Consider the following 72,089-nt stretch of genomic DNA (forward strand, 5'->3'; position numbering starts at 1 on the left):
ACTGGTGTCTAAAACTCACTCACCATGTCTTCTCATCTTTTATTACTTAACTTTTTAAGTTAAGTTTTAAGCTTAACTTAAAAAGTTAAGCTTTTTAAGTTAAAAGCTTAACTTAAAACGGTTAAGCTTAAGTTAACCGTTCTGTGTTGGACCTTTGAATTTTTAAATGTAAGATTTGGACATTTAAAATCATATCGGTGCGGTTTTTTCGGTACTCGGGGAAACACCGTTGTCGTACCACTGTCGGCCACCACTCCCGGGTGGCGGTAGAGCGCGGAGCCGCGGTTGAGTCACGGTGACATCAGCAGGATGTAAATGCAGCGGCTCGCGGCCTGATCGCTCTTTTTCCTCTGCCGTGCTGTAGGAGCGGTTGGCCTGCTCTCTGTCTCTGAAGATTTTAACACCCAAGCCGCAAAATGATCATCTACAAGTGCATCATCAGCAGTAAGTAGCCGCCGTCGAAGATGTTTTGTACGTTGTTAGTCGCTGTTGCGGCCGTTAGGAGTTTAATTTAGTTTCCAGTGTGTGGTTTTGAGTTAGCTCAACTAGCCGGCTAACTCGTGTGTATCAATTGAGAAGTTAGCGGTAACGGAGATAAAAAAAAAATCACTGGTGAATCATAGGATCACCCACCCTTTTTGGCTCGTAGATTTATATTATAGCTTTAACTACACCTCTGTATGCAATATTATAAAGTTACAAGTGTATAAAACGGTATCGGAAGCAGTTGGGTGGCTAAGTTTTAGCGGAGCGGCTGCTCTGGATGTTGTAATTGGGGTTAGTTTCAGTGAATGATGTGGCCTTTCTGCCGCAAGTCGCTGCTACTGCTGTTAGCCATCGAAAGATTTTATGACTTTTACATTGAGGGTGTGCTACAAAGTATGACTTAGGTCGCGTAATTAATTAATTTCACAAGCAGGGAGCGTCTTTCCCTTTTGTCGGACGGCGCGCCCAGCTGTTGGCTGTGTTTTAAGTTTCCTCTCTTTTTATTCCCCGTTTCTTCCAACAGATGATGAGATGTTTTCAGATACCTTCAAAGTAAAAGAAACTGATAGCGGAATCTTCTATGAAGTTGAAGGAAAGGTGAGTTCAGAATGTAATCTAATTGATTACTTATAACAATTGAAACTGATTTTAACTCGCTATTACTCGCGGTTATGGGGAAAAAAATCACTTTATTGGTTGTTTTCCGTGTTTGGCCCACATTTATTGGGATTTTACTTTTCGCAGTAGTGTTTGGGGTGGGGTGAGACTTTCTGCTCCTCTGCAGTCTGAAACCAGTTCTACAGCTCTGACCCAATGCGCATTTAAAGTCTTTACTAGCAACGGGGCTGGTATGTGGCTTTAGGTGTATGACCATCTTGAATAAAAATACAAGCATTTTTACTTAGTTTTGAAGTTGTCCAGTTATATTTGAAGAAATTCTGCAAATTGAGATTGTCCTACTATTCTTTAAATTGTTTAAAAATACAAACACTCTGTTAACTGTTGGGACATTTTTATTGATTCACTCTTTTTGCACTTTACACCAAACATAATGCAGATGCTAAAAACAGAGAAGAGCTCAGATCGAAACTGAAGCCGTCAGTGTTGCGTCGTTTATTTACATCCACATTGACTGATGTTAGTCTCTTATATCTGTGTTGAAATGATGAGCAAAACAGATGTTTTTGTTTTTATCTTTTTTAGGTGCAGGTAGTGTGATCACTTTAACAAAGTAATCAAAGTGTGAGGAAATGTAAAAATTATTTTAATCCGATAAAGATTTGAAATCCCTTTTTAAATAAGAAACTAAACATTGTATTGCCTAAAATGTAATGAAGTATCATTCCTTTTACCTTTTACAAATTTGATGATTTGTAGCAAAAGGTGCATCTGCAGCTAGAAATACTTCATCAACAAGTGAAAAGCTCAATCTTTTCTGCTTTACTGAACAATAACAGAGTGTAATTTATTTATTTTTTATTAACTAGTTATTAATTGGATACTTAAAGGGAGATAGTTTTTTCTCAGTTTAAACCGGGTGAAGTTAAAACTGACACTTGAGGAGTTCTGGGTGGAACATATTTACAGATGAGGGAGGTTTTTCATCTTAAATGTCATATTTTCTGCAGTTTTGCATTAATTACTGCTGTTATTTTAGCATACAGTCTGTTTCAGAGTCTGTATACTCCAGTTAACAATTACTCAATTAGTTGACGACTGAATAATCGATTAATCTGATTTTTGGCTTCAGCACAGCAGCATTAATATCTATCAATATGGGCCCAAATTTTCTTATTGGTGAATCTCTAATTGAGTGACGGCTCTAGTGAACGGTGTAGGAGTCCGGAAACTAACGCAACGTGAGACAGTCTCTTGTTTCTCGTTTAACTCAAAAATGATTTAAAAAAAGTTGAGTTCACTTTTTAAAACCTAATTCACTTGAAACCTCAGTATAGGAACCATTTAACCGTCTCCAATACAAAAACCCTTAAAACTACTGGGAAATCGCTAATATATGGCATCATTTTGTAGTCGACGGCTCATTTTAGTCCATAATGTCTTTCTGATGATCTGACTTTATTTTTAGTTTTGCCAGCTGGTTTTAAACTGAGGTCTGTAGAAAGTAAATGTTGCTAATTAAAAGCCAAAATATAAAATGCAATTTGCATATGAAGTGAAGAAACTTGTAACAGTTTATAGCAGTTCTTTTGTTTATAATCATTTTCTTTGTTGGAGTCAAGTTGATGTGAAGATTGTGAAAATAAGGGCAGCTTGACTGTTTTTATTGATTTGAGATGTTAAACACCAATAATAAAAGAAAATCTCATATTTGTTTTTTCATACCGGATCCAATTTTAATTTTATTCTTCCTTTTTAATGCTTTTTAAAAACAAAAGAGAAGTTGCAGATGAATATTTATGTATTTCATTCATTGTATCTGAGCTGTATGAGAATTGTTGATTACAGGAATATTCCCAAAATATTCACAGAATAAAGATGTAATTTTACCATAAAAATGTCAAGTTTATTTAGTCATTAAAGTTTGATGTAAGCAGCTCAGTTCTTGGTTTGTTCTTCTAAATAGATTTAATAGTTTACAGAATCATTTCAATGTCCTGCTGCTGATTTGATGCTAATGTTAAAAGATGAAATGATTCCCTATCTGTATAAGCTGATACCAAAGTATAACTTCACAAGATGCTCAGCATTCCTATTTTACATTTTTTATTAGTTTTCATGTTGAAGTTCTCATAAAATTACTTGATTCTTAGAATTTTATGACTTAATTCTGGTAATAATCGCTTTATTCTCACATTATTTCCACTTTATTGTTATAATATTATGACTTTATTCTCATAATTAAGGATAAAAAATAAAATAAAAAAATTGTAGCCTGGCTCTCAAAGTCGTAGAGTCAATCGGAATTCAAACAAGATCTGGAGATGGTGACAACCTAAATTTCAGCCACCAAGAAGCGGCGTAATCTGTAAAAATGATGCAGCCGCCGTTTGTCTTCCTCCCAGACGGTGACCAGGACAGAAGGGTTTGACGACGCTTTGATTTCAGCCAACGCCTCTGCTGAGGAGGCGTGCGAAGGCAACGATTCGGCCACCGTCTCCGGCGTCGACATCGTCCTCAACCACAAGCTGCAGGAGACCGGCTTCGACAAGAAGCAGTACATGGCCTACATCAAGGAATACGTCAAGACGTGAGTTGTGTTTGTGAATCACTTGAAATGAGAGTAAAATGTTGGTTTAGAGCAGGACTGTTGAACTCATTTCCACTCTGGGCTTCAACGGTGTTCTTAAAGGGCCAGTTGTGGAAGAATGTGTCAAATAAAACCCATTAAGAAGCTGTTAAAATATTAATAAACACCTGAGTATTCGATAAGTTCTTCCTCAAATTAAATGTTGTAGAACATCCAGGTTTTCATGATTATTTCTGATTATTTTTTTGTGATCAAAATAACTAATTTAGAAATATTTACAAAGAATTCTGCAATATTTGCACTTATCTATGAATGTGAGATTTTTGGTACCTGCCACATTGACTACAGACTAACTGGAAATCTAGTAAGGCTGAGCTGAGGCGGCGGTGGAGTAAAAGTAAGAAATAGTGCCACCTGCAGGTCAGAGTCTGTATCCCTCAAGTCCAATGTTTTAGACTATTTTTGCAAAGAAATTTGTAATAAACTCAGCAGGAAAAAATGTTGCCATCTGCAGATTTTGCATGAATCAAGGAATCACCAAAAACTGGAGGAACTGATTGGTGAAATTTGGCATCTGAAGGTCGTATAAAAAGCTGTGGCGGGCCAGATTTGGCCCCCGGGCCTCAAGTTTGACACACGTGGTTTAGAGCAAAAGGTCCCAGACTTTTCTTTTCCTTGTTCCACAAAGAGCGTCGATGTCAGTCTGGAGATAAAACCCTCAGAAAAGGCTCTGAACTTTACAATGTTTTCTTAAATATTTCATAATTATTAATTTACCACAAACGCTAACCTCATACCTTCTGCCTTTAGATGGCCATGAGTTCTGCAGTGGAATATTTTATTATCATATAATAAAATATGACTTTATTACCAACTAATACAACTTTTCAACAAAATCCCCCTTATGATTCTAAAAAAATATGTAATATTTTAATCGCATCAGTTATGTTTTTTTGCCTCCACAGTGGGGCTGCTGGACGCTTCATTGGTTTTTGTTTTTTTGTTTTTTTCCCTTGTTGCAGAAACGTTTCTATTTCTTGCTAGTTATGCTAGCTTTAGGAACAAAGCAGCTTGATGAATTTGACTGGCAGCCAATCAGAAAATAAACATCAGAAATAACATTTAAATAAATTATTTTAACTTGCTTTTTATAAATTAAGACAGAAAAATAAAAATTATGATGAAAAATGTAATAAGATTTTTTTTTTCTTTCTCATTTTGTATGTTTTTCCTCATCTTCTCTCCACCTTTGAGGCCTGAAAACTCTTATTTGTAGGTTGTTGATGGTGTTTGTGTGCGCAGGGTGAAGGCCAAGCTGCAGGAGACCAACCCTGACAGAGTGGAGAGCTTCATGGCTGAGGTCCAGCCAGAAGTCAAGAGGATCCTCGGCAACATCAAGAACTATCAGGTAGCTCCAGGTTGACGAAACGACTTGTTTTGTCTCTTTGTTTGCAGAAACTTGGGTTTTCCTGATGCACGTTTTCTCTTCAGTTTTTCACAGGGGAGTCCATGAACCCGGAGGGCATGGTGGGCCTGCTGGACTACCGTGAGGACGGCGTCACGCCGTACATGCTTTTCTTCAAAGACGGCCTGCTGGTTGAGAAATGTGTACGTACTTTGTATGATGACGAAAACTCATTTAAAGGGGCAGCACCATGTAAAATGTTTGAGCTTTACATCATGTTATATGTTGCTTTGAGAAATCCTTTAATCTCCATGGCAACCATTCAGCTGTCCAAAGCTGCCTCGCTTGGCTCCTTCAGACTAGCCAGCAATAATTAGCAAACGCATACAAGCTACTTCTCAGTGCAGTGTTGGTGAAAACGTTGCACTAAAACAACATTTCTTGAGAGAGAAGTTTTTAAAGACAATTCAAGGAGTTAAATTACTTTTAAGTCTTATTTGACATAGAATTTGGCAAAGTACTTAAGTAAGAGTAGTACTACTTCAACATATTTCTACTCAAGTAAAAAGTAGCCAGAAATTACTCAAGAAAGAGCAAAAAAGTATTTGGTAAAAAGTAACTGATCAATTTATCAATCATTTTATATTTAAAAACTTCATCGTCAGACCAAAATACAAACTTTTTTAAGGACGAAAATGATAAGTAACAAAAGATGGGTAAAAAGGCAAAAGAAGATTTTTCCTGATCAATTTCTTTCAATAAAAGAACTTATAAAACTTTAATAAAAACTGCAGGTCTGTGTCTGGTGAATTTTTGGTTAAAACTTGTTTATTTTTCATTCAGTGAGTAGAGACTCAATTTTACTCAAGTAAAAGTAGAGTAGAAAAAAAAACTCCTTAAAAGTAAATATAACTAGTTACCATTGAACAACTGAAGTTAGCATGGTGCCATTTTATAGCACAAACGCATAGTGCCGCCCCTTTAACAATCGACTCCATAGCAACAGAAATAACTCTTAATTTTCTGTTTGTGTTCACAGTAACTACCTGGAACATCATCTGCTGTGTAATTGACTGCTGCTCCCCAAAAAGCCCCCAAACGCAGACTGCTGGAGCGTTACTCTACATCATGTCTGAACGGATCCTCGTCCTGTCCACACTGTGGCCCGCAGCACCACTAAAACTGTGGGGAATCTATTGCCATTTGGTCACCAAATACAGTTTTTAACTTTCTTTTTTGCAGTATTTTTTTGTTTTCCTTTTGGGCCAGCGCTCATGTTGAAAACGAAACGGCAGGACAGAAAGTGAAGCTCCGACTCTGGCTGCAAAGCAGTTTTTTTCTGTTTTAGCATCAAGTTTGACATCCATGGCCTTCATCATGCTTGGGTTTCTGGTTGTGTTAAACGAGTCCATCTCCAATGCAAAGACTTCAGGTTCAATTTGAAAATAAAAAGTACCTCTACTTTAAGTTTATCTCATTTTCTGGGGGGAAAACCTTTCTTTACTGCATTTTCTACAAATCCTGCCTGTTTGACTCATGACTCAAAAGGTTTATATAAAATCCCATCTGGCAAGGAAAAAGGTAAACAAATGTAGTTTAAACTACAATGAGATGATTCAAGTGTTTTACAATAAACAAATTAAATTTTCTCTAAATATTGCCTACCAAAAAAATTATTGCAGAAATGTTTGGTTCAGTGATTAAAATACAGCTGTAAAAAGTCACTCCATACTTTTAGTTTTAGCTACTTTTGCTACAAAAAGTAAAGCTGGCTATTTATATTTTAAAATAATTTTCTGTTTTACATGTTTACATAATCTCAGTGCTGATATAACAGGTTTATATTTGTACCCTGCTTTAATCCTGAGTCATCAGTACAATGATTTAATCATACAATTTAACCATTTTTTTTGTTTTACCAATGAAACGATCAAGATGAAGCTGAAAATCTTAAAAGCTTGAACTGCGGTTTCTCAAAACGAATATATTTAGAGAAAGCGTTGCCTCTGAAACAACTAAACTACCATGAAGCTGCGTTGACAAAGCCCAGAGTTTTACATTTTTACAAGGTTTTCATGCAAGAAGCCAACAGAAAAAAACATTTAAAAAGATTTAACAAGCCTGTGTGAAAAACTTCATCCAAAGATCCTGCTGAACCGGAAAAGTGAGGGATTTGTTAAAGCAAACAGGTGATTAGGGTGTTTTTTCACCAAGTGTTTCAGTTGCTGTGAGAACCAGGACCAGACTTCACATTTCACTTTTTTTCTTTGACCAGTGGCACAGGTGATACAGGTGATTCAGACTGAGCAGCCCAAAGACCGCTTAGAAATATAGACAGAGTCCCTGCTTATAACTAGAGATATAGACAGAGGTCAAGGATTCCCCCAGTGATTTATCAGCCTGGCGGGCCACCAGGCTACAAGCCATTTAATTTAAACAGGTATTTTTTACACCAGTGACAGTAAAGATGGACTAAGCTAAAGGTTTATAGCTTAATCTATAAACTTATAAGGCGATGTTCACACTGCAGCCTGAAATGACCCAATTTCGATCTTTTTGTCAAATCATTTTATTTATTTTTGCTGTAGTCCTTCACACTTCTAAATATGCGACCTGAAAGTGTCCCGCATGCGCAGTAGAGGGCGCAGTAGCGTTCTCTGTGTTTTGCCAACCGCCATAAAGAAGAAGCAGTGCTGATTGTTAGCGGAAGTAAACATGGATGCTAACGGTAGAGTATAGCTTACGATTTTAAATTAACACTTTTACAACTTAATCCTCATTATAGTCCATCATGATTGTTGTTTTCCTTTCCGCTTGGGCGTATCGGGCCGCAGAATTGTGACGTTTTGTCGAGTATCAATGACGTTCATGCGACCTGGACGTCAGGTCACATTTGAATCGGATAACGATCGGATATCCAAGTGGCCTGGGTCGCATTCGAAAAGAATCCGACCTGTGTTGTTCAGACTGTCATGAAACAATCAGGTCTCCTTACGGTGAAAAAAATATTTAAAAAATCGGGAGTTGGGCCACTTTGGGCTGCAGTGTGAACGCAGTAAGTAATCTCACCCTAATCAGGCGACGCTGCTGATCCACAAAGGTTTGTCGGGTTTGGTCTGCGGGTTTTTCTGCCTCGTGTAATTGAGTGTAAAAATCTTTTAAAGCTGTTTCCGGATAGATTGTATCCTGTGACACCCCGCAGGTTTTCAGCCATCTTTGATTTCCTCTAATATGTTTCCAGTTTATCAGCCTGGCAGGGTGGCTGCATGGCGCCAACTAAATCCTCAGTTTTAGTAAGGGTCGAATCAGTTGTTTTTTATCACAGAAGGACATTTTCACGTGTCAAACAGAGGTGTGGGTAATTACATGACTAATTGCAGCGCAGCTTTGTGGTTAACAGCTGGAGCAGATAGTTGTTTCTGGCTCCAACTGCTTTGTCTGCTGTGAAAAACACCTGCTGAACGAACGAGTTCAGGAGAGACAGACACTGTTTTCCAACAGCTTTAATCCAGAGAACAGAAAACATGGCAACATTACTGAAAGCAAAATTGACTCAAGCCCACAACTTAAATTCATCATGCTGAATATTATACATGATTCTCCACCGATTGTAAACAAATAAATAAAATTTTACACCCATATAGCATTTTCTGTGAGGTGAGATGTCTCCGATGGAGTCAGGGGCTTTTCTGCTCCTCTTCCTCACTCGGTTGGTAGTGACAGTACTCTGGCTTCAGCTCCCAGGTGCATTTGTGCGCTCCCTTGCGATTGCATACACCGATTTCCCTCATGATTTCTTTAAGATATGTCTGCAATGCACAGGAGGAACTCCAATAAGATGCAGCATTAACAGAAATAAAGTTTGTTGAGATCAAAAATGTCACAAACAAGAGAATCATAGGAGAAAAACACAGAAGAAACAAAGTCATTAGCTGCTTTTCCATTACAAATGTGCACAAATGTTTGTCTCTAAATGTTGTCTTATGTTGAAAGAAAAAACACAAATTTGAAATTTTGGTATTTCTATTAAACGCAATTCAAAAGTTTGTTCAAGCAATAAGTCATTAAACAATATCCTCCAACTACTTCCTGTTATCTTTGTCTTCTGGGTTTTGATCATGTGATGCGAAGAAAGTGTTTCTGTTGCAGTTTAATGAGATAAAACAGTTTAGATACAGACAGAAAATCACTCTGTGGCTCTTTTACAAGTGATCAGGAGGTCCGTGTTTTAATGGGTTGCATGGTTTCTGATTAGGTGCAAAGTCAATTTTTACTCCAGTAAAAATAAAATAAAAATAAAATTTAGTAATTTCTGTCCAAGAAATTACTAAAGTAAGAGTGAAAAAGTATTTGGTAAACAAAGCCACTCAAGTACTGAGTAACTGATCAAAACATTAATCGTTTAATATTTAAAAAATACCAAAATATAAAGTTATGTGGAACTTGTGGTATTGTAAAAATCTAAATGAAAGTAATTCATGTAAATAATCATAAATCAGGCACAAAAAAAAAACATTTTTCCAAATCAATTTAGTTCAATAAACTGGAGAAACTTTACTAAAAATGCAGCTGTACGTCTTTGTCTAGTGATTTTTATTTTATTTTTTTCAGACATATTTTTTATTTACAGTAAGAAAATATGTTTGTGTATATGTTACATTTGTTTTTCATTCAGTGAAGTTTCTCACAGTGGACAAAGTGACCAGAAATTTTACTCAAGAGTACTGATAATTCATTATAAAATTACTGAAGTAAAAGCACAGCGTAGTAATGAGGCAAATTTTTTCCAAAAATTACAAAATGTTATTATAATTATTATTACTATTATTGTTGCAATTTTGTTATTTTTTTTACATAATGTTTTTAAAACTTTAAAGACTTTGTGCCTGAATTTCCGCCTTGCAGGACGATAAAGGTTGTTTCTATTCTGTTCTGCTTAAATAAATGTAGCCAGCCAACTCTGCCTACACGCATATCTGAGCCATTTTAGCATCAGTCATTTTTTTTACATGACACAACTATACAAAACATTCTTAATGACGTGGAATCATCTGTGGGATGTTACACCCCACAGTGACCACAAGGTGTCTCTGTTGAGCTTCCAACCCATCAGCCGCTCCGCTAGCCGATCACCAGAGATCTGCTTCAAAACTTCTCATAATGGACATTTCGATTACTTTAGTTCAGTTAATTTGAGTGTTGGCCAAGTGCTTTGGGAGGGAAACGCTGGAGTGGAGTGTATCGGGGCGTTTGACTCCTACTCAACCGATGGTTATGCAATCAGAGGCAATCAGAGCTAGAGGAGGACCTGGAGGTCTCATCTGCACCTACACGTTGCTTTTTCTCTGAGAGCTGGAACGAATCCAGAGCGCGGTATCGATTCGCACTGTGTGTGTCTGTGTGCACACTCGAGCCTAAAATTTCCGCCACAACAGATTGTGTGAATAGCCACAGACGTCATGCTGTGGGCGGCTGGTTCGAATTTAACAATGCAAGGTGGAAAGTGGGCAGGTGTGTGTGTGTGTGTTTTTTGGTGCCTTCAGTGATAATGCTAAGTGTAGTGTGTGTGTGTGTGTGTGTGCTCACCACGGGCTGCTTGGTGATGTCCACCAGGTCCTTGAAGCTGTAATATTGGTGCTTCTCAAAAGCAGAGAAGAGCAGGTCCAACACCTGCTGCCGATCCGCCCTCACCATCTTACCCTCAGACTTCTTCTTCTTCTCGTACTCCAACTTCAAAAAAAGTTTTTTTTAAAAATTAACCATCCTTAACATTAACAGCGACTTCTTCACATGTAATCACCACGGTTATCTAAAACTCTAGAAATAACAAAAACTGAAATAGAACCGTGGAACCAACGTCACTGCTATGACGTTTACGCTCGGCGCCATCTTTAAAGGCCACAAACCGAAACAAACTATTCCGGTGTTTTTACTTTTATTCGGTTTTTATCCAAGTTGGACATTGGATATTCGCGCTCCGCGGAGTAAGCGGCGTTTAGCTCAAGGTTGATCCGTTTTATGAACGCTAATTTCGGCTAGCTGTTCTCTACCGCTCCCTCCTCAAGCGCTCGGAGGTTCACTTAGGGACCGTCATCAAATATCCGAACCAAACACTCCTGTCCAACAAATGTTAATAAATGCCTTGCCTTGTGACCAACGGATACAAAAAAGTGGTAATTCATGCTATTACATGAGACACAGTATCCTCTATTAAAATTTTATGTAATATTCAATATTTTAAATAATTTTAATAATAAATTATGTTTTCTTCAATAGCTTCCAAATCGTGTGCCCCATTAACTCAAAATCAGTGTGAAATTGTTCTGCTAGACTGTATAGATGAGGCACACTCATTTTTCAGCAATTTCTTTTGTCAAAATTTAGTATTAACGTTTTTCATAAACTAAAATAAGCAGAAACAGTAACTAATGGGAAAAGAAATTGCAACATTGTGCATTTTTAAAAGAAATAATAGATATAATATCCTTCGTTTTCACGTTTATGAAATCTTTCGAACTGATGTAAAATTGATTTCTTTTCCCCCCAAACAAACAAGCCGTTTAGATCAGCTGTTGGCAAATTACGACGCTCTGCACTCTTCCTGGCGGCGCTTAAGCTAGTCCGCAAAATGGCGACAGCAAAACGCCAGTGTAGTCCAGTCACAGTGCAAAACTTTGACCTTTATGGATTCTGCACCTAAAAATTAACCAAAGTTTGAATAAATTAAGATTACTACTGTAAAAACTAAACAATACTTAACTAATAAGTAGTCAAATCTGGCAAACACACTAAAAACTAAAACTAATTGAATTAGACAAAAACAAAAAAGTTCCAGCGAAATAAAACTAAACTATAATGAAAAACCCAAAACTAACTCATGGACTGAATTATCTTTTATTTGGATCTTATGTGACGGACATTAAGTTGATTAAATTGCAATAATCTGAAAAGTGTGGCATGTGTTAAACGTCGGCTTCAGACATAAATGTAGACGAAGGGACACAGCAGATAGTACTGCTATAAAAATGTGGAGAATTTTAATGTAGTTATAAAGCATCTCAAAACTAGTCTTGAAGAGAAAAATAATCAAAACCAATGAAGAGAAAATCCACATTTTGTATGTTTTTGTCCATCCGTTTGGGTCTTTACTGCAACTAAAAGCAGCCAAAGCGCTTAAAAAAAAAACACCGGGCAGTTTTTTAACAATAGGTTCATATTTTTTGGTCTCTTGAGAATTAATCATTTCAAAAGCCTCCCAAATGTAAAGTCACAGTGGGTACTGCGCTGTTACCTAGCAACCTTAGACAAGTCCAGTCCCGTTACCTAGCAACCCAAGCAGAATTCCAGGACATTTGGTCAGCTGGTTCTACTGCTCTATGGGCTGTATAATGGCTACTGGAATAGACAAGTGGAGCCTAGAAGCTGAATGCTGCTTCTCCATGTTTGGTTCTGATTCTGTGTATGCTGAGTAGACCAGAACCAGAACATCTCTGCGTCCAATCTGACAGAATTTATGGTATTTTGTAATGAAAAAAAAAATCAAGACTTTCAGCTGTAATCACAAAAGAATAAAATATTGACTCAGAAAATAAACGCCACACTTTTCAGATTACTATTGATAAGTTTTTCCAAAAACAAAGTACTGTTTTAAATCCCTTTAAACTCTAAATTACATTGAAATTTGTGGTTGTGATGGACTAACATTTGAAAAAACAGATAATTTCTATATTTGCAGCAGGGCTGACCAATCAAATCTTCATCTGTTTTGCTCTCATCTGTGAATAAGCAGGAAAATATTCGCTTTTTTAACCAAGAGACGGATTAAAGTCGACTAAAGAGCATCGCTAAAAGCCACAGTCAGTGACAGCGCTGAGAGCACTTTGCCTTAAAGGTCACGGTGCTCCGTTTGTGCTGCCTAATGAATCACAGCAAAACAAGAACATATTTCAGTTAAATTTACAAAAAAGGGTGAAGCTTCAAATGCTCCTACTGCCATTTTTATGATCACAAGAGATGAGATCTAAACAGAGAAATAATAATAATAGAATCTATAACACATTTATTGACTGAATAATATTCAGTCAATAAGTATTGACTGAATATTGACTGAATATTTACAAGAAAAAGAGGTGAAGGAAGAATCTGTTTCTTTCATATATACTGTATATATATATATATATATATATATATATATATATATATATATATATATATATGAAAGAAACAAAGTAAAAATTGAAAAAATAAATATATAAATAAAATAGAAATATACAAGAAGAAACAGGTGTAAAAATATAATATAAAAACAAGGAGAAAAATATGAAAATAAAAAACATATATAAAATTAAAAGAAACAATTATAAAAATTTGAAATATATATACACTGCCTGGCCAAAAAAAAAAGTCGCCACCAAAAAATGGTCACACTCTCTAATATTTTGTTGGACCGCCTTTAGCTTTGATTACAGCCCGCATTCGCTGTGGCATTGTTTCAATAAGCTTCTGCAGTGTCACAAGATTTATTTCCATCCAGTGTTGCATTAATCTTTCACCAAGATCTTGTATTGATGATGGGAGAGTCTGACCACTGCGCAAAGCCTTCTCCAGCACATCCCAAAGATTCTCAATGGGGTTAAGGTCTGGACTCTGTTTTTTCTGGTTAGCCTTACTGATTAGAGGTTTTCTTACAGCTACACAGCTGTTCAATCCCAACCCCTTGAGTTCCCTTCACATTGTGCGTGTGGAAATGCTTTTGCGTTCACAATTAAACATACTCCTGAGTTCTGCTGTTGTTTTTCTTTGATTTGATTTGACCAAACGTTTAAGTAATCGCCGATCACGATCATTCAGGATTTTTTTCCGACCACATTTCTTCCTGGAAGACGATGGTTCCCCACCATCCTTCCAGTTTTTAATGATGCGTTGGACAGTTCTTAACCCAATTCTAGTAGTTTCTGCAATCTCCTTAGATGTTTTCTCTGCTTGATGCATGCCAATGATTTGACCCTTCTTAAACAGACCAACGTCTTTTCCATGACCACAGGATGTGTCTTTTGCCATGGTTGTTTAAGAAATGAGGAGTTACTCATTGCATCAGCTGGGGTTAAATAACTTGTTGCCAGCTGAAAGATAATCGCCTATGCAGTACTTATCCAATAGGAGGCTTGTACCTATTTGCTTAGTTAAATCCAGGTGGCGACTTTTTTTTTGGCCAGGCAGTTTATAAACATATAAGAAGCATGAGTGAAAAAATTAGAAAAAAATATGCAAATGAAAAACGAGAGAAAAAAGAAGTGGATATTTAAGAAAAGATTTTTATCTCTGAAAAAAAATTATATTTCAGAGAAATAAGAGTAAAACATTTATGAAAAAAGGAAAACGATAGTAACAAGAAAAAATGTAAATAAAATCAGGAGTTAAAAAATATTAGGAAAAAAATATATATATATATATATGTTTTGCCAAACTAAAGTTTTTACTGCATAACCTTGACACATCACTGATGCTGGTGAGTGTATGTAAACTTGTGGCTGAAACTCTGTTTCTGACCCAAACTGGTGCCACTCCTTCACGCCTGCAGCGTCCTCCTTACATTGAAGTCGTGGTTGGCCACAGGCTTGAAGACGGTGGCGACGGCTCGGTCCAGCTGCTGCACCAAACGCCGCGGCTTGACGGACTCGACCTGCAGCCTGTCAGACACACAGCAGACGAAGCAAAGCGAGGCGGTTTGAGTCTCTGTGGGAAAACTGACAGATGTGCCTGGTGGCAGGCAGGGCAGCAGCTGTCAGCGTCTTCAGGTTCAACTCCTCAAATCTACCCTGGCAGCTTCTTTCCTTACAGATCTGCTGCTTTCTGTCTCGTAACATTCATACCCACAGCGTGTTTTATGTAATCGCAGTGAACATGTGGGGACATTTCCACTGGAATAATTGCAGATGGGACAGACGTGCCGTTATCTTTGCCTGCAACAGAGCTAATTGTGAGGAGTATCAAAAATTTGACATTTCTGGAGCTCCAACTGTCAACATTTCCATCCCTGAAGTCTTTCCCTTTAAATTGCTCCTCGCCGCTCTGAGAGCTGACACACTGATACAAACCGTTTGTTCGCCTCGGGTCGCAGTGTAGCGCTGCATCTGCCACAGAGATGCTGTTGCTATAGCGATGCCATCCACTAAATGTGGCTGGAAAAACATATTCCAGTGAAGAGGACACAAAGACCAGTACAAAAAAACCCAGGGAGAGTGGAGTGTTGTTCTGTACACCAATCAACAGCAGCTGTAATTCACATAAAATCAGTTCAAATCTCTTGATTTTTAGTCGCTAAGTGATGAAAGAAGCAACTTTGGTTACACAACAGATCAATCTCCTCTCTGTGTGTTTACAGGACATTTATGTAAGCTGCAAAAGTTAAATAAACTGGACATTGTTTTATTGCCATTCATGCAGTTTTTATCTGGAACAAACTTCCAGAAAACTGCAGAATAGCCGAAACACCGACTTAATTTGTGCCATTTAAGATTTCAATTTGATGTTTAAATGACATTATTATTAATTTAAACCAAGTCGTAGTTACAGATTTTGATGTCATAATTATGAGTTTTAGTGTCAAATATGAGAATAAAAGTACATTTTGGCTGTTAAAGTCAATTACGAGTTTTGATATCAAATTTAACAAGAATAAAAGCCATAAATACAATAACCTGAGGCTTTAAAGTCATAGGTTGTGTTCACACTGCAACCTGAAGTGACCCAATTCCGATTGTTTATAGCGTAATGTGATCTGTATCTGATCTTTTCATGACAGTCTGAACAGCACAGGTTGGATTCTTTTTGAATGTGACTCATATCCGACAGGTATCCGATTCAAATCTGACCTAACGTTCAGGTCACATTCATCCGAACTGAACGTCACTGATACTGGAAAAATCTCACTATTCTGCGCCCTGATACGCGCTAGCAGGACGTATAACAACTACAATGGACTATAATGAGGATTAAGTTGTTAATATGCTGCTCCGGTGGACAACAACTTCAAAATCGTAAGCTATGCTCCATCGTTAGCAACCATGTTACTTCAACGAACACTGAGAACGCTGATGCTATTGCGCCCTCTACTGCGCATGCGGGACACTTTCAGGTCCTTTGCCCGTTCAGACTGCAGGACACATACAGGTCGCATATGTGTGGCAGTGTGAACGGCCCTGGCAAAAAAAAAAATGGAATTGGGTCACTTCAGGCTGCCGTGTGAACGCAGCCCAAATTAAAGGAGAAACAGTCAATTTCAAGTTTTAAAAAAAATAATAATTATGACAATAAAAGTGATTAAGACTTTTACTCTTGTAATCATAACTTCCTGTTGGACCTTTATTTTTTCTGTCTTGGCAGAAATGGGCTTCCATAGTCAGAAGAGCAGAACCAATGAAAAATGGGTTTCAGCTTTTAGTTATGTAGAAAACATTTCAACGGTGTTTATTTTCTGCTTGTATTTTTTCTCCAATGGTTTAATTAGCTCTCCAGTTGAATATATGCAGTTATTACTTGCAGAAAATGGTTTAAAATGATACATTTATTTATTTCCACTCTGTATCAAATGTAAACGATGCGTGTCAAAACCCAGAGAGCCAACAGCTTGGCGCTTCACTGACCTCTTGACCTTCATGTAGCTGTCGGAGACGACGGGCCGGCACTCGGCTCTGTGCAACACCGTCCCCTCCAGACTGACTTCATCTGCAACACAAACTGTGACTCAGCCGCCTCATCGTGATTCACACACACAGATGCACTCACTCTGTTATGGAAATGATAAAGAAAAGTTTTGGAAATGATAAAAAACATGAATTTATCAATCTCACTCAAGTATCTGATCTCTGCTGGGAGACACGGTGTCCCGCAGGGTTCAATCTTAGACTGTGTTTTATTTTTATATGTACTCACAACTCATATTATTGGGTTTAGCTCCTTCCTGGTTCTTGTTATTGGTTTATAACCATACAAATGTTTGAAATTTTAAATAACTCACCAACGTTGTCAACATTTTAAGTTGTACAATGAACTCTGGGATTAGAAACTACAGCTTTAAAACTCTGAAACCTACTCTAAAATAATTTATTGCAACATATTTAACATGCTGTGCTGTAAGGTACGGTGTCCCGCAAGGTTCACTTTTGGGCTTTGTTTTATTTTTATATCTTTTATTATTGGATTTAGCTCCTTCTTGTTTCTTTTTATTGTTTTTTAACCATACATATATTCAAAACTTTAAATAACTCAGTTATTTCATATTTACATTTTCACAGTGAACTTAGATTAGAAACCACAGCCTTAAAACTGGACCTCCTCTAAAAGATTTACATCAACAAATTTTAATAACTCAAACCCCAAATATACCTTAACAATCACAGTAAGAACTATCTGCCCCCACTACAGATGGTGACATCTATGGTCTTCCATATGTCCACTCTTTGGGGTTCAGCCAACATGTCAAGTAGCATTGCACCTTTGGACCTCATTTTTCCAGTCTGTTTTTTTTTTTTTCAAATATTTTAGATATCCCTTATGAAATGGTCTGCAAATAGGTAAATTTTCCATGAATAATTTGGAGTTACGTTACACAAGAAAGAGGTGGAAGTTTCACTGTTTCCATGAATACATGGATGCTGATTTAAACATTTCTTTGGACTAATTAGTGAATTTGAATAATCTTACTCTAACAAAATGATCATGCTTTTATTGGAAAGTAAAATAAGTCCAAAAATTTTTTTTCAAAGGCACATAGACCATTTTATGTGCTTTAAATTCCTCAACTTTTGGTTTCTGTAAAAGTCATGTTGCTTGCCTTGGACAAGTATGAAAAACAAAACCATGTTTTGTTTTGTAAATAAATGAATCCATCCACAGGCTGTATTGAAAGCAGTTCAGTCTGTTTTTGATGCTTGGGTGAGGAGCTTTTAGCGATTAAAGCTAAATGTTGGACGGAGTTCCCTGAGGAGATCAGCTCAGCAGTCAGGGGGCTTCAATAAATCACTCCATGCTGATTTAAGAGCTTTAACTTCTTTTATCGACACCTGTTTTTGTCTTCCTGCTTTGGAAAAATCGCTTTGTACATAAACTTACACACTGAAAAAGGAGAATGGAGCTCCCACTTTTTAAAAAATTAGTTAATTTGTTACATACAATAAATTAAATTGGTCAAACTTACATTATTTATGTTTGATTAACATGACAACTTAATAAACTTAAAATAATTAATTCCATTACATTCCAGGAAGATACAACCACAATGTATTAAAGAAAAAAAACTGCTAAAATCTCCATTTTCTGTTTACATTTAGTGAAAGAGGAAGTTGCACTCTTGTCTTCTTCAGAGGTTTTTGTGTTCTCAGTTCTTGGTGCAGCGCCCCCACAGGCAAGGAGGGGAACAGTTACAAAAAAAAAGGTTTGGATCGTTTGACTCAGTGCAGTGTGAAAGCAAACTGCACCAGATGAAAATGTAACAACACTGCCATCAGGTGGTTTTCATTATTACTGTACCATGTTAAAATATTCACATTTAGTTGTACAAACAAAAAAGATTGCAAAAAATATTAGTATTTCAATGTAAAAAAGAAAAAAAGTCATCACTGACATCCTCTTCATGAGGCTGTCTTATCAAAAACAGTGTCTTCAGTCAGAGGCTTCTTCAAATTTGCTGTTAAACAGACTGCTACAGGAGATCATTCCTGCCAAAAGTCATCACCAGCTACAATAAGTATTTGAAGAATTGGAATTAATATGAATTACAACAACATTTAATTTCCCTTTGGCATCAATAAAGTATTTTAGAATTTTAATATACCGTAAATCAAACCTTTTCGGCGCTCAAGCATGAGATAATTCAAATACCAAAACTCAACTATCCATAGATGGAACCATTTTCTGCCTTTTAATTTCAAAATGACCAAGTTTGCAATTGAATGCCCTGCATGAACACTCAATATTTACCCACTGCAAAAGGATGAGGTCACATTGTTGTTCCCAGCTTTGAACCAGTAATCATTCAAACAGGCTGCAATAAAACCATCAAAACCCACATCCTGACATTTACTGTCACATCTGAGTCACCTTGAAAAATTTTCCGCGCTGTGCTTTTGTGAAGGTGCTGTGGCCGATTATTCAACCATTCAGCCCACAAGTTGCCTCTTCTGCTCCTCTCCAATCATCATTTTCCATTTCTAGTTTTCAATAAACCGGCCAGGAAACGGCGGCGTCCAGTTGGTGAGCGTCGGCGTTTCTTTGGCAACTGCTTACCCTATTGTGCATTGTTGGAGGATTTGGCAACATTTTTTTAAGTCTGTTATGTGGACAAATAAAGGGCACAAAAAGCCCAGAAATTTCACATTCAGCATCTGATAAAAGCAGAAGAGAAACGAGTCTCTGGCTCAAATTACACCACAAAGGAGAGAGACCGGGTGTTAAGAAACTCTCCCGCATCTTCATCTGTGATTTCCTGATTGATCAATCTGTTCCGTCTTCTCATTTCCTTTCCTCTTTTTGTGTTTTTGTGTTTGTTTTAACCTCTCCTGCTTAAAACACATGGGCAAAAAGATATTTCAGCCAAAGCGACGGCGGCTCAGCAGGATCACCTGCCAGCCGGCAGCCGCTGCGCCACGGCGTCTTTTGTTGCCTGGATGATGCGGCGCATTGTCCACATAACAACAAGGCAGCGTATCACTGCTGCTCAGGCACTTATTGCTTTACAGATGTCCTCCCACATGTCAAAACAGTGTAAAAAAATATTTGTGGTGGCACATTGGCCCCGACAAGCATCAGCAGATCCACTGTTGACCCGATTCACTCTGTATACAAATGTGAGAACAAGTTAAATATATTCACTCCACTGCTCAAGAAACACGTCTGTGCTTAGAAATGTTTCAGTGATAAAATGGTAATAATAGTTTCTATGTTTAAAAAGGGTTTAATGATAGTAATAAAAATAGTAACAGCAATAATAGTTATAAGATGTCAGACAAGAAATAACTAGATAAGTTGTTTTTTTTACCTCGCTATCGTCAGTAACTGAATAAAGACAAATTTTAAACGGTTTAACACAAGTCATACAGTTTAAACTTCTTCAACTCTATTCAATTATATTGTCACTTTGTAGACAATTGTCGCTCTTTTCTGAGTGTGATAAAGCTACGAGTGCTAACCATGAATATCGCTAATATGAACTACCAGCAACTGAAATTTCTAAATTTGAAACCATTTTGTCTTAAAACATTAGTAAAACCTTTTAACAGCTCCCTCACACAGTGTGACGTCGCCTCTGCTCCTAATAAAAATGATTTCTTGCAACAGAATGGCTATACTTTTAATAAACTCAGTTTCTGTAGCTAATCTCGTTGTTGTATATTTAAAATATTACTTCAAAACAAACTTTAATTTGCCTAATACAATATCTAAAGACGTAGGCAAATGTTTATAAATATGCATGCAGAGACATTGTGGAAGGATGGAAATGGTTCAAAACATGCTTACATCATCTGCATTTGAATTTCCCTTTGGAGGACAAAGAAATAGGATCCCTTCAAGCTGATGTGATTTAGCTGCAATTATTGTTCTTGAAGAAGTGTCACATACTTGACAGCCCATGAATAACTACGGCAGATACTGACACAAACACAAGAAAATCATCAGAGTAAAACTGTGCAACATGTTTGTTTTTTCCCCACTTTTGAAGAAAAAGGTGAGCTTGATTAGAGATTGACGCTTTGTGTTTGTTTCCTTTGATTGCTGAAAACATTTCTTCTTAAAAGCTGAAAAATTTGCAAAGAAGAAAAAAAGAACCAGTTTTGTGACAAACAGACTGTTTTTGGGACTCAGAGCTCCTGAAAATTACTTGATAGAATACAGATACAGATACATATAACGAAGGTACTCGGTGTTAATTAATACAGGAAAAAAAGCAGATGCATTGGCCTCAGTCGCCATAGTAACCACCTGCCAGCATGTGTAGCACAACATTTCGTCGACCGCCCGCAGGACTCTCTTAAGGCAGCAAACACTTTGCAGTACATGTCAGTGATCTCACTAATGCTCATCTTTGCCTTTTTCCCCACAAATGGATGCAATTATGTGCAATTATTGGCTGGCAAGTGCCAGAGCTTGAAAAAAAACCAAACAAAAAAAAACACAACCCACACACATGAGGAACATGTATGCACAGATGCAGCAAACGTCTTCCCCCTTCCAGCTGCACAAAGTTACAGTCAGCAGGTCAAGGAGATGAGATCCGCGTCCCTGGTTTCCATTCAACCTGGTTTTCCGAAGTTTTAAACGGAGAAAATGTTCTTTCTGAGCACAAAGAAAGAAACGAGAGAAAAGACAGAGCACAGCCAAGAGTAGCTCAAGGCTTCTGCGTGTGGGAGGGACACTCGAGACAAACAGTTGACTGGATTCAAATTGAAACTCTTAAATACTACATCAATGTTGTGGTCAACACCTTCAGCAGACATTCAATATCCTAATTCTCCTACGCAGTTATCATTCAGGACTTCATAAAGCTCTCTTGCTTTGTTGCCGGTGCAGAAACTGGGACTTTGGTGAGATCAAACACAGCGACCCTCAGCAAAAAGAGCCAACATGAATGATTCATTGGTTATTTCGTTTTCCTAGATTTTTTAATGATATTTGTATTCCTTCTTCCTCCCGCCAAGACTACATTAATGCATAAAGAGGACAAACGATAAAAAAATGACATACAATGAAAAAGGTGCTTTTTCACAATTTTTGTGATACCAATAAAATCCAACGCTTTTATTATGATTTTGTGCAATAGATCAGGGCTGTCCAAATGCATGTTTTTGATGTGTTCGCATTACGCAACTATTATGCAAAATCCACATTTTACCTGTTTTTGTACTTCCATTTGGGTCTCAACTGCTTCTAAAAACAGTCCAAGCACTTAAAAAAAACACCCAACTATTTTTTTTAATAACTTAATGTTTTTATGTCCAGAAAAGGAGTTGTTTCAAAAACCTCCTGACTGTTAAGTCACATATTGCAGGGGCACTGTGCCGTTACCTAGCAACCCCAGAAGCCCAGCCCTGTTACCTAGCAACCCAAGCGGAATTCCAGCAAGTTTCGGCTCCTTCTGAAAGGAGCTCAACATATTCAGAACTGACCAGGTTAAAATCTTGTTTTCCAAGAATGATTTTGTATAGTAAATGCTATGGACATGTTTTGTATGTTCCATTTAGGGCTTATTTCTACCAGCTTTACATCTTTACAAGCTAATTTTATTGCCTGTTCTTTGTAAAACGGACCAAACTCAGACAAGATGTACAGTAATAAAATTTATTCACTACTGTCTAAAAAGGAACATGTTCATTTCCTTTCAATTCACAATTATGTCAAACTCTGTGTCAATCTATCATGTTGACCAATGTGAAAACTTAAAGTGGTACAAATATTTCTAATGGCATACTGGCTTAATAAACGCTTCATAGAAAAACTATAATGTAGATGTAATATTTAAAAATGCCTTTCATAACAAAACAACAAGTTGGCTTGTCTGAAAAAAAACTTAAAACAAGTTTACATAAGTAGAAGTAATCATGGTGGAAATAAAACATGTGCTTGCTCTCAGTTATATTTTAAGCTATGGTACAGAATGCTTCATGTAATCAAACAGACTCATGACTTTTGTGTCTTAGTAATGAAAACCCACAGAGCTCTTTTGCAATCAAACACAGATTTGAGAACAGAAATCAAGGCAAAGCATTTAAAAATACTTGACCCCAAATATAAACTTGTGATTAAAGTGGAGTTGAAAAGTTTTCCAGCAGATTTAGAAGCTGCTCTTATTGTAAATACTGCCATATGTCAAAAGTTTAAACGAGGAAAAAAAGGTAATTTGAGTTTTAAAAACATATGAACTGTTCTTTTTATCCAGTAGAATTTGAGATGCCTTTGATGGCTGTTGAAAATATTTTTTTTGACAAAACAAGAGCAATAAAAAAAGTGCTTATTAGGAACAGGACAATTATTCTATGGTAGAAATTATAAGGAAAAGTCGCACCTTTTAAAAAGTTAAAGAAACAAGAAAGGCATAATTCATTTTAATCTGTAAAAACATTTCTATTAAGTGCTCTCTGTAGAAATTTGGGAGCCATTTCTGGTCTGGTTTTATAAAGTTTGACCCCCATATGTAGTTTTTAGGCAATTCTGACTTCTGATATAATATAAAAATATAAGAACAGATTTCAAAATATTTATTTCCAGCCTTCCTGCTTTCACCAATCTATTATTTACTATGAGTAAATGATTACAGAGTTGACATGTTAAATTGTCTTTAGCGTCTTATATTAGCGTTATGCTTGACTGGCACAGTTACCATTATTAAAAGCCACTGTCTCAATCTAAATATTCAAGAAAAGGAAGATCCTTAACTTCAGAGATTTCCAAAAATCACAAAATTTCCAAATCCAGCATTTACCACAGTGTGATTGATGTAAAATTAATTTATTTAGAAGTGCTTACTAAATGCAGAGGCAGCTATTTATTAAAATTTTAACAGTTTATTTGGTTTTATCTACACATTCTGGTACACCTGCAAAGAGCAGAAACATCAACTGCCTGTAAGTGTGTGGTTCGATACATTTTTAAAACCCAATTAACTTTTCAACCCACGTTGTTGCACATACCTGCTTTCTGTCTGACGTTAACGAAAATAAAACCCCAACCAGCGCAGACACATGCCAGTTAATCCTCGTTAGGAAAAGATCAAGTGATTTGTGCTTTAAGTGACGCCTCAAATGTGACTCTGGACATCTTTTACCGCCGTGTTTGAGCTAATGACTGCAGACCTTATAAAGGGATTAAGGGTTCAACAGAAACACAAAGCTTCAGCCAAAGGGCATCGTGAGGCTTTATGAGATGGGAGGACCATTAACAGATTTCACTGAAGTCGTGGGCAGCAGCTTAAAAGGTCAAACACACTGTAAACGGCACAATTATCAGACAAAGCCGATGCACAGAGTCACAGCAGGCGGCTTGTCTTTCACAGACAAGGTGCAAATGGTGATAAAAATACAATCGGTTTGAAATGAGCTGATAAAGTGCAATTTATATCATATTTGTTATTAGAAAACCAAAACAACTGAAATATATTCATAGGATATTCACCCTAGTAAAAGACATTTTAACACTTTAAAACAGTAACAGTAACAGCGACTAATTCTCTTACAAAGGCCCTGAAAACCCGATCAAACTGCAAATATACAAAACCTTACCAAGTATCTCTAGTTTCTAGTGCAAATATTTTAGCTAACTTACAGGTAACTTTTCAGCAAGATATAAAAGTTTGTTTAAAGTAAATAATTCCTTAATATTGTTTTGAAAAAGAAGATTATTTCCATGTCATGAGTGGAACTAGAACTCGGTTGCTAGGTGACAGACTTCGCTTGGCAGGGGTTGCTAGGTAACGGCACAGCGCAGGTCAATCGTGAAATAAGTGAAATAATCTGCCGTTTTCACCAATATTAAGAAATTATTTACTTAAATCAGGGGTGTCCAAACTTTTCGTCATGTGGGACAAAATCGCAAAGTCAAAAAAGTTCCTGCAGGTAATTAAAATGAAATTAAAAACTAAAATCAAGTTTGGTTTTTACATTTTTTTTGTAGTTAAAGGATATTAATCAATGTAGATTAAAAACTTTTTGTAGGTTTACTGTATTTGTAGTTTAGAGCTTGTTAGAACAAATTTATTAATATTATAAGTGCCATTTTACTGGCAACTGGGAAGTTGTAATAACAACAGAGAGTTTAGTTTCTATTTTTTTCCCCTATTAACAAACATAAGTCATTTTCAGGGTTAAATTGTGCTGCAGGAATAAAAGATTAATTTAATTCTTAAATTAAAAGGGCTAGTGGCAATTGTGAAAGTATCCGACAGTTTGGGAAACATGCAAAATGTTTAAATATGGAGAAAGATAAATCTTTAATACAAAACAACATGTTACAGATTTTTAATTTTACAATATTATTGGAATATGAAAAGTAAAAAAGTGGGTTTTATCTGTTGTACACAGCTTTTGCTCTCTTGCCATTGCTGTGACTGTGAGCTGATTCAACGGAGATGGAAAAATGTTACAGAAGGACAAACATTAAAGCTTCTCTCAGGTTTTATATTAGTGTTCAGACAGAACTCTAATATAAATAACACTTATATAACATTTTATCTTTTAGATAATATTATATGAAAGATAAAAATGTGCTTTTAGAATCTTTTGAGAACATTGTTTTCCAAATATATCTTCGTTTAACCAGCCTGGTTCTTATGGCTTTTATATAAACATTATTAAATCCAAAGTAAGATTTATTGCGTTATCTTTATGAACACATCTCCTTGGGTCTCTCAGCCTTTCACTGTAAATTTGTATTAAATCAGACAATGTTTCTTATAATACATCCTGCTTTTAATCTGCTCTTTCATCCGCTCACATATTTCATTTGTCCTGACCTCCTTTTGTACCACGTTCAGCTATTCAAACACATTTTCCCTTTTCAGATACAGAGCTGTGATTTAGAGACGGCAGAGAGGAATAAAAGCTCTGATGACATTATGTCCAACATGGCTACATTTTTAGTCAATGAGTAATGGGAGGGTTTATTCTGTTTTTATTCAAGCACTAAAATTAAAACAGACGAAGAAAAGCAGAATGCGAAAAATTTAACCCTAAGTTCCTTTATAATTTGAATTCCTAAATAATTAAAGACGCTTAATTCCTGTCTCTACAACATTAAACGCAGCTAAATTAACATTAAACCAGCAGGATGTGAGTAAACAGACCAATAAAGAAGCAATCTGAGCCACAAATACAGTTAATTTGCATTTCTTAAAGAGCATAGAAGTGAAGGCAGCTGGAGAACAGAGAGGCGAACGCGAGGTCATCCACCCACTCGAGCCCATCTCTTACCTCCATCTGCTTCCAAGCCCTTTTCCTCAAAGCTGCGACCTCCCTAATGTTAAAACAACAAACAGCTCGCCGCCCACCAGGCCTCCCATCAGCCATCACTGTCTCCGACTGTCAGTCCTCGTTCGCGCTTCGCCGCCACAACATATAGAGTCAGAGCCATATGCGCTAATTTGATCATACAGCACTCACACTGCTCTTTAATTCAAGCAAAACTATCTTTTTTTTATTACTATTATTTAAAACTCTGTACAGCATCTTTTAAACCGATTGCATAAGTAACCTTTTTCAGTGAGCCGGAGGCAGGTCACACAGTCTCTGTTCTCATTTTCTATGATTCTCGTATTTTTACAAAATAAAAAGGTTCAACCTGGTCACAAAAGTTCTGCCAATTTCTTGGGGGGATGTGTTTAAAATTCATGTTTTAAAAAAATAATATTTTCCTGAGATATCTGAACAGATATATTCTAGAGAATTGACATTTTATTAAAGCAGAAACACAGGAACACACTATTACATATCGATGATAATACAGCGTATATAACTCTTACCTAAATCTTACATGAACTTCTTTGTTTCAAGGTAACTTCTCAGTGGGGCGAACAGAAGTCACATATGGGGTACCCCAAGGTCCAACCCTGGGATCCCTCTCATTTAACATGTTCCCATTAGTTCAGGTTATAAGTAATAAGAATAGCTATATGTCTATGCAGATGATACACAGCTCTACATTACAATGCGACAGATAAATGTCTGGATGTGCCAAAACTTTCTCCAGCAGAACAGACACAAAACTGAAGTTATTGTCTTTGGACCTAAAGAGGAAAGATCCAGAGTCAACGCACAGCTTCAGTTATTACAGCTGAAAACTACAGATCAGGCCTGATACCTGGGAGTAGTGTTGGACTCTGACCTGAACCTTCAGAGTCACATAAAGAAAGTTACAAAGTCGGCCTTCTATCACCTGAAGAACATCTCCAGGATTAATCACAAATCTAGAACAAACAGCAACACAGCTGAAACACTGAGTTCCTTTAAATCTAGACTAGAAAACACCAGTTTAGATAAAAAATAGCTAGAACACTGATTAATATTCTCAATTTTATATTTAGAAGAAGGCATTTGACAAAGTGTAATGTTTATTGTTTGTCACGTGTTATGTGTTTATGGTGTAAATCATTTTAAACTACCATTATTACATGTGTGATATACAAATAAATTTGACTTATTACATACATACTTACATACTAAACAGAAAATATATATTTTTCTTAAAAACACCAAAGGCAAATCAATCAAAAGATTCTCTAGGAAAGTAGAGATGGCTGATAAAAATGAAGGGTGGAGTTTTTCCTCATCAAGAAAAATCAATCTGTCTCATTGACACTTTTTTACTCTGGGATGATTAAATTAAAATCTTGGCTGTACAAAAAAAATGTTGGTTTAGGTCTATGGGTTATGGAAGAAATGTTCATTACATTTTTTGCAAAAAATCATTCGTAGATAATGAAATTTTAGATTTCTCAGTTCTGCCTATTTTTAATTCCTTTCAGAATGAGCTGTTGGTGTCCTGTCACTTTAAATCCAAATAAACTGCTGCTGGCCACGCCCCCCAACTCAACGTTTACACTCGCATGTGAAAATGGCTGCAAACAGATGTGCAACTATACAACCATACATCTTTGGAAAGCAGAAGTAGAGCCTCCTGCACAACCAACAAGAATGCAGCAAGTGGTCTCTGAATGGTAAATCACCAACAAAACACTTCTCTTTTCCAGCAGCCATTGTACAGCGCATACAACAGTAAAACCAGCTTACCAAACATGCTGGAGCTCAGCTTGGGTTGACAGGTAATGGCACAATACCTATCAAAAATGACTCAACAGGGAAATTTTGGAAACGACTCGTTTTCCAGACACCAAAAAACATTAAGTTATTGACAAAAAAAGGCTGGTTGTTTTCTTAAGCCCTTGGGCCATTTCCAGAAGCAGTTCAGACCCAAATGGAAGCAGAACCGTGCAATGTGTGAATTTTGCATAATAGATACTTTTTAAATAAACGACTAACCACTTCTTTCCCTACATGTTTCCTAATCTAATCAACAGAAGCTGTTTGAGCTAAATGAATAATCATTCTTTAATCAACTTTTCCTCATGTAGAATGGGTATGAAGTGATCTTTGTCAATAGAACATTTTAAAACTGACCCATTAGATTTGAGTGGTTTAGACTTAATTTCTTCCTGTTGATTTTAAGACACATTTAGCAATCTCGCATCAAAGACATGATTATGTTAAATGAAGATAAATCCTGATGTTAAAGTCTGAGCACTTCTGCCACATTTAAGATCACTTAAATGTCAACGCATCAAGTCACTAAATGTCAAGGAAAATGGTATTTCTTTCAAGACAAAATGGCACAAACACATTTCTCAAAATCCAAGTTTATAGTAAAAAAATTTACTTGTCCTTTAATTCAGTTTGCAGAAATATGTGAAAAGAAAGTAATCTCTTAGGTGGTTTTTGGTATTTGGGTCTGGGAAAATCGCTCAGAAACTGATTTCTCCTGCAGAAATATTCTCTCAACATTCATCCCCTGTTCTTTGGATCACTATCCTGCTGAAAGATTCACTTCTTCAGATCTTTAATCCGAGTAAAATTCCTCCACATTCGTGTCTGAGGCATGCACACATTTTCAGCTCTTCGCTTAGTGTTGACGTCCCTTTGAAATCTGAACTGCTGATTATGGTTTACCATGCCTTTTGACGAGTTAATGATGCTACAGCTATAAAAAGCCACTGCTGTGCACATAATGACTGCAGCTCCAGGCTTATCGGAGAAATTAGACTAACACAACTAAATTAAATAGCTGCTCTATAAATACCTAACTGTGTCCATGTGCATTCTGTTCTATAATTATTGAGATTCATGCAAGATTATGAATGCAGCCGCAGTTCTTCGCATTAAAGCCGATTATTCATAAAGTAACTCATATTAATGAAGATTATTCTTGAGACTACATTTGATTTCACACTTTATAATTAAAATATAAGGTAAATTGAACTCTTATGACAGATATATTGACAACACGGAAGCAATAAAGGAAGGGTCACATTGATTGGATCTCCAAATATAATTTTCCATTAGCGCTCATCCTTTCCGAGCCCAGAGGCTGCTTCATTAAGAAAATATAATGATTCCCCTCGTCAACTTTATAGTGATTTGCCGACCTTTGTAGCCGTATTGCGCCCACTCGTTTTGATTTTAAACAAGGAAAAAAGCAGCATCCATATGCAACAAAGTCACCTTTGATGCGCGGCTAATGAAGAGGGAGCTGGTGGGCTGTTTACATACTGCTACAGATTCAGGTCACTACTGTTTCATCTTGATTTTAAAAAATAACAGTAAGTGTTTGTTTCTAATGAACATTTCAGTTCAGAGCATGATTCAATGTAAAAGTTGAACAGACGAGTTCTGGTGCCCTTTTTCCAGTATAAATAGCACGCTTTATTCAAACACTAAAGTGACACAACCTTTCATTTTTGTATCAATATATACATTTTCAGTGATATTTGCTGTCCTTTTTCCATTACCTGAACTGGGGACCAGTAACCTGTGGATATTGGGTTCAGTATCTCTTCAGTTCACTCTTATTCTTAGTGAAAATATCTGCAGAATATATATTTGACTTTATTTATAACAGAGGTGCCAACACTTTGTGCCTTGTAGGCCAAATATATCAAGTTGAAAGTAGAACATTTTGTAGTTTTATTTTTAATAATTATAATTTTACTTGTTCAACTATAACCTAAGCTCACGATACTTTAATATAATAAGAAAACCAGTCAGATTTCTCTAGGAACATCTAAAATAATTATAAATCATTTTAGATGTGAAACTTAAAAAAGGTCCCACAAGTTTGTCAGATTAAAAAGAAAACAATAACATATATGTATATACAGTATATAAGCATATACTTCATTTTTCAAGTTGAAATTTTCTAATTTTTTTGTCTTTTCAGAAACAAGAACAGAATATGGCAAACTCTTGTTTTATTTTGCAAAGTGTAGTTTGAATTTTAGTAAAAGTCATTGGATGTTTGTTATCCCTTTTCCTATTAGAATAAATTAAATTCAAAGCAAAAACCTGGATGAATGCTTTGTGTGTTAAAACAACAACAAAAACAAAAACAACCCAGTCGTTTTTGGCAGTAAGTTAATGCTTTTTGGTGTCTGAAATAAAAGCCGTTTCAAAAACCTCCCAATTGTTAAGTCACATTCTACTGGCACTGCGTCGTTACCTAGCAACCCCAGCCAAGCTCAGCCCTGTTACCTAGCAACCCAAACGGAACTCCAGAAAGTTTGGTAAGCTAGTTTTACTTTTGCATGCTTTGAACAATGGTCGGAAATGACAAGTGTTTTGTTGTCAGAAACTACCGATATATTCTTGTTGGATGTATCGGATGCGTGATTACAGTAGTGCAACAAGGCATCTGTTAGCAGGAATTTTACGTACGAGTTAACGTTGACTTAGGGGTCACGGTGAGCAGCATCTTATTTGGATTTAAAGTGACCAAAGGCCCTAAAACAACTCATTCTGAAAAGAGTTCAAAACAGCAGAACTGAACAGAATAAAATCCCATTATACAAGAATGATTTTGTGCAATAACTGTAATGAACATGTTTTGTATAGCCCATAAAACTGTCCTAACCTATTCAAGGAGCAGTCACCTTTAGAAATCTGCATTAACGTCAAACTTCTGCACCTAGTTGTTGTTTTGAAAACACCCAAAAAGGATGAAATTAATTATATTCTCATCCAGAAAAAATAACATTTTAGGTAAATAAAACCTGCTTGTTGTGAAATTGCTTTTCCTAAGCAGCATAATTCTTGAATTTGAGCTAATGAGACAAACTGCAAAGAGCACATAGATCCCCATAATAAATGAAGGAAGAGATTGACAGCTCTGAGCTCATATAAGGCTTTATTAAAGTGGTTGCCATGCCAGCTCCACAGCAGTCAGTGACTCCATGTTAAACCACAAGCTCTTAAAGCCCTGCTATGAATAATTCACCGCTGTTAACAGCAGAGGAGAGTCCTCGCTAATAGCATTTTGGGAAATTTGAAATCCAACAAGAACAACAACAACCAGGAAGAACTCGGAGTTAATCTCATTATTCCAGAAAAACTGAGACAATAATCCTCCTGAATGAAACGGTTTTAATCAACAGGAGGAAGGAACCAGGTCTAGCCTCCCACAACCTGATCCTCGTTTGCAATTCCAATCAAGTGTTGTTGAGGATGACACAACTAATCACCCACCATTAGAAAATCACAGCGGAGATTCAAAGAGCCGTCTCTCTGGGAGCTCAAAGCTGCAACCTGGAGCAATTCATGCAGGACGTGTTTAAATTTAGCGCTTCTGCTCAAGTGAATCTCCAGTCTTTAATTTGTAGCGGCAGCTCTGGGGGGCGAAAGTGGTTTCTAACCTGTTGAATCACACCTGTTACTCTGATTCGCTCGATGTTTGGAGAAAGAAAATCCATAAATATTCCTTCATTTTGCTCTACCCAGGGTAACTGGTATTTTCCAAGCTGTGCTGGATTTCAAATGAAAATTTAATGACATACTTTTTGCTTTGATACAAGTGTCCGTTTCATGATCCTCGCCTGAAGCCAGTAAACTGAAAATTTCTTCTGAAAATCTTCATTTCTTTTACAGGAATATAAAAACAGAACAACATCGTTAAAGCTTGGCCACCACAGCAAATCATTTGGGAACCATGAATACTGGAGCTCCACAAACATATTTAACAGCAATCGCCATGGCGATATCAATGTTTGGATGTCATATTTTGATCGCCATGCTTGCAAACTCTGTTGATATGAAACCTATGGCTCTCTGCCCAGGGCAGCATGCAAATGGGGGCAACACAAGTTCATGGGAGGGATCTAAATATTAAAATAGTGATATTATCATGTAATTAAAGTCATATTATAAGGAAATTTCTTAAAGAAAATATGCCAACAAGCTGCTGAAAAAGTAATAAATCCTGTAATTTGAGCAAGAATGTCATTTTTTAAACTCAAGGAAAATAAAGTAGCTTTTTTGTAAGTGATAAACTCTAAAACTGGTGTAGCACTTCTCTTTGGTGAAAAAACAGCAATAAGTTGGTTACAAAATGTCTGTACACTTCAAAACACTAAATTTTACCAAGTATTTTTAGTCTAGTTTCTAGTAGAAATATATTGGTACATTTTAAATAAGATAAAACTGAGTAACAAGTAACTTTTCAGCAAGAAATCTGAGCTTGTTTTAAGTCAATTCCTCAAAATTGATTTTTTTTATTACTAGTTCCACTGTCAGATTATTTCACTTATAACAAGAAAACTGGTATTTTTCCATCAATTCCACTTCTGAGTTAGTTTTATCATATTTCAAGTGTACTAAAATATTTGAACTAGAAACAAGACCAAAATACTGGTAAGAATAGTCAGATTTTCTGTTTTTGCAGTGCACTGGAAGATTTTTGCAGAACAGAGACATTTTTACAGTGAGATAGTAGCTTGATGAATCTTCAAAAAGTAAAATAACTCAGAGGTCAAAGCAGATCAAATTCATACCTGCCATTTTTAACATGAGTAGCAGAAGCTCACCCTTAAACTATTAACGTGTTTTGTTATAAAGCAAAAAAATATTGTTTTACAGACTAAAAATAGTTGGTTTCAACTGTGTATACTAATATACAGCGCTGTGATTTCTGCATTTCTAGCAACTTTGCTTATAACCATCATTAATATCTTAATTTTTTTTTATTGAATTACTATCTATCTAATTCTTCACTTAATGGAAAGAAATATCCATTTTAAGAGGGATAATTGGATAAAAATCACTAACTCACCGTGTGGCCACTGAAGCGTGAAATCGGTACACGTTGGTTGTCAGTAAAGGAGTGGCTAGTGACCAAAGATTCAAACTTTCTTTGGAAATAAACCCAAACGGTGCTGCAACACAAAGCACAATACTCCACCATGTTACTTTTTCACCTATGAAATGAAGCACAGCCACTTTGCCAACACCAAAAACAACCTCCTGCAGGCCAACCATGCATTTTTTATGTTTTTGTCACAGATTTCCGCCAGTCGGAAACCAAACCCATCAAACGAGCCCACAGCGCTGCTGGACCCTCTGTGTGTTTTCTCATGTTTCATATGAAGTGTGATTTTTTACAGTTGTACTGGAAGCCTGAAACACACAGATGAAATCACAGAGTGGAAACTGAAGAACTGCGGCGTGAGGCTGCGAGCGCCTCACGCCGCAGTTCTGTCAACAAGGAGCGACCAGCCAAAACATGGACGGCTGCAACAGGCAGGGGAAGAAAAGGAGAGGAAGGAAAGAAAGGAAAATCAAAGGAAAGGAAAGAAGAAAAGGGGGAAAATATTTCGATTTTTGTTTAAGAAAATGTTTCATCAAAATTATTAGTTGCACAATAAAAACACAGTTTAAAAACAAATATCACATCAAACTTAAAAATGAAACTTAAAAACTCCCTGCATGTTAGTGTTTACATGGAAATTTCGCGCATGCGGACAAGCTGGAGGGCAAAAAGACTATTCTTTTAGCCGCGCTGCCGCCGTAGAATAATTCCGTTAACTCAATTAAACTTGGAAATGTAGATATTATTAATTTTGTGCTGTGCTCCACAGCAAAGGGAAAACCCGTTAAAGTACAACTCAAAACCACGTCTTTCTCGCTCTATGCATTGGCCAGGCTACACAGACTCGTTGCCAGAGCAACTGACAACAATGCCACAAAAAAAAAAAAAACACTCAGATATTTCCCACACAAAGAGCAGAACATTCAGTGGGTTGCAGTAGTATGGTTTTAGACTTAATGTTTATTTTGCGACTATTAAGTGATTGTTGTGGTAAGAGGAGAAAACTATAAATATATCGCTGCACTTTACTGTATAGCTAGCTACAGTACTGTTACTGTCTCTTACTCTGCAGTTGTGGAGTCACAATGTCTGGGATCATGAGCGCCCCCTGCCATGAGGCAGGAGAACTGCCTGCTTCACCTCGAATCTGTTCTCTGAGCTCACAAATCACGTTACACACACAGTTGGTGACAAAAAAAACCACTGTACATTATATACATAAGCTAACCTATGGAAAATTAGTTCATATATTAAATGTTTTTTAGCCATCTTATTGGTGACGTACAGACAGGAGGAGCATGCTCTCATAGACTAGCAGCCAGTGCAGTTAACGAGAGGTTGATCAATCGAAGGTGAAGCTCAGCTCGCTGCTGCTTCGCTTCCGAGCATTTGAATGGGAAAATGCAAAAATTCAGTGATTTTGAAGAAAAATAATCAGAATTGGTTAAGCTAAATGAAAAATAGGTACTTTATAGTACAAACAACAGGGTGAAAATGGCAATATAAATTATTTTATGATTATATATTATTTTTCCATGATGACAGGTGAGACTCTGCCTCACGTCACTGACAGACAGACAGACAGACCGACAGACTGACAGACAGACCGACAGATCCTTTATTGATCTGCAGTTGGGACTGATCATATAAATCCATCTCCAGTTACTCTCTTTTACTTATGCAACGCTTCAATCCCACTCCTGGCTTTCATGGCCAGAGAAACGTGTTGAACCAAGCCGCACCACGCCGGGCTGGCGTTCCCCTCAAACAGATTCAAGTTCACGTAGTAATGTGTGGTAAACAGATGGATTCAGCTGCAAGGAGGGAGATTTATATTCAGACTCACAAGAAGTCTGACACTTTCACACCTCAAACATTATAGAAGCCCCCTCTCCATCTGGTGAGCGGTGACTGTTTTTGTTTTCCTCTGCCCAAAGATAATTTAGGACTGATGATAGAAAGAAAGGAAGAAAGAGAGCTTCACACTTCTCTGTTATTTGTTCCCTGTTTCTCCTCCCTGAATGTGACGCCGCCGCACTCCCACTCTTAAAGAGAGACGGAGGGAAGGAGGAGCGACACACGGAGCCGCTCTGTTCTCAGCTCCTACTCCGCCACTCAGCGTTCTCCCATCCACCGCCGAACCGCGCCGCTCGGCAGCCGACAGCACCTTCCAGCCTGAGCAAAACCGCAGGAGCCGAGCCGGAGGGGGAGACGCCGGGCGGAGAATGGAATGGAACCTCAGAAGGATGGAGAGTGAACTGAAGCACATCAACCCGGACCTGCTGCAGCCCAGCAAGAGCTTCAAGAAGCCGTCATCAGGCACCATCACCCTCAATGTCGGCGGGTTCCTGTACACCGCCCACCGGACCACGCTCTCCAAACACCTGGGTTCCTTCCTGGAGGAGCTGGCCAATGGGAAGAAGGCGGTGCAGCACACCGACTCCATGGGCAACCCGTTCATCGACAGGGACGGCCCCGTTTTCCGCCACGTGCTCAACTACCTGCGAACCGGAGAGCTGCAGCTGCCCGACGACTTCCGGGAGGCAGGGCTCCTGCGGCGCGAGGCGGACTTCTACCGCCTGGGCGAACTGGTGGAGGCGGTGAGTGAGTGGGAGAACCAGCGGGCCGCCCAGCGCGAACCCGCCTTCCTGGAGGTGACGGACAGCCACGAGAGGTCGCAGGGCCTGAAGGTGTACTGCAGCGACGCCGGCTTCATCGACAAGGTCAAAGGCCGGCTGGTGCAGATCTCCAAGAGCCGGCTCGACGGCTTCCCGGAGGAGTTCATCGTGTCGTCAAACGTCATCCAGTTCCGCCACTTCATCAAGTCGGAGCCGGGCTCGCGGCTCGTCCTGAAGGAGGACAGCACCTTCCTGTGCACGCTGGACTGCCTCAAACTGGAAACGGTGATGCTGGCGCTCAAGGCGGGCTTCAAGCTGGTCACTGCGCTAGACAGCAGCAAGGGCTCGGTAGTGGCAGCAGAGGCCCTGCACTTCGTCAAATAGGAAGGAAGCAGGATAGGCAGGAAGGGGTTAACAGCCACCAGGTACTGTAGGTGTTGTTCTGTGTAACGTGGTAGAAGACTGACGAATTGAGTCGTATGTATTTACTGAACAGCAAGCATACGCTGCAAAAACACGATTTAAGTTTTTAATTTACTCTGAAGGGACGATGCACATTAATTAACATTTTGGTAAATGTGCCGAAATTAGCCAAAACGCTTTTTTCCATCTGTTATCCCTGGAAAGTGAGTAACTGGTCTAGCTAAAAAAGAAAAGTTAAAATGACTTTATACAAATTTTGTCAATAAATATAAACAGTACACTGCAAAACCATAAAGTTTTAATTTTTTAATCTACATCAACGTTTTTGTAACTGGGCCAGAATTAGCCAAAACGCTAGTTTTTCCTAGAAATTCAGTAACTTTTCTACCTAAAAACAAACAATGATACAATTCATTGACAAAATTGTTATAATTTTGTCAATGAATACAAACAAGACTCTGCATAAACAGAGAATTTGATTTTTTAAAATTTATTTGTTAGGGAAGCTTTACATTAATTAACATTTTTGTGAATGTGCCAGAATTAGAAAAGCCTATTTTTTCCCTAGAAACTTAGTAATTAGTATAGCTAATAACAAAGAGCCTGAAGCCTGAAAACAAGCTCATATTTCTGTCTTTTTTTGCAGTGTAAATAAACTAACAAACAGTCATTATAAAAAAAAGTATACAAAGTAACTAAAACCAAATTAATCCTTCATCTAGATGGCAAAACAACACATAGTGGGATTAGGAGAAAGTACTTAATGTTCAAAATGTTGACAGATCTGAGGTGTTATGAACCAATTCTTTAAATAAATTATAAGTAGTAAGAACTTTGACTGTCTGATTGACAATACATTATTAAGTACTTTTGTCTAGTTCTACTTCAAATATCTTAGTTCACCTGAAATAAGACAAAACTAACTTACAAGTAACTTTTCAGCAAAAAATAGGAATGGAATCAATCAACTTTATTTTTGTACCGATAGATTTACAGTGTGGTGAGGCACACACACACAAGAAATATAAACATAACATGATTAAATGTGTTCAATACTTCATTAGGACCAGATAAAATAAGAATAATATAAAATTGAACTTTGGAAACTTCTGGCAACAAAAATAAAACTGGTTTTATTCCGCTTAGTTTTACATTCGGAGATTAATTATCTGCATCCAGATGTTTTAAGTCATTAAATCCTTAATATTGATGGAAAAAGTGATAGCATAAATGAAAAAGGTTTCATTTGTAACATGGGAGAAATATCTTGTTATAAGTGAAATAATCTGCCAGTGGAACTAGAATTTTTTCCATTAAAGTCTTATTAGCTTTAATATCTTGCTGAAAAGTTACTTGTAATTGAGCTTAGTCTTATTTTAAGAGTAGTAATTTGTTTTCACTAAAAACTAGACAAAAACAGTTGGTGGTATTTTATGTTTTTGCAGTGTACAGTCTGGTAACAGCTTCTTTTGATATGGTAATCTTAATTAAAACACTTTGGTTTGTAACTACGCACAGTTTCAAACATAAGTGTATAACATAATCCATTTCATTTATTTGAAATAATTAAAAAGAAGAAAAGAAATCTATTGCTGTAAAATTTATCAATATGGGTTTTAAAATTGGTCATTTAATTTTGAGACGTAGATTTTAAGAAAAATATGATATTATCCCTTTTTTGTCATTCTGGTTTTTACACTATTAGGTCAACAAATTGATATTAGCTGGTGAATTAGTGAGTCTCTCCAGGATGATGTGATGGTTTTTTATGATTATTGCAGCTTAAAATTACTGGGTTTTAAGCATTTTTTTTCAAAAAGTTTACATTTATCAAGCTTTATTTTTTTTTTGTCTTACCAAAAAAAAAAATATATATATATATAGCTGCACCTGACCTTCCCAAAAAAGACAGAGTTAATATTAAAACTGCAAATAAAATTTTCGAGTTCAAATAGCAAAACAACAAATAAAAACATTTTCAGACGAGTTGTCAAATGCAAAAAGAAGAATTAAATACTGGCCATTGAAGGCAACGTGAACACAGTATAATGGAATCTGACAGAATGTCTCAAAATTATTTTTGAAATGAAGAAAAAGAGAGAAGAAATAGAGTTTTTGAGACACTATGAAACAGGAAGTTACATTTTGATTGGTTAAAATTCAGCTAAGTTGCAGTGATTGGTCAGAAAAAAAAGGAAATACAGAAAACATTAAGGAATTAGATTTGTGGAAAAGTTGCATGTTGTGAAAATTGCAAGTCTGTGCAAAGTTTGAAAGTTATTAATTATTTACAATAATAGCTGCTATAGCACCTTCCTGGAGGGACTGATTGGTCCAACTACCTATTCTCATACACCAATCAGAGTCATGGCTGCTGCTCCACTCCGTGGTTTCATGACAGGAAATATTTCCAAAATCCAAGTCTGTCTTACTTGCAAGAATTCATAAGTGTTTAATCATCAACAGGTGGGGGAGGGGAGCTTTTAAGCCAGGAGAAAACGGCTCTGGGATCTCATTACAAAGACTTCAAAACGGTGTGAACACGTTGACACTTGTAACCAGCCCATGCATCCTGCACGGTGGTGGCTTATAAACAAAGTTTACAGCATTTCAATATGAAAAATTTGCACTCTCCATTTCCACAACTCAAAATAATCCGGATAATCCGTCCTGACCAGCTTTGGATCCGTTTCTGCTTGCAAAAGCCTTCACAACCAGCCGTGATGTGCACTGTTGTGCCATTCAGCTTTTACAACAGCCTCTGTGTGAGCGCGCGTGTGTGAAGGGGTGTGTGTGTGTGCTCTGCTGGTGTAATAGCTTGTGTTCAGTTTATTAGCTTCTCTGGAGCCTGAAGGGGGAAGACAAAGCACAGAATAAAATAAAACTTCACCAAAATGTTTAAGTGCAAAGAACTGTGATGATCGTAAGGGCTTTGAATGCAGCATGATGCATGTGCACTGAATAATCCGCGTGGTTGTCAGCGCTGTGAGCCTCTGTGAAAGCCACTTGTCACAACTCTATGACTTTTAAATGTGAATATTTTACAAATAAAAATAACTATCTCCAACTGTTGCCTCGACTGTCTCTGCAAAACCCAGTGCACAGTTTGTGATGTCAGAATGTAACAAGGCTGCTTTTTGTGACAACGCCGACCTACAGCGTTAAGCTGGAGCCATGTGAAGAGCAACATTGTCGATCTATTTACACAACAAAATTACTAGACAGTAAATTAAGTGAATGCATGCGCTCTAAATGATCTGCAAACGGCAAATATTAAAGACAGAGTCTGGTTTACTATTGGTTTCAGAGCAGCTCTTCAGACCCTCTCCTATTAACTATTTGCAACTACGCCACTTAATCATTCGACGCCATCATCAGGCGCCATGATGGCCGTCGGATAATGAGGATCGGCAGTACTGAACAAAGCGACTGTTGCCAGTTTATTCGTGGTTTCTACCTGTTCGGGTCGAGCTAATTTGTCTGTGAACGTAACTCACCTGGTTGGGGCTCATAGACGGCGATATTTACAGAAGCTTGAAATAGTTAGCTTAGAAACCGACCCGTACCTCCTCCCTCCTGACGTGTTGATCCAATTACCGACTTTGTCTGAATTCACACCACATGATTTATGTCACTATGTCATAAACAGCGTTTCCCCTTAAATAGTAGCAGCCTTAAAAACGTACAAAACACGAGATGCTAACCAGGTTTTTCATACATGCTAGGCTACACGACGGTGGGACACTGTTTCCATAGTTACTAACGGTTAGATGCGTACCTTCGCCATAATGCAATATGTCATATCTTTCTAATTATATTTATTTATAAAGTATATGAACGTTAATCTTCTTACCTTGTAAAAAGTGTTCGCTGTAAATCCGTGGTTACACTGAGGGCTGCCAGTCACTATGATTAACGGCTGCTATCTATCTGCTATTTCTGTTTTTACTTTTTACTGTCTGTTCAAAATAGATAAACAATAATGTTGTTTTGAGACCATTTTCAAGTACCAGTAACATGTAGATGGTGGTATAAAATAATGGAAGTTTGCTCTCTCAAAGACAAATAGAGAAAAGGAATGTAAGTAAATATATATATGTTACAACTTAATTTTCCCTTTGGGATCAATTAAGTGTTTTTGAATTTGAAGTAAAATTTTATTTGTACTGCATCTTTCACAGATAACATCACAAAGTGCTTCACAGATCATGTAGGAAAAGCCCATCAAATTTAGATCACCCAAAAATTGTGCTCAAGAGTAAAACTAGTTCAACATGTTTACTCAAGTAAAAGTAAAAAGGAAAAGAGTATTTTGTTGGGTTTTTGTTGTTGTTTTTTAAAAGGTAACTTAAGTACTGAGTAACTGATCAAAGCATCAATCATTTAATATTTAAAATTACATCATCAGACAGACCAAAAAAAATAAAATGATGTAGAAATTTTGGCAGTTTTAAGGGCCCAAATGAAAATAATTCATAAAAATAACAATTGAAAATCAGGCAAAAGAAAAAAAATCTATTTCTTTCAATATAAATTAACAAAAAGTGCAGTTATAATCTGGTGATTTTTCAGTAAAAACATGCCTGTTCATCATCCAGAAAAGTTACTCACTGTGTGTAGAATCCAGAAAAGTAAGAGTAGTGATACTTCATAATAAAATTACTTCGGTACAGTTTTGTAAAAATTCTCTTAGGCCAATTTTCACAAAAAGTTTCTCAAGTAAATGTTGCTAGTTAATACCCAATAAACTAATTGTCCATTACTAGTAGTCATCTTTATTTCTCTTTCAATTTGGCCAAACATGTCGCATTAACATCAGCCTTATAGTTTTATTTCCACCTTCACCTGCAGTAAACAGGCTGTCATCAGGAAGGCGCCTCCTTTAAACGCAAACGGATTTTGTGAACATGTTTGGCGTTTCTAAAGTGGGCCAGTCTGTGAGATAAATGCTGCCCTTTTCCCTCAAGGAGGATTTCTTTTTATATCTCTGCACAGCACCCCGATGTGTGTCATCATCAGTGAAAGTAGCTACACTAATATCAAGTAGTGAAGCTGAGATTAAATCCCGTTTTAATGTTATTATTAACCAAAAGTTTAGCTTTAACTTAACCTGATGCTTATATTTATGCTGTTTCTGGATCAATTTGAATCTGGGGTTCAGTTGCTAGTTTACTGTTGGACTCTCCAGGCCTATGGGGGGAGATGAGCACTGATTCATCACCAGAAGGATAATATGGCATGTAAGAGTGGCGAGTGTACACAGAAAACTAAAAAAGAAAAAATGCAAAAAAAACACAAAACACCTACCCATCTTTTGGCAGTAACTTAATATTTTTTTGTTGTCTGGAAAGCAAGCCATTTCAAAAAGCTCCCAATTGTTAAGTCACATTCCATAGGCACTATGCCGTTACCTAGCAACCCCGGCCCAGTCCAGCTCTGTTACCTAGCAACCTAAGCGGAACTCTAAACTGCACTGCCAAAACACAAAATCTTACCAAGTAACTCTGGTCCAGTTTCTATAGCAAATATCTTAGTGCAGTTGAAATAAGACAAACTAACTTAAAAGTAACTTTTTAGCAAGTTAACTTTTTGTTGTAAGTCAATAATTTATCAATATTGATGAAAAGGTACTAGTTCCATTGGCAGATTATTGCACTTATGATATTTTGCCCATGTTGTAAATGCAATAATCTGCCAATGGAACTAGAACTTTCTCATCAATACTGATAAATTATTGACTTAAGACAAGCTTATTGCTAAGTCAGTTTTGTCTTATTTCAAATGTACTAAGATATTATCATTAGAAACTGGACCAAAAATACTTGGTAACATTTTGTGTTTTACGTGCTAGAGTTCTGCTTGGGTTGCTAGGTAACACGGCTGGGTTGGGGTTGCTAGGTAACGGCGCAAAGCCTGTGGAATGTTACTTAACAAGTGGGAGGCTTTTGAAACGGCTCATTTTTCAGACAATAAACATTAACTTGTCACCGAAAAAACAGCTGGGTGGGTTTTTTACGCGCTTGCCCTGTTTATAAAAGCTGTACAGACCCAAATGGAAGTATGACAATCTTGCACAAAGTGAATTTTGCATAATATGTCAGCTTTAAAGATGTTGGTTGTGACACTTTGGGAAAAAAGTTCAGCAGGTTTGAATACTTTTGCCTTGCAGCTTTTACCAGTGGTTGGTATATTTAAAATCCCGTAAGATGTAAAACCACACAGGAAAGCGAGTCAGAGCAGCAATCAAGCACTTAGGCATATTTAACAACATTAAGCATCTCTATTTCCAACGTTACCATGGTTACATGTCAATTAAGAGCAAGACCACCAATGAAAAAGGTTTGGCTTTGGCGCCCTGACTGAGTAAACACTTTAACCAAAACATCTGCAGTTGAAAGCAAAGGCATAATGCCAATGCCTTTAACAGTTTCTCATTTAAAAGGATGAAAAAACTTTAAATTTAGTCAGTTTAAGCTAAAAAAAACAAAATAAGGAGCTTAAAAATAAAAATAGAAAAAGGTTCACCCAACAGAAGCTCCAACCACTATTTATTTATAGATATTTACAGAACAGAGAGCAGGGATAACAACAACCGCTTTCAGCTGGTTACATAAAAAACCTCATGACAACTAAGTGTCATTATGCAAAATTCAAATAACTCCCTTTTAAACACTCAACAGACTCAGTGAAAAGCACGACTTCAATACCGACTTTATAAAAAAACACTATGCTGTAAAAAAGTATTTGCTCCCTTACAATGCAGGTTGAGTTTGGTCTAAAATCAGTTTTAGATTGAACTGATTTAAAGGAAACAAAAACACAAAATAACTGCAGAAATGCTGGTTTAAAATTATAATTTATTAAAAAATAAAAATAATCCAAATCCAACCTACTTGGAAAAATAATTCCCTCTAAGCCAGAGGTGTCCAAACTTTTGACAAAAAACCGCAAAGTTTAAATTACTAAGACAGCCATATTGTTTTTCCAACTGATTTTGTTTTTAAATTTTTTTAATAATTCAATAATTAATTGAACATTTTAATCAAATATTTTCTTTTTTGTCTTAATAAAGCAGTTTTCTAATTTGAGTATTTTTTCCTTCAGTTTATTTAGTAGAAAATCTTTTAGCTTTCATTTTTCCCAGCAACCAAAATGAGAGCTTTCTTCCAATTTAATTTAATGTATTTGATTAGGACAGCGCACATTAGTGAACATTAACACAATTAGCAAAACAGCACAATAGCTAAATTTCATTATTTGTACTAAGACAAAGGATAACAAAAACCCTCCTACTAACCAAGTTTAATAGAAGAATTAATTTCCTTTACTGGATGTTTATAGCCCTACTTATAGTTAAAATTAAAAGTAGACATGGCTAGTAAAAGAAAAATACTTTACCACTTTCTATTATGGAAGAATTAAATATGTCAGTAAAATTCTCCTGCTTAAAAAAAAGCATATTTGAGGCCATATTTGTAGTCAAATTGTTCAAAGGGCCACACTTTGGACACCCTCGCTCTAAAGTTTTAGTTGTTGCGTGTTGTTAACTCTTCCAGAAAGCTCACAGGATGTCAGTAGATTTTAAATCCTTCACCTGTTCTGCAGCAAAGCACTCTGGGTACAGATTAAATGTAATTTGCTGCGCCACATCACAGGTGGAGAGGAAATGGAGCTTCTGCAGCCATTTCAAAATAAGAGCATGAATATAATTTAGTTGAATTCTTAACTGTCGATGAAAAAAAAACTTCAACAATTAAGCTGAACTTAACTTGCATTAGAGAGCTAAAATACTAAATGAAAAATTGCATTGCTGATGAACCTGGTAAAACTGAACAAAAAAAAGTGAATAACTGAAGGGCAGTTATATTTGATACAAGGCGAGTTTCATTGGGTTAGATTTTATCCTTTAATAATTGAAAATATCATCAGCTGCATTTTCATAATTACACTGCAAAAACACAAAATCTTACCAGAAAATCTAGTTCAGACTGCAAATATCTTAGTAAACTTGAAATAAGACAAACCAACATAAAAGTATCATTTTAGGACGATGCATAGGTTTGTTTTAAGTAAATTGATGAAATAGTACTACTTTGATTGGCAAATAAAGTTATAAAATGGAAAAATGTCTTGTTATAAGTGATGTAATCTGAGGAACTAGTACTTTTTCATCAATATTAAGGTATTATTTACTTAAAACAATCCTTGGTATCTTGCTGAAAAGTTACTTGCAAAATTTTTTGTCTTATTTCAAACGTACCAAGATATTTGCACTAGAAACTAGATAAAATTACTTGGTAAGATTGTGGCTTTTTTGTGTAAATAGGAAAATTAGTACATATGAAATAAGACAAGGCTAACTTATAAGTAACTCTTCAGCAAGAAATAAGTCAATATCTAAATATTGATTTAAATACTAGTTGCATTTGCAGATTATTTCACCTATAACGTGGGAAAAATTTTGTTTTATAGATGAAATAATGTGCCAATTTTTACTTTTTAAATCAATATTAAGACTTAAAACAAGCCCTTAAAATATTTTCATCTTATTTCAAATGTACTAAGATGTTTGCACTAGAAATTAGACAAAAATACTTGGTAAGATTTTGTGTTTTTCTCTGACATTTTAACTTTTTTATGATCTAAAACAGTAAAGTGAAAATGAATGTATAAAAATCTGTGTCTGTGTGTATATTAGAGTAGAGAAAAAGCTCCTGCTGGATATTTGTTGAATAAAAGCTGCAGCTCTGCGCCACGTCTGCGCCACAGCAAATGAGGAAAACAAGTCTAGTCTGGCTTATTCTCAAACAATGTGTAGCAAGGATGTGTCATGATCCATTTATGGAAGGCCTGTGGGAGTGAAAACCTTTAAATTTATTTTTCCCCAAGCTTTGAAAAGGACTAATCTCCTTTCCTCCACTTGAAAAAGAAAAAAGACCCTTTATGAAAGAAGTTACATTTCTTCTCGCTGCCTATTTGAACTTTTTAATTGCAGAGCTTATCCCTGTGGGGAGCAGAAATCCGCTGGATTGAAATGAACAGCATCCCTCATTTTTACTGCCAACTGTGCTTTCTCTGAAACCAGCCCTGTCCTTTATGACTCCCACTTTCATCAGGTGAAACAAATGCACAACTCACTCTGCGATAACACAACAACAACAAAGCAAAACGCTCGCAAAAAACATCAAGATTTGAAAAAAGATAAAAGCCCCTGGCGGGAAACTGTCACCAACATCCGACCTGTTGAATCTTTTATGACAGTGACTGAGTTCCTTATTAGCAGCGCCTCATCGGAGGCAGTCAAACGGGCTGATAAGGGCAGCACAAACCCACGCCGCACTCGACAATCCTGCTCCGATCTTTCCACCTGTTGCCAGGCAAACGGCTCGTCCTTATCGCGTGGCTTCAGCCGCGTGGCATCGCTGAGCCAGAAAATGACTAACAGCGCCCCGATTCTTATCTGTCATCTCCAAAAAGGCAGCAGCTCTGACGGAGGAGCAGAGGTGAGATGATGAAGATGAGGGGGAAGAAATGCCAGGCTGCTAACTTTAACTTTGAGAATCATACAGCAGAAAGAGACAAATTAAACTCTAAAAAAAAAAAAAAGACAAAACTAAAAACTATATAAACATGGATGGCTTAGGAATTAAATACTTGATTTTTTTCATACCAGATCAAATTTTATTTTTCTAAAAAAAGACGATATTTTTAAAAAGTGGCTTTTATTTCAATCATCCTTTTTTAAAAGAGGTGGTAATGTACATTTTCCTTTCTCAAAGTGCCATTTTATAACACAATCAAGTAACAATACTGCCTTCAGTTATAAAAATTTTGTCATATTTCAAATATGACTAAAACAAAATTTTAAATTGTAATTTAACGCCTTGAAATTGGGTGTCTGTCTCTTTAAGAAGATCCTGCTTTTTCTGAAACTCCGCCTTCAGGGAGTCATCACAACACCACTCCTCTATTCACCCTTTAACAACTTTTTTTCAATCAAGTTTTCACTGAGAATTTAATGAGCTCAGCAGCTCCACTAGGTGTTTGCTAATTGCTGCTGGCTAGTCTGCAGGAGCTGAGTAGGGGAGAGCTTCTCGGTGAGGCAGAAGCTTGGAAACTGCAGCTCTGAGGAGGAGCTGCACCTCGAAGGCGGAGCTAAGTCCACCCAGGCGTTTGGCACCACCGAGTGGTTGCAATGGAGACTAAAAGATTTCTCAAAAAGGCATTAAAGAATCAAATTAACACTCCAGGTTTGTTTTTGATGAGGGAAAAAACATTATAACATGACGTAAAGATTTTACATTAAACTACCTTTTTAATTACGAGAATATGGTCATAATTAAGTCGCAATTTTAGTAGAACATCTTAAAAATAGGAGAAAAAAAGTCACTTAAAAAATAAATGTATTTTTGAAAAGATTTCTAGAGTTATCCTGGTCTGACGTGAGCAGCTCAGTCTGTGAGGTTTTTTCTTTGAAATAGATTTGTATAATAACTTCAAAGTCCTGCTACTGATGATAATTTGATGTTGATGTGTTTAAAGATTAAATATTTATATATAAAACGTATGCAAAACAATAAATTTACAATAAGCTCAACATTCCTCAGTTAATTTTTTTATTTTTCATGTTCTCATAAAATTAACACTTCGTGCTTTATTCTTGTAATATTATGACTTTTTTCACATAAAAAAAACCCCTCTCAGCCTGGTCCTAATATTTCATCACAGAGTTAATCCAAACTCAAACTCCAAATAAATGGAATCTGTAAAACTTGCTTGTCGAACAAGATGGCTTCCTTGGACGTGCTGACCTCACTAAAATATGAAAACACAAGGAGTGTATTGGTGCAAAAACCCTTCCAATTTTCCAAAAATTACATTTTCAAAACCCCCAAAAATTTATCACCCAGCCTTAATGGTTAAAATAGAAAAAAAGAATAAAAATACAGACAAGAGGAAAACAAAAGACAAAGAAGGAGGCTTGAAAATAGAAACTAGAAGTGCAGAGGCAGAACAACGAGGGCGTAAAAACAAACCAACCCGTCCTAAACCTTTCTGCTGGATGTTCACCCAGAGAAAACAGAAATGTAAAGGCTGCAGCCGACAAGTGTGTGTGTAGGCACACGTGTAAAAGTGTGTGTTGCTCCCGCTCTCTATACCCGGAGCTGAAATTACAGGCTTTGCAGAGACATTGACATTTGAAAACCATCATTTATGCTTTGAATCATATAAGAGGTAAAAATAGTTGAAGACCGACACCAGAACTCACTGAGTTTGGAACAGCACACCGAGAGCAGGGACCAACCTGCTACTGTCTGATTGAACAGGTGGAAAACAGAGACATTAAGGAAGTTGACAATTATACAACCATACATCTCTGAAAAGTAGAAGTAGAGCCTACTGCACAACCAACAAGAATGTAGCAAGTGGTGTCAGAATGGTAAGTCAACAACAAAACACTAGTTTTTTCCAGCAGACATCATACAGCGCACACAAAAATAAAACCTGCTGTACAAAAGTGCTGGAGTTCCATTTGGGTTGCTAGGTAACAGAGCTGGGCTCTGCTGGGGTTGCTAGGTAACGGCGCAATGCCTGTGGAATGTGGCTCGACCGTAAGGAGGATTTACTAACAGTTAGTTTTCCAGACGAACATGAACTTATAGCCAAAGAAATCTGTTAGTTATTTTTATTCACACTAAGAAAAATAACATTATTTTAACCAAAACAATGTTATTTGAGTAAAATAATGTTACTCATTGTTCTTAAAGCAATTCTATTGTTTTTTTTAAGCACGTTTTAAGACGTAGAACCCAGTATAAACATGTCCAAAATATACATTTTCCAAAAATAATTTTGTCTTCAGTAGTGAGACCAAATTGTCTTGTCAATCTATGATGTTCCTAAAAGCAAACTTTTGATCCTCCTCCTGTGTGCATGTAAAGAACTAAAGTAAAAAAAAGATATATTTTTTATTACTAATACAAGTTTTAGTTCATCTTATTGGGAGTTTAAGTAAAAGACCAACAATACGTGGCAAGTTCATTGTGAAATGAAAGGAAAATGATGCATGATTTCATTTTTTATTTATTTTTTGCAAATAAAAAAATTTAAAGCCCCTTTAAACCAAGATAATGCTCTGTTTTTTATTAACTGGTTGTTTCTGAACCTCATATATGTTACAAACTAAACCTCCTCAAATAAAGCTTATTATTAAAAACACATCAGAAAGCCAAGGATGTCACTTTCTTTCCAAAAATCACACTCAGAAGATTAAAACTTCAAATAAGGGAAAGAATCAAAACTCAACCGACTGTTTTGCAACTTCACAGAAAATATAATACCTGTCAGATGTTTTTGTAACACCTTTTGTTGCTAAAAGCCTCGTTAGCCTCTGACAAGGTTGCATCTTGTTACCATTGGCAACGAAGCCGCACATTTCCCCCATCGCTACCCAGGCTGCCACGTGTCTCCTGCGCGGCAGAAGTTGTATAAAGCTTTATTTCAGGAAGCAGAGCAGGAGATGACTTTTTCTCCACCTAAATGTTGTTTTTATTTTATTTTATGTGATCACAAACAAGCATTCAGCAGATCAGTTCATTTGATAAATACGCAAACAAGACAACTGTGAGGTATTTCTATCTGGGGACGTTTTCCAGTTCATGTTATTTTGTTTTTCTTCCTTCAGATCTGGACTTGTGAAATGTCTGTTTTTGTTTTCTGAAGGTTTCATGTTGTGGGTTTACGCTCAGTGAGCCTCCATATGCTTCCTTCACACGGACGCTCTGGGGGAAGGTCACATGCTCTACTTTCTCACTTGCAGCTATAAACATTTCAACAGGATGCGTCGCACTGACAAGCTTTTAGGCAGCATTTTCACACATTTCAGCTCTATAGTAACACAGTTGCTCTTGGCTTCAATCTAAATACTTAATTCAAGAAGAAAATGTTAAAAATCTTTGTATTTTTTCTGAATATGTTACATCAACTTTGGATGCTTCTTCAAAAATCTGACAACAGTAAAGCTCTTTATTGTAAACAGTGTCTGACTGTTCAGTTTTATTTTTTTTTTCTGGAGGATTTTTATGGACTTATTTTAATCTGAACTCAAGTCAAGGTTATTTGTAAAGCACATTTCAACAACAATGCAATTCAAAGTGCCTTACATCATAAAAAAACAAGCAATAAACATTACATTTTCTAAAATATAAATCAAAATCATCAAGCAAATGAACGTCAAATATTTTTATATGCATTTGTCTAGAATTCTAGACTTTTAAATCTAAAATTTAAAAGCTTTATAAGTTGTGTTTCATTTTGGAATAATTTCCTTGAATTTTTATTAGAACTAAAAAAAATAGAAAATCTCCAAAACGCTTGTAGGAAAATGTGTCTGATGGAACCAACGCTGATTTTTAGGCGACAAAATGTTACTAAGAGAACAGAATACCTATAGAGAAACATGGTGGGGGCAGCATCATGATCTGGGTTACCAGTTAGTTTTGGATCAATTAGGCAGCTGCTAAACAGCTGAGTCAAAATGTTAATTAATTACATTGATTTTAATATGTTATAAATTTTAACGTATTTAGTCGTGTTTTTACACGCAGCCGGAACCTTTGTTTTCACACGTTTCTGGTATGCCTGTATATCTGACGCACAAGCAACATTTACAAACAAAAAAGCTGCTTTTCTTGGGGGTTTAATTTTATTAACTTGGATTACATAAAGAATAAATTAAAATCAATCAATATATTTATCAAACTCATTTCTAATTTAGCAGCAAAAGGGATTTTTGAATTGAAAATGTTACTTATTTTGAGGATGTATAGTTTTTCATTAAAATGCGTTTAATTGTGATTAATTAATTTCAAACCCTGCAAATTATCTTGATTAAAAATATTAATTGATCCACAACCAGTGCATATCAACTAACTGCAACATTTGTGAGGTTTTTGAAATGGCTCGTTTTCTGGACACCAAAAAAATAGAAATTTTTTGGTTAAAAAACAAAAAACAGCTTCATGGGTTTTTATAAGCTTTGACTGTTTTTAGAAGCAGTAGAAACCCAAATGGAAGAATAAAAACAGGCAAAATTGGCCTAATTTAAATTAAAAGTATTCATTAATCATTAAAACCCTGGCAGCTGTATGCATGGACAGTAGATGAAGCTGTAATTTCACTATTCTCTGTAGTTTGCTTTTCATTCCAACAGTGGAGCTGCTGGTTTGAACATGAAACGAATAAATGAAGCGGAAATGTAAGCAACAAAAGAGAAAAGCTCCGAATTACCACAAAAATGATTTCATTAGTTTCCACTGGTGTCGTAAGAGCAACGAACTGCAGCAGCAGCGCGCAGTCAGCTCTCACCAGCTCTGACAGCGAGATGCCCAAGAGGTTTGAGCAGGAAGTGAAGCCTCCCTGTGGAGCAGCAGAGACAGAACCGAGCCTGAAATGTACCAACAGCACAAAACATGGACCGGGTTTTAAATTCACCCACCAGCACCCGAAACAAGCAAACCCCAACCACAAGAAAGCTGTAAGGTTTCAACAATTTCAATATCTTCTGATAGGGCTGGAGAATAAATCAATAATATACATCATGATAGACATGTGATCAATAGATGATATTTAATATATTCTCTGTCCCAGAGTGACGGGAATGCGTCAGTCGGTGCTGATTCAGAACGCCGTCACCGTTTGAGTGTTTTAGCTGTATCCAGTAATGAATCAGGCCATTTATCTGTCTGGACAAATATTTAGTAAAACCTTTTACAGAAATTATATTTTAACTTACAGAAATGCTCATCGACCAAAATGGAGTTTTACAAAAGTCCAACACTCTGTCCAAATGTTTTACTTTACCAAAACATTTGGTAATCTGAACCAAAATTAATCAAACTAAATAAAAAGAATGACATACACAACATTATTGTCAGTGGAACACAGCTAGTTGCGAGAGGAAGTTAGAAAAGTAGAGCCTTAAACCTCCAACAAATAATTTCTCTACAAGTCTTTGTGAGGGATTTGCAGAACTTGCCACCAATTTCACAGGAAGTTACTTTAGAGAGAATCAAAAGTAAATTTCAGTGTTATTGTTGCTAACTGTGTTACTCTAACATGGACAGAACAGAACTGTGGCAAAAACATTCTGACCTATACAAAACCCAACATGCACAACGTGACACACATTTAAAGAATTTGCTACAAATTACCCTAAATAATTAAAAAGGAAAACAAAGTTTCCCTTTGTCTGTGACATCCAGAGGAGTGAAGTGACATTTGCTTCATTTCTGCTCTCTTAGGCAAACATTTTGATGAGATTTTACATTTTCAAAATTTATTTAATATTATAAATTACAAATAAAAGGGTAGGATTAAATAAGTGTTCACTTCTACCTCCTTTTCAAACAGAAAGTTGTGAAACACATAATTTTGTTTCTGGTTATGTACGCACATGCTTCTTTTCTGTCCTACTGACTGCTTGTTTTTAAAACGTTTATTATTTAAATATTAAAAATTTTAATTAAAATGGCAGTAATACAAATAAAATGGCAGATTTAACAGTTAGTTTAGTAAACCGTTTATTAATTTTTAGTTAGCTTTAGTCACTTTTAGCTTGTAGAAAAAGATCCGGTCAACAAATAAATAAAAGTCAACCAACTAAATTTAGGGTGTAGATACAATACAAGATGTTTAAACACAAGATACGTTGTCTTTTTTTATTATTATTTAACATTCAATGATAAAAGTGAAAAAAATAAAAAGTTCAATCATTATAAAACATTAAAAAACCCAAAATAAAACCTCAAACAACATGGACGCCTATTGTGCGGCCTATTTATATAACTTATTTTCTTTTCACAGTTAGTGGGTGTGGCTTATATTCAGGCATCCTAAATAATCTATAAATTATTTTAAGGTAGAAAAAACAAAAACGGCAGCGACCCAATCAGATACAAACAAGTACAAGAGTAATAAATACTTTTAAATCGCTTTTTAAGCTTAGACCTGGATTTAAAAATAAGAAATTCAGCTTCTTTGGGGACTGTAGTATGAAAACTGTAGAAAACGTTTCTCCATCATAAATAACTTGTGATTTAAATCAAATCTAAAAGTGTTAGATTATCTGAAACCTGCTACATTTCAGATAATCTAACAATTACAGAGAGACTTGCATTGACTCTTAAAGATAAAGAAATTTCTCAACTTACTCATGTGAAGCATATTTCAGGTTTCACATGAGAGACACGTCTGTGTTTTAGGTGGCAGCTGAGCTACAGAAATAAAGTTTTACCAGCAGTGACTCACGCAGTTTGCTGCCAGTCTTCGTGAGAGTCAGGCTGTGAAAATCAAAGTCAAAAAGAAGAACTTGGTTATTAGAGGACGCAGAGAAAGTATTTATGGTGTGGAAACATTTTTACTTTAGATGTGTCAAAACCGTGGACAAGCTTCTCAATGAAGGAGATCAGCAACATTTTACATTTCCAGAACAAGTTGGTCCATATTTTAAATCTGACATCACTTTTCCACAGCGATTGTCATGTTTTTGTTCTTACCAATTCTCTCTTTTTAGTGCTTTTTCCAGGCATGTTATGACAACAAATATCAACGTATTTCACTGGCATGTTATGCCACAAAGCAACACAAAGTAGTGTAAAACTGAAGTGATGCATCGTTTTCAAAAGAAACAAACCCAGTTAGATTATTCAAGTTATGATTATCATGTATGACTGTAAATGTTATTAAGGTTATTTTAAAATTCTCTCTGCTTTACATAATTCCTCTGCAAATGTAAACTCTGGGTATTTATACAAAGACTGATATCTTAGTAAACTTGAAATAAGACAAAACTAACTCAAAAGTATCTTTTCAGCAAAATATAGAGGCTTGTTTGAGGTAAATAAGAGTAAATATTTCCTTAATATTGATGAAAAAGTGCTAGTTTCATCGGCAGATAAATTAACTCATAACATGGGAAAAATGTTTTGTTATAAGTGAAATAATCTGCCTGTGGAACAAGCACTTTTTCATCAGTGTCAAGGAAATACTTTATTAAAACAAACCTGTATGTGTTGCTGAAAAGTTACTTTAAAGATAATTCGTTCTTATTTCAAGTGTATTAAAATATTTGCACTAGAAACTACTAGATCAAAATACTTGGTAAGATTTAGTGTTTTTGCAGTGTAGTTTGCTGAATATTTTGAGACCGATGCATCATTTTGTGAACTATTTTGTGTTGGAAAATACATTAATTTTTTTTTTTTTTGCAAAGCAGATTTAAAACACAGATATTCATGTCTATTCATTTTGTCTGAATTTCTAAGAAACGTTATTTATTTGTATCATGTTTATGATTTGGCCCTTTGATAAGCTAACATTTTTAAACATGAAAATGTTACTCCCATGATTTTTATTTTTTACATTCCCCAAAAAGTATATATATGTAAAAAAAAAAAAAAAAAGAAGAGCCCACTAACCGTCACCATTAGCAACCTCTAATAAACATTGATTTAAAACATTAGTATTGATGTTTTCTTTACATTATTTGAGGTCTGAAAGCACAGAATCTTTTTTTTCCTCATACTCTGCTAATAAACACTCAATTTTGGCTCAGAACTTCGGAGACATGTTGTCAGTAGTTCATATAATAAAAGAACAATGTTAATTTTACTCATACATATACCTAAAAAGAGTAAAATCTGAGAAACTGAACAGTTTGTTTGGTCTCTTAATTGTTTCCAGAGCTGTATATAGTCTATATATACAATTCTGAAATAAGTTATGCAAAGTTGTGAGACGTCTCTAAGGAAATTAACTTCACAATAAAAACAGTCATCAAACTCTGTTTTCCACTTCACCAACACTCAAATATTTTAAAGTTTCAATGAAAATCCTCCCAGGCAGCAGAGAGAAAAATCACACTTTACCAACATTAAGTCCTCCTTACTGTTCTCCTCTTTTGTGGTAGCGAAGCCTGTTCCTTAGCAACCTCTTAATCAATACCTGGTGCTTATCTGGAACAATGCAGAACCACAGGAGAGGAAATAATGGAGGAATATTCTGCTAGCGGCCTCGGAGCACAAAAGCCAAGCCAGGCGCTAACGCACGCACGTATCAATCACCGACCGTCTCCGTTAGCAACCTCTTGTTGCTGTCGGCTCATTTGAAACTTTCAAAACCGGGGCGGACGAAAAGCGAATGGGTTTGGGATTAAAGAGATTAAAGCCACTGGAGGCAACAGCTGAATCACGTTTCCAAACTTACAGACAAGAACAGCGCTGGATCAGTCGGAAAGGAAGAGATGGACGTTTCTGTTTGGCAAAAATACGAAGATAAAGATGTTTCAAAACTCACAAACGTTTTTGCCATACATACATATATTTTATAAGATGCAGGCAATCAACAAAAGCCGATCACCACTCTCATTTTTCATTAAAAAAAGATGTTTTTATTTTTTTCAGAGCTCTCCACACCAAATAAATGCAAGAATGTTTATTACTGTTTATATACAGCCACCTCAGAACTGCCTGCTTGTTTTTAAATGAGGAAAACACAAAGTGGTGTTCAAGTTCAAAGGTTGTTCTTTTTTCTTCTTAACCAAACTATTTCACTTTTATTGTCCACAGTCTTGCACCATATTAAAACAAATTACTATCTATCAGATACAAATTGCTAAATAAATCACTATTTTTCTTAAATTGGATACACTTCAGCACTATTTTCCCCGTTTAATCTCAAAAATTTGAAAAATTATGTCTTTTTATAAGCCAAATGTCAAATGTATCTTTTTCTATGAAAAGATTCGTGGAAAGCACAAGTGCAAATCAAACTACCTGTTAATGTCCAGGTACTGACAGGACTTGTGTGAAATGTGTGTGTGTCAGAGAGCAGCAGTGTGTGGGAGACCGGTGCTCCTTCCTGTAGGCGAGTGGGGGCGGAGCCGAGCGGCGGTCAGGTAAATAACAGATTACACACCACCGCATCTCACAGGACTTTATCCCACTTCTAGCTTCCAGCATCACACTTTCACCGTTCAAGCCCTCCATCTGCAGCAGTTACACCTTTCAGGAAAAACTAAAAGGTTTTTAAACCTCCTGTTTGCTGTATTTCCACGTTTACATCCTCAAGATTATAACCCAGCGACTGCCTGAGACACTTTCACCCACACACCGCTTCACGTAGAGTTACTTCAGAATAAAGCCGTGTTATTGTACCAAGTCAACTCCAGCAAATTTCGTGAATGTGTGTCTAATAAAAGCGCAAACAAACAAAAATGAGAAAAATTCATTATCGCATGTAGGAGGTATTAAGCACTTGAAAGTGTGGAAGCATCTAAAACGTATGAGGGTGGTGATAGAATAAACCTGGATGAGCAGGGGGAAAAAATTAAATACACTTCAGGCTCAGATTTCTGAAATTAAAATCCAACAGAACTTTTTACTACATTTGAAGCTGCTTCTTTAACCAACATCTAAAGTGGAAAAGTTACTGCTATGTCACCATTTGACAGCAGTAATGTCATTCCTTACCCTATTTTTGTGTCAAAAATAGATCCATCCATCACAATAAGTTGGATTAAAATTTGATTCTGGCGTAAGAGTTACCATCTATACCAAGTTGTTTTTGAAAAGTCATGCTTTGGGTCTATTCCTCGGTAAAACGCAACTAGAAAACTAGTTAAACTCATGGTGTCAGGATTGGTTAAAAGAAAACAAACCAAAATATGATACTTAAAAATACAACATCGACATTTTATTATAATCGATCCATATTCTGGATATTAAAGTTGTCCTATAACACTTCCTTAACGCTTTACAAAACATGCTAACTACATTTTTTTCTCAGATAATGAGATTTTACTCTGCCTGTTTTGAGCTCCTTTCAGAACCAACTGACAAAACGTGCTAGAATTCTGCTTGGGTTGCTAGGTAACGGACTGGGCTTGGCTGGGTGGGGTTGCTAGGTAACGGGGGGCGCAGTGTCCATGGAATGTAACTTAACTATCAGGAGATATTTGAAACGGTTTGTATTCAGACACCAAAAAGCAGAAACTTATTGCCAGAAAATGGCTGGGTGGTTTTTTTTTAAGCACTTGGGCTGTTTTTGGAAGCAGATGAGACTAAAACGGAAATACAAAAACGTGCAAACATATATATCTTTTATTTTTGCTTTTTAAGCCTCTCTAAAGAAATCTGGGGAATTTCTTCATCCCATTAATCTTTAAAATTATATTTACAGTAATTTAAATTTGATTATTTTACACATAAATAATGATTTAGAAACAGATTTAGGGATTCATAGAGTGATGGAATAGAAACAAATACATAAATTCAAAAACAATATGTACCCAATTACTTGGGTAGCTAACTAACTAAACTGAAACAAACCTATAATTAAAAACAACAAATGACACAAATAATGTACAGTTTGTTGGTCTGTTCTCGTCTCTCCTCTTAATCTCGTCTTCTCTGCTTGCTAAACTGGACCAGAAATCTGTTCACTGCTCCATTTTCACACGCTCCCCTCTGGACCGACTTCTGGTCTGCAAAAGAGCGTGCTTTAAACTAATTCGGTCCCGCCTTGGGAAACACCCAAAATATGCTTTTTGTTTTAAAGCCAAGCTCAGCCAATTATGCAGAGTCTTTTTCCACATCAGAGGAAATCACTCATGTCTCGCAGAGTGCTGGCACCCTGGCAGGTGAAGGGCCGCTCTCGAATCCAAACCCCTGCTATTTATTTATTTATTGCAATGATGACTGAATTAGAGAAATATCTCAATGCTTAACTTAATTTTACATATTATACATTTGACTGGGCAATGTGGCTTGAAAGGAAAATCTCAAATTTTTTGATACCAGATCCGATTTCTAATTTTAATACTTTTTTTCCCCGCTTTATTTTCTAAAATCAAAATTACAAATGCCAGATAAGATTTTCAACACGTGTTCTACAATGAAGTATTAGGGCTGTGCTATGACAACTTAGTGATAATGTTAGCAGAAAAAAAGACACAATTTTACCAGAAAAATCATCTTAAAATTAGAAAAAGTTGTTTAAATAAGAGAAAATATTATTTATCAAGATATAACCGGCTCAGTTTGTGTAAACATTGTGTGAACATCACCGGAAATGAAAAATATTTTAAATATCAAAAAAATAAATAAACAAACCAACACAAACAACAAATAAAACGATTTATGAAGTCTCTGTAAACAAAACTGTCATGAAAAAAAGTGCTAGCCGAAACCAAAGCACCAAACTGAAGACTTTTGTCATCCAGTTTCTGGTAGAAAAAGAAACACAATAAATTATCCAAATGGAAATTATTGAGCTTGTTTTAAATTATCATGCAATTCATTGATTTATTGCTTATTGCGACAGACCTGTGCGTTGGTGAAAAAAAATCCCAAATTTCCAAAAATATTGACTCAATATGAATTAAATGATATAACCAATTATAATCATCCAATTATAAATCTAATTCCTGTACTCAAAGAATTAACAGCAAAACCCTAATAAACCTTGGTAATTCTCTGGTCACACAGTAACAGGCGCCCCAACAATACAGTCGCAGCTATTTTTAAGCTCTTGATCTGATGCAAATCCTTCTGGCTCTGAAAGGACGAATGACACATTATGCCTGGCAGCAAAATGTCCTCCACAAATACGGAGCTGGTCTCAGTATTCTCATGAATTTTACAGTGCAATCAGAGGAGAAAGCTCCTAACCAAGAAAAATGGATCTGAATGTGAAAATATTGCGAAATGTCTCGGTTTATCTCACTGCCCTCGGGGCCATTTCATCAAACAAATGCTGACATCTACTTCAGTTTCCATCCAACAGCAGGAAACCAGGTGCTGCAAACACCATTACTCCCATTAAAGTCAGAGGGTTTGTATGGGACTGACCTGCGTCGGTCTGGCTGAAGACAGCCATGGTCTGTGCACCCGCTGTGTGCATCGTGAAGGGATATTCCCTCGGGGCCTGCAGGGACTCCTCCTTCTCTCCTACAGCCGTCATGGCAGCCAGCTCCTCATTTAGAGTGAAACACACCTGAGAAAGAAAGAAAAAGCAACAACAAACGGCTCAGTCGATACAAAACAACAAGTCATATTATTGTCTGTCTTGTGCTTAATCGGGTCAGAAATGATGCAGTGAACTTTTATTGATTCCTGAGAGGAAGTTGAGTCATGTAAGAGCAAACAGAGAAGGGGCGCAACAAAGCGGAAAGAGGATATCGACTACAGGAAACCGAAATAATAGAGCGCTTCATGCTGAGCCATGCAAAAGTATTCACACCCTGTGAACTTTACATTTAGTCACAAAACTACCACAAACATCAACTGGGATTTTATTTGCCCTCAGAAATCACCTAAAGAGGACCTGTCATTCAAAATACACATTTTGGACGTTTTTGTGCTTCCATTGGGGTCTCTGCTACTTCTAAAACCAGCACAAGCACTTAGAAAGAAACCACCCACCCATTTCCTTTCAATAAATTTATGCATTTTGGTGTCTGGAATCCGAGTTGTTTCAAAAACTTCTGTATTATTAAGTAACAATTGACAGGTACAACCCATCACCTAGCAACGTACAGTTCTGCCCGTTACCTAGAAACCCAAGCCCCAACTCCAGAACATTTGGTCAGCTAGTTTTCCTGATGTATGCAATGTACAATGGCTGCTGGAAAAGACAAGTGTTTCTGCATTGTGTTTCTGTGTTTGATATGATGTAAAGCATTTTTAAAATGCCTTGCTGTTGAAATGTGCTATACAAATAAAATTTGATTGATTGATTTTGTTGTTGACTTATTATTCAGAAACTACTTGCTGCATTCTTGTTGGTTCTCCATGGGGCTCCCCTTCTTCTTTTCAAAGATTTTGCATGCGTTTCCAGCCATTTTCACATGCAAATATAAATGGGGGTGTGGCAAAGAGCAACTTATTTGGATTTAAAGGGACAGAGGCCCTAAAACATAAAATCATTCTGAAAGAAACTCAGAGAAGGCAGAACTGACCAGACTAAAATTTCATTATCTAAGCATGATTTTGTGCAAAAAAAAAATGTGATGAACATGTTTTGTAAAGCCTATCCAGTTCAAAGAAACATAACAGGTCACCTTTAAACGGCAAATAGAAACTAAAAGTGAACTTTTTGGCATTAGAAAGGAAACCCTGTTCATATTCCAGAACACAACATCCCCGCAATGATGACTGGTGGTGGTGGCAGCATCATAAAGTGGAGACGCCCTACTTCATTAGGGACGGTGAAACTTAGAGTAGAGTTGTCAACCTTGAGAAGTACCAGCAGAAAAACAACTATATAGGCAAAGTTACAATTAAATAATATGAAATGGCTCAGTCAAAGTCCACACCTAAAGCAATGCAGAATCTGTGGCTTACTGAGCAAAGAAAACGCGGGGCTACATTGTGTCCGTCTATCACCAAACAAATGTTGAAATATGACAGGAGAACAAAATCATGGTTTGATCATGAAAATCTGTCTCACCTCTGTTTTTCCTTGTTTTCTGTTAAAAAAACAAAAACAAACAAAATATGCTTCACTGATTTGTAGAGAAATTAACATTTACTTAATTACCTGCACCATTAAGCTGCAGCACAGAAAAGCCAAACATCAGATATCATGATTGATAATCTGCAGGTTTAACAGATAAAGAACTTTTTGATACATACTTTTCTATTGATATCGTTCCAACTTCTCCCTTTTCTGTGGCTTTCTCCCATTGCTGAGATAAATACTTGGGAACCTGGCGGGAGGTGAAACTAAACGCTAATTAAGGGTTTTTATTAGCGTTTATTTTTCAGCTAAAACACAAAATGATCATTAAACATTTAAACTTGTGAGTAAAACACGGAGAGACATTTTTTGTTGAATCTTTGAGTAAACATGCAGTTTACTTTACATGAACAAACCTTAACGAGCCACACGCCTTTATTCTGTCGGACTCCAGATAAATTCACCTCCTTTTGGTCGGACATTGTTGTTTCTGACTGCAAACTGGAAACAGCGCCTCCACGTGTTGAAGAAGCATCAGGCTTCCCGACTTTCAAAATAAAACAATACAATATGGTTTATTAGAAGAGAGAAGATATGAGGAGAGAGTTTGAAAAAAATATAGAAAAGTGTAGTATCATAGATATACTGAAAGGGAAGTAAACATATACAAATCATTATTTATTTAAAGAAAATGGAATAGAATTTGATTATATTGTTTTTTCATATGTAGAAATTATTCCGTCATCAACTACACTGTATTACCACCAGTAGGTGGCGGTAATACAAACCTTTAGTTTCCTAACAACCGCCAAAGAAAGGGAACAGAAGAAGAAGAAAACCTCTCTCTTTTTTCCCCCCTTCTTCTTCTTTTGAACGCAAATGGAAGAAACACATTTCCGCCAAAAGTAATGAGAAAAAAATCTGAAATTTTCTCAAAGATTAAAAAAGAAGAAAAAAAACTACATTTCTGAGCTTGAAAAGTCGAAAATTAGCTTTAAAAAAAAACTTGGAAAGATTCCAAAAGTAAAAAATTTACTTTTCAAACTCAGAAATTTCCACTTTTTTTGTCTTGAAAATTTCTTATGTTAATCTCTAAATTTCAGATGTTTTTGGCAGAAATTTCACCCTCCTTTTGTATTGGCCCTAATACGCCGCCATAAGATCAAAGTCAGAATAATTTTTTTTTCTTCCGTTTACAGCTACCTACCAGTGCTGCGGTAGGAAAATCTGAAAAGAAGCAGCTTTGCGGATACGTGACTCATTTCTAAAGTGTACACAGAGTTCAGTTCAGTTTAGTTCAAATTCTTTTAATCAAGGACAGCACATTAAACAATTACATGTGGAAAAATAGAGAAAATGATTTTTTGTGCATAGGTTTTATGAAAGTGAAATGTGCCTTTTGAGTTTTAAAATGCCATATGAGTTTGTCATTTGGCTTTTGATAGTTACATTCACAGATTTACCTGCAGACAATTGATGGAACAGGAGCTTTTAATTCAGAAATTTTCCCATTTTGTCTGAAACTTGTGTTTGTATTGACCCAGCAATCAGAAAACATGCCTCTGTGACAGTTTACTGCTCTAAAGTAATGGGTTTTAACCGTTTTCTTCTCTGAAAATCACACCAGCAATAAATCTCAGGCTATGAAAGGAGCGAAGGGATTATTTAAATCCACAAGGGGGCATCCTGAACTGTTTTACACTAAAGACTGAGCATGAAAGAGAATTAAACCCAAGCATAGCTATTGTTTTAGTATACAGTAGAAAATATGTGACATCAGTTACACACAGAAAATTTACATTTTAACACTATTTGTGGCTTATGGTGATATAAAAATATAATAAATAAGCTCTTTGCTTGGTTATATTCTGTGTTGTTCAATGGACTGAGAGACTTGCAATGATTTTTCCCCTCCATGTATGGGAGCACTGTGCTGCCATGACGCTGTGACATAATTCAGGATAACAGCTGACAGCAAGTTCTTAATGGCTGTAGCCACACTGAACTGTTGTCTTGCATGTTAATACACAATTTGATCACTATGTTGTTTTATGCAACCACTGCACATTATCAGTTTAGTTTTACTGCTTTTTAAGCTGATTTTCTTTTTCAAAACACATTAGAGAAAATTGAAAAGTGGAGGAAAATTCTGTTTTTATTTGGCAATTTTACAACTTTCTTTAAGTAAATGGTTCATACTTGAAAGATAATAAATATGGTTGAAACTAGATGATTTTTCGACAGATAGTGGATGTGACTGGTGGTTTCGCTGAAGGCTGACCGTCTCTGTTTTTGTAGCGTTGAAGTTGTTAATGATCTGCACAGCTCTGGATTCTGACCAGTAAATAAGGTTTATTTAGTTCATAAACATCAAAAAGACAAGAAGATCATGATTTACATTTAAATTAAATCCAAGCTGAACATTTAATTAAGATCTGTTGACTTATATTTGCATGAATTAATCACAGATAAAGAAAAATGTGTTTTACTAAATTGTATTGTATATTTTTAATAAGCAATTTATGAATAAACTTTTATTATTTAAAGACAGATCAAAAGATCTATGGAGATCTTTTTTTAAATAAAATAATGACACACTTAAATAATTATTACGTAAGTTATTTATTGTCATTTGACACTCTTCACTCTCCGTAGGACTCAGGACATACTGGAGCAGCAGTTTGGTATTAAGCTTTGAAAATACAAAAACAAGTTTATCCCTCATTTTAGGGTCAAAATAAATTTTTACTGTTTTTCTAAATTTTTCTAAAACTCTATTAGTTTGTTCTTAGAAAAAAATTACATTTTGAAAATTTAAGTAAAACATTCTTCAGTTCTACATTATATATAAAAAATAATTTTACTGTTTCTCTAAATTATTCTAAAAATATATTAGGAATAGATTATGAATAAAACGTATAGTGGTATTAACATTTTTATTGCAGTGGTGCCCAAAGTCGGTCCTTGAGGGCCGGTTTAGTTCTCTCCCTGGTTTAACACACCTGGATCCAATTATGGCTCATTAGAGGCCTAAGACGAACATTGACATGCTGAAAAGGTTGTTGGTAGTACCTGGGAGAAAACTAAAACCTGCAGGATACCGGTCCTGTAGGACCGACTTTGGACGCAGTTGGGCAGGTTTACAGGTTTAATTTTACCCTGTGTTCGGACGGGAAAATGTCAAATCTGGCAACAGAGACGAATGGCGCCATTTTGTTATTAGTGAGCGTGACGCGCATGCGCCATGCTGGATAGAAATAGGATGCAGCTTGCACGTGAGCGTTTTTTAAAAAAAAATACGCGGCTGTCACCTGGCCGCACAGAGACACGAAACTGTCTGATACTCATGAACTTTGGGACCTGGATTAAAAATGATGTTCTCTGATCTCCCACGACGCGGAATCCGAGCGGACGCCCAGCCTTATGGCCGAAACTTTTGTGGATCCGATTGAAATCGTGTCAGCGTTCATCGAGGCCTAGTTTGGCGTCTTGTACTTGACCTACGAGTAGGCAGCAGGAGCGCCATGTTTGAAATCGCTGCGTTGGTTATTCGGTAAGTTATTTTTCGGAAGCCTTATTCTAAGTTGTTTGTCTTTTTCCACCGATGTCGTTAGTGAAGCCATTTTGTGTGTGTGTCTAAACAGAGCAGCACACAAGGAGAGACCCGACCATGGCCTCTCAGCGGGGGTTTGTTTGGCTGGTGGCGTCCCTGAAACATCTGAGGAGATATACTGGCATCTGGAGCTACCAGTTGATCGATTATGGATGTACTACAATCAAGCTGAGGATTCCCTTCAATCAAGCTGAGGATTCCCTTCAATCAAGCTGAGGATCGCTTGCAGTTGATCGATTATGGATGTACTACAATCAAGCTGAGGATTCCCTTCAATCAAGCTGAGGATTCCCTTCAATCAAGCTGAGGATCGCTTGCAGTTGATCGATTATGGATATACTACAATCAAGCTGAGGATCGCTTGCAGTTGATCGATTATGGATATACTATAATCAAGCTGAGGATTCCCTTCAATCAAGCTGAGGAATCGCTACAAGGTGCCTGGCGGATCCGCCCAACTCGTCAAAGGTTTGTTAAATCAAAGAACTGTTCCAATGGCGGGTCCAGAAGACATCTCAGGGTAGGAGCTGTTGCGGGTTTTGCTATGCTATGCTGCTGATGCTAACGCTGTTTGTTGAAGGCCAACGCTAGGCCTCTTGGTGTGCTGGTTTGGTTTGATTCTCTGCTGAGAGTCAATGAGCTGAGAAGGATTCTGCTGTTGTAAATCCTTCTGTCTTTGGATTTTTAGTGCTGTTTGAAGCAGTTGCTGTGGTCTTGTGACCTGTGGAGGTTTAGGTGTAACTAGAATCTGACATCTACAATCTGAAGTTCCTGGCTCAAAGTCAGTTGTAATGTGAAAGAAAAATGGCTGCCAATAACTTGGCAAATACAGTTTAGAGGTTGTAGGAAGTCATTCAGCTTAGGCTTTGTAAATATCACAATAATAAACCTTGATAACATACCTACTTATTAGTTTTAATGTGGCTATGTTCACATTAGTATAGCTGCATTAGGATAATTATATTTCCAATGAATATCAAATGTTTTTGGGTGAAGATGAGGTCTTTATATTTCAACATGCATACATTTTTTTTATTTTTTGTACTTAATATTTAGTTTGAAATTTAGGGTCCATACTTTAATAACTCAATAACTCAAACAAATTTAATTTACGTTCAATTCAAACGTGAAAACCGATTAATTTTTGCGCCGGAAAACGCGTGTCCTCGAGCAATTTCCTTCATGCAACTTAATTTCTTCTGGACGACAAAGGAGAGATCTTCTGGAGCTGCAGGCCAGACGTCACAGAGGTAATGTCCACACTGTAATCCACCATCTCTTATTTTCAGGTTTTCAGCTAAACTCCATGTTTTCCTTCTGGAGAGGATCGACTGGGACCTGCCCTTCAGAGTTTAAGTTTGTTTTAACCCATTTTCTCTCCTAGACTAAGCAACTGGCAGACCTTTTATTGCAAATAACTTTTTTTTTTCTCATAGATGAAGCCACCAAAGGAGCTTCTACTACAACTAACACTCTTTTCTCCTATAGAAACACTCCTGGAGCAACTCCTTTTCTTTTTCTGTCTCTCTCTTTATTCTGTCTTTTCAAATCCCCCGGGGGTAGTGACAGATGGCCTTTCATACAGAGCCAACTTCTGGTTCTGCTGGAGGGTTCTTCCTGTTAAAGGGAAGTTTATCCTCTCCACTGTCACTACATGCATCCTAAATATGAGGCATTGATTTAGCTTACTTAACTGTTAACCAATTTAAATAAATGGTACAGTGTTGGCCTCATTTTGGAAAGTCTTCCTGTTAAAGGGAAGTTTTTCCTCTCCACAGTCACAACCTGCATCCTCAGTAGGAGGCCTTGCTTAAGCTTACTTTACTTTTAGTGAATTTAAATAATTGGCGAGGTATTAGCCTTTTATTGGAAAGTCTTTCTGTTAAAGGGAAGTCTTTCCTCTCCACTGTCATCAAATGGATAAAGTCATTGCTTTATTTAACTTCTAACCAATTTAAATAATTGGTCTAACCTTATTTTGGAAAGTCTTTCTGTTAAAGGGAAGTTTTTTCTTGTTACCATGTGGATCTTCAGTAGGAGGTATTGCTTAAACTTTTAATGAATTTACGTAATTGGTGCAGTGTACATTTTTTGGGAGTCTTCCTGTTAAAGGGAAGTTTGTATTTTTGGAAAGTATTCCTGTTAAAGGGAAGTTTTTCCTCTCCACTGTTACCCCTCAACATGAGGCATTACTTAAGCTTTCATAGCTTTTAACCAATGTTTGATAACCGTTTTTTCTTTTTTTTCGGAACATGTTCCTGTTAAAGGGAAGGTTTTATTTTTGGAAAGTCTTCCTGTTAAAGGGAAGCTTTTCCTTTCTGCTGTCCTTACATGCATGTTCATTATGAGGCATTGCCTAAGCTTACTTGTATAACCTAACAAATTTAAATGTGTGCAGTGTTAACTTTTTTTTGGAAAGTCTTCCTGTTAAAGGGAAGTTTTTCTTTACTGTCACCAGATGGGGTCCTCAGTAAGAGTCATTGCTTTAGCTTAACTTTTAACAAATTGAAATAATTAGTGCAGTGTTAACCTTATTTTTTTCAAATCTTTCTGTTAAAGGGAAGTCTTTTTGGAAAGTCTTACCACATGGATCCTAAGTAGGAGGTATTGCTTAAGTTTTCTTACTTGTTGCATTGTTCACTTGGTTTTTGGAAAGTCTTCCTGTTAAAGGGACGTTTTTCCTATCCACTGTCACAGCATACATCTTCAATATGAGTCTGTGCTTCAGATTACATAACTTTTAATCAATGTTTGATAACTGCAGTTTATTTATTTTATATTTTTTGGTACGTCTTCCTGTTAAAGAGAAGACTTTCTTTTTGAAAATTTTCCTCTTAAAGGGAAGCTTTTCCATTTTTGTTACCACATGGATCCTCAGTAGGAGGCATTACTTTAGCTTATTTATAACAAATTTACATAATTGGTGCATTGTTTTTTTTTTTTTGGAAGTCTTCCTGTTAAAGGGAAGTTTTTCCTCTCCACTATCACCACATGTATCCTCAACGAGGCATTGCTTAAGCTTTCATAACTTTTAACCAATGTTTCATAACCGGTTTTTATTTATTTATTTGGAAAGTCTTCCTGTTAAAGGGAAGCTTTTCCTTTCTGCTGTCCTTGCATGCATGTTCATTATGAGGCATTGCCTAAGCTTACTTATATAACTTAACAAATTTAAATGTGTGCAGTGTTGACTTCTTTTGGAAAGTCTTCCTGTTAAAGGGAAGCTTTTCTTCTCCACTGTCACCAGGTAAGATCCTCAATAAGAGTCATTACTTTAGCTTAACTTTTAACCAATTTACATAATTGGTGCAGTGTTAACCTTATTTTGGAAAATCTTCCTGTTAAAGGGAAGTTTTTTTCTATCCACTGTCACAGCACATATCTTCAGTATGAGTCTCTGCTTTAGCTTGCATAACTTTTAATCAATATTTGATAACTGCAGTTTTTTATGGTTTGTCTTCCTGTTGAAGGGAAGTTTGTTTTGTTCTCTTCATGCATTCTTGGTGTCTTTGGTGGTTGATGATGGTTTTGAGCTCATGGTTGGGAATTTAAGGCCTTGTCAACACATGGTATATGGACCGGGAAGCTATGGTATATGGAAGCCGATCAACAGTTTTTGTTGAGATGGAACGACGACTCTGAAGACAGCAGATGGCCTCAAACTGTGAAAGGTAGGCATGAGAATCCAGCGCCAGGAAATGTGGTATGGTACTTCCGGTAGCCATTCCTCAAGGCTATGAAGTCATCGGATGAGTTCAAGGAATTTGGTAACAAACGTGTACAATGAAAGGATCGATCCACTCCATGCATAATACTCTACGCAAGAAAAACCCAGTAGGCTATTTGGTAAGTAGTTCTGATCTTGGTTACAAAAGGGTACAGGTGTGAAAGAGAGCCCGGATAAAGGGCTTGGGTTATCCTTTGGTTGAGTGTGTGTGAAAACGAACCTGGCTGACTGGTCAGGGGTTAGTTGCCCTTCAGTCGGGTTTGTGTGAAAACGAACCATATCGACGGAAAATGGGTTAGTTTCTCTTCGGTCGGGTTTGTGTGAAAACGAACCATATCGACGGGAAAGGAGTTAATTGCCCTTTGGTTGGGTTTGTGCGAAAACAAACTCTCCCGACGGGTAAGGGGTTAGTTGCCCTTCGGTTGGGTTTGTGTGAAAACGAACCATATCGACGGGAAAGGAGTTAATTGCCCTTTAGTTGGGTTTGTGTGAAAACAAACTCTCCTGACGGGTAAGGGGTTAGTTGCCCTTCGGTCGGGTTTGTGTGAAAACGAACCATATCGACGGGAAATGGGTTAGTTTCCTTTCGGTCGGGTTTGTGTGAAAACGAACCATATCGACGGGAAAGGAGTTAATTGCCCTTTGGTTGGGTTTGTGCGAAAACAAACTCTCCCAACGGGTAAGGGGTTAGTTGCCCTTCGGTCGGGTTTGTGCGAAAACGAACCACATCGATGGGAAAGGAGTTAATTGCCCTTCGGTTGGGTTTGTGCTAAAACAAACTCTCCCGACGGGTAACGGGTTAGTTGCCCTTCGGTCTGGTTTGTGTGAAAACGAACCATATCGACGGGAAAGGAGTTAATTACCCTTCGGTTGGGTTTGTGCAAAAACGAACCATATCGACGGGTAAGAGGTTAGTGACCCTTCGATCGGGTTTGTGTGAAAACGAACCATATCGACGGGTAACAGTGTGAACTAACCAACCAAACTTAAATTCTTCTGTGAAATATGTGTACAGAATCCATTATAAACAACAAGGCCAACGACTCATTGGGGGGAAAAGTCCTCAAGAGACCCACTCACTCCCTGATTGCTCTTAACAATGACAGATGGAAAAGGCCTTCATCACCCCCACCACTGATAGATGACCTCAGTGATCCTGCCATCAGGCTCAGAAGTTTTCTTCAAGAAATGCAGCAGGTACTTTGCAATTAAGAGATTTTGAGTTTTTGAAATGTGATGATTTCAAGGTTGTTAAAGGGTTTGACCTTAAACCTGTACCCGTCTTGTCTTTCTGTCCTGTTGTCCTTCAGGAATCCTCCTGGATCATCTGGTTTTCGTCTCAGATTTCGCCCTTCATTGGACATCCATCGACTGATGGAAGAGGCCCTCATCGCCCCAACGACGACGGAAGAGGACCTTGTCGCCCTCCCTCAGGCCTGCTGATGGATGACCTTAATTACCATACCATCGGTCTCAGTCTTCCTCAAGAAATGCTGCAGGTATTTTGCTGTCTGATATTTACAAGTGTGAGTTTTTGAAACTATTCATTGAGTTGTTGAAGGGTTAAACCTGCACCCATCCTGTTGTCTTTCAGGAACCCTCCTGGATTATTGCCCCAACGACAACAGAATAGAACCTCATCGCCACCCTGCTGATCGATGACCTTTGTGACCCTAACATCGGGTTCAGCAGTCTTCCTCAAGAAATGCTGCAGGTATTTTGCTGTCATTTTAAGTGATAGTTGCATTATTTTGAAAAGTGACAGTTTCATTCCGAGTTAAGGGTTTGACCTTAAACCTTCACCTTTCTTGTTGTCCTTCAGGAATCCTCCTGGATCATCTGGTTTTTCGTCTCAGATTTCGCCCTTCATTGGACGTCCATCAACCGATGGAAGAGGCCCTCATCGCCCCAACGATGACGGAAGAGGACCTTGTCGCCCTCCCTCAGGCCTGCTGATGGATGACATTAATTACCATACCATCGGTCTCAGTCTTCCTCAAGAAATGCTGCAGGTATTTTGCTGTCTGATATTTACAAGTGTGAGCTTTTGAAACTATTCATTGAGTTGTTGAAGGGTTAAACCTGCACCCATCCTGTTGTCTTTCAGGAACCCTCCTGGATTATTGCCCCAACGACAACAGAATAGAACCTCATCGCCACCCTGCTGATCGATGACCTTTGTGACCCTAACATCGGGTTCAGCAGCCTTCCTCAAGAAATGCTGCAGGTATTTTGCTGTCATTTTAAGTGATAGTTGCATTATTTTGAAAAGTGACAGTTTCATTCCGAGTTAAGGGTTTGACCTTAAACCTTCACCTGTCTTGTTGTCTTCCAGGAATCCTCCTGGATCATGTTGTTTTTGTCTCGGATTTTGCCCTTCATCCCCACCTCCCCCCCATCGACCGACAGAGGAAAATGGCTGAACTTAAAACGGTTATCAAAACGACTTCAGTTTCTTTTTGTTCAGTTTCTGGATAAGTCTTCAGTCTGGTACTTTGGCCTCATCTAGCCATTGGTTATTTTATTTATTTATTTTTTAATGGACAATTTTGTTTTATTTGTTTTATATATTTAAAATGTCTTCCAATTTCAGTGTTATGTGTTAGAATTTAATCTATATTGATTTTTGAGAATGTGTTCTTGCATAATTTTTGCATCAGATTACCATGGTAATCTAAGCCTTATTATGAGAAGGCTTAGACTGGTTTATTGTGATCTGTCTGTATTTATGCTGCTGTTTGTCATTTTCTGTTTCTACTATGTTAATTTAAACTGCTTTTGTTTTCTCTGTTATTTTTCTTTCCACAGAAGCTACACCTGGTCTGGCGTTGATTAGCTGTGGTTGCATCCTGAAAAAGGGCATTGGCTGACATGATGCTGCCATCACCTAACCTTTTTCCCTCTCCTTTTCATTTCCACGAACATGGTAAGTTCTCCTGATCAGTTGACCTGTTGTTGTGTCTCTGCTCTGTCTCCTCTCACCTCCAGTCAGTCATGGGACATGGCTGCTGGTACTGAACCCGGTTTTGGTTCTGCTGGAGGTTTCTTCCTGCTGGAGAGGAGTTCTTCTTATCCCCTGTCACTACATGCATGCTCTGTAAGAGGAACTGCGGTAAAGTCAACCACTCAATACAAGCAATTTGCTGTCGCCCCCTGCTGGTCAGTTGGAGTGAATGCTGTAAGAAATGACTCCAAACAATCTGTTGGGTTTCATTTGGTTCAAACTTTTTAAACTACTTTAATAATCAACTGAGCTTGCTGTACTAGCAATTGGAGTACATGTGATTGAACTAAAATCACTTCAAAGTGCTTTGAGATATTTGTTGTGAATTGACAATAAATACAATTGAACTTTCAAACTAACAAATGAGCCCCACCAATAAACAATATAAAAACACAACACAAACCCCAACAACCAAAATGAGAATGTTCAAAACCCCCAAAGTAGATACCAAAAAGTTCAAAACCCCCAAAGTAGATACCAAAAAGTTCAAAACCCCCAAAGTAGATACCAAAATGTTCAAAACCCCCAAAGTAGATACCAAAATGTTCAAAACCCCCAAAATAGACACCAAAATGTTCAAAACCCCCAAAATAGACACCAAAAGGTTAAAAGCCTATAATTATAACGTTAATTCACAACAATGTTATCAAGGCATTTTACAAAAAGTCATTTCAATTTAGCCAGATTACTATTGATCCAAGTTATCAATTAATTAGGTTCACTTAATTATAAGGTAGTTTAAAAAGTTTGAACCAAGTGAAACCCAACAGATTGTTTGGAGTCATTTCTTACAGCATTCACTCCAACTGACCAGCAGGGGGCGACAGCAAATCGCTTGTGTTGAGTTGTTGACTTTACAGCAGTCCCTCTTACAGAGCATGGATGTAGTGACAGAGGAGAAGAAGAAATCCCCTCTACCAGGAACAAACCAACAGCAGAACCAGAACCGGGCTCAGTACTAGCAGCCATCTCCCATGATTGACTGGAGGTGAGAGGAGACGGAGCAGAGACGCAACAACAGGTCAACTGATCCGGAGAACCTTCCATGTTCGTGGAAATGAAAAGGAGAGGGAGAACAGTTAGGTGATGGCAGCATCATGCCAGCCGGTGACCTTTTCCAGGAAGAAACCACAGCTAATTAACGCCAGACCAGGTGTAGCTTCTGTGGAAAGAGAAATAACTGAGTAAACAAAAAGCTTAGTTTCTAACTAAATTTTTAGTTAGAAAAGTTTTACGCGGCTAAAGTTGAATTAACTGCTTCACGGCTGAATCTGATGACTTGGACTTTTTGTCCTCTGACGATGAGGAGGTTTGTGTGTAGAACGTTTTTTTTTATACTCTTTCGATGGTGTTGATCGTGTGTTTTGTTTTTTTTCCAGCTGGTGTCTTAGCTTAGCTTCCCTATCTGCTTTGCTCATTATAGAAATGTCTATGTTTCACAAAAACAAATGCCTGTCCTTTCTACATCTTCTGCAAATCCATTTTATATTTAGATTTTGCATTTCATTTGATCTGGCATTCTGTTATTTTTTTTTTTAGGTTTAGTTAGAGTGGAGTTTTACCTTGTTGAACATTGTTGTGACATTGATTTTACATTACTCGAAGTCATATATGTGTTTCAGTATGAATTGTTTTTCTAGCTACTCATAAGGGTGTTTTCTACTGAGCTTATCTTTTTTGTTCGGCATTGATTTTTCTTTTTTTGCTATTTGATGTTGTTTCTTTTGTTTATTTTTATGTTACCTTTTTTACTACATTAGTTATTCGTGATTTTTATCGTATCTTCAATCGTTGTTGTGATGTCTCCGTGTCTATCCTGGCTAGCACATATACAGAACCGTCTCCCTGGCAAGGAGGGGTTGCAAGATAAGTTTTCCTACCTAACACAGTGATATTGTTGCAGGGTTGAGTTGGTGTATGCCGGTAGGTTTTTCGTATCTTGTGTATATGTGTTTGGTTTTTTATTTTATTATTATTTTTTTGTTTTCATTTTCATTTTTTTCTCCTTTTCTTACATCTTCCAGGATGGTTTTATGTTGTATCTTTTAACCTCGGAGGGAAATGATGATTAATATTAAATATTACATATTTACTTATAATCAAAAGGGGGGAAATGATGTGGAAAAATTACAGTTAGGTTACACCTGCTAGTTGTATTGCTATATGTTTATTCTAAGTTCTGTATATTCCCACCAAGTTA

At 36.8% G+C, this 72,089-nt stretch overlaps 3 protein-coding genes across 3 annotated transcripts; 2 read left to right on the plus strand and 1 right to left on the minus strand.

The window, feature by feature from the left end:
• Positions 1 to 276: 276 nt before the first annotated feature.
• On the plus strand, positions 277 to 6,566 carry tpt1 (tumor protein, translationally-controlled 1). The gene is made up of 6 exons (XM_032567432.1): positions 277 to 444; positions 1,010 to 1,083; positions 3,510 to 3,694; positions 4,997 to 5,102; positions 5,186 to 5,302; positions 6,139 to 6,566. The coding sequence occupies exons 1-6, from the start codon at positions 417 to 419 to the stop codon at positions 6,139 to 6,141; spliced, it is 513 nt and encodes a 170-aa protein (XP_032423323.1). The 5' UTR covers positions 277 to 416; the 3' UTR covers positions 6,142 to 6,566.
• Positions 6,567 to 8,765: 2,199 nt separating this feature from the next.
• LOC116722980 (general transcription factor IIF subunit 2-like) lies at positions 8,766 to 58,152 on the minus strand. Its single transcript, XM_032567431.1, has 5 exons — positions 57,937 to 58,152; positions 16,745 to 16,826; positions 14,692 to 14,788; positions 10,686 to 10,829; positions 8,766 to 8,908 (listed from the first exon to the last, which is right to left on the minus strand). The coding sequence occupies exons 1-5, from the start codon at positions 58,046 to 58,048 to the stop codon at positions 8,777 to 8,779; spliced, it is 567 nt and encodes a 188-aa protein (XP_032423322.1). The 5' UTR covers positions 58,049 to 58,152; the 3' UTR covers positions 8,766 to 8,776.
• Positions 35,038 to 39,095, plus strand: kctd4 (potassium channel tetramerization domain containing 4). The gene has a single exon (XM_032567430.1). It carries the CDS (start codon positions 35,213 to 35,215, stop codon positions 35,987 to 35,989), a length of 777 nt encoding a protein of 258 aa, XP_032423321.1. The 5' UTR covers positions 35,038 to 35,212; the 3' UTR covers positions 35,990 to 39,095.
• Positions 58,153 to 72,089: the final 13,937 nt, after the last annotated feature.

Source organism: Xiphophorus hellerii, chromosome 7 (assembly GCF_003331165.1).
Source record: "Xiphophorus hellerii strain 12219 chromosome 7, Xiphophorus_hellerii-4.1, whole genome shotgun sequence".
Lineage (NCBI taxonomy): Eukaryota > Metazoa > Chordata > Actinopteri > Cyprinodontiformes > Poeciliidae > Xiphophorus > Xiphophorus hellerii.

Bases quoted from the DNA above. Each gene is read 5' to 3' on its own strand.
- LOC116722980 (XM_032567431.1), bottom strand. From the start codon at position 58,048: ATGACGGCTGTAGGAGAGAAGGAGGAGTCCCTGCAGGCCCCGAGGGAA. The intron at 16,827-57,936 runs GTCAGTCCCATA...TTTGTGTTGCAG, and splicing joins CTTCAGCCAGACCGACGCAG to ATGAAGTCAGTCTGGAGGGG. The intron at 14,789-16,744 runs GTCAGTGAAGCG...TGTGTCTGACAG, and splicing joins AGCTACATGAAGGTCAAGAG to GCTGCAGGTCGAGTCCGTCA.
- kctd4 (XM_032567430.1), top strand. From the start codon at position 35,213: ATGGAATGGAACCTCAGAAGGATGGAGAGTGAACTGAAGCACATCAAC.
- tpt1 (XM_032567432.1), top strand. From the start codon at position 417: ATGATCATCTACAAGTGCATCATCAGCA. The intron at 445-1,009 runs GTAAGTAGCCGC...TTCTTCCAACAG, and splicing joins CTACAAGTGCATCATCAGCA to ATGATGAGATGTTTTCAGAT. The intron at 1,084-3,509 runs GTGAGTTCAGAA...TCTTCCTCCCAG, and splicing joins TCTATGAAGTTGAAGGAAAG to ACGGTGACCAGGACAGAAGG.